Source organism: Falco biarmicus, chromosome 11, assembly GCF_023638135.1.
Source record: "Falco biarmicus isolate bFalBia1 chromosome 11, bFalBia1.pri, whole genome shotgun sequence".
Classification (NCBI taxonomy): Eukaryota; Metazoa; Chordata; class Aves; order Falconiformes; family Falconidae; genus Falco; species Falco biarmicus.
In genome coordinates, this window is record NC_079298.1 from 20,332,295 (window position 1) to 20,395,819 (window position 63,525).

A 63,525-nucleotide genomic window follows, 5' to 3' on the forward strand; every position below is an offset into this window, starting at 1 on the left:
GCTGGTTTCATAAGATAAAAACACAAAGAGATTACATTTTATGCTGAGATCATTTTGTACTGCTTTGTTGCAGGGTTTGCTCTTGACATATATGCTTCCTGTTAGCCTGGCAAAGGTCTTCTAACATGTCTGGTTTCTTCATTCTCCTTTTCACAAATGGCCTAGTGATGCAGAGACTGTCAGCGTTACCTTTGTTCTCTCTTTATACTTGTATTTTACACAATAATCTCTGGGAGACAGTCCTATTCCTGGAAATTCATCGCATTCCACACAGCTGGAGTGTGGCCTCATGGATGGTGTTCTTCAGTTGATTCAAGTGATTCATTGGAACTTCCATTTGTGCTTGGGATTCCTGAAAGGTTTGTCATATACAGTCCTCTAAAAATGCAAAACAGCAGATGAAGCCAGGCAAAAATGCAGAGTTCAGTCTCTTAGCAGCCAGCGTAAAGGGAAAGTTATCTACTGCATAGGCTGAGTCTTAAAGGTCTCAGCTGTAAGTATATAATCTTTAGCCTGTTGCTGAACAAAGTGTCATTGTACCATATACAGTCCAACCAACAGCTAGACCAAAACAGCTTGCGTGGATGTTTCATCCCCTTACGTTTGTGCTATAATAAACAATTTTGCCTCTCAGCTGTGTGCAGGCTTGGTTTAGTATGTAAGCATATGTGTATGTATATGCAAATACCTACACCCTTAACTCTAAATACTTCAGTGTGATAGTTGTTCATATAGATAGAAACTTCTGGCCATGCAGCCTGGACTGCTCGGACAACTCTGCAAATCACATCCACCAGAAACATCTAGAAGAACAAAGCCCTCGGACCATGACCTTGCAACTGTGTCAATGGCTCACAGCTAGAGCTTGGAGGATACAAAAGCACTTCCAGAAGAAACGACAGGCTTTTAAATGTGAAGTCACACCTGGCTGAATCGGGTGTAGTGCCAATGGAAAGCCAACCACTGACAACCCAGGAAAGCGGTGAGTAAAAATGCAAGTGTCAGGTGCATGCTGTCTGTATGATAGCATGGTTTATGTATGTAAAACGGCTGGGCTGACACTGTAGGCCACAGATTGCTGTTGTGCCCTCTCACCACAAAAGACTGTTCCAAACAGTTTTCCCGAACACTGCTCGCTCTCCATTGAGGTTACCTGTTTCAGGGGCCGTGCCCACCATGGGGTTTGTACCGCAGGACTCCTGGAGCAGTGAAGCGCATTGTCTTTTGGGTTGTTCCTGTACTGAAGTAGTGTGAAGTAGCCAGAGTTGAAATTGTAAACTATCCTTAATTTTTTTGGTGGCTTTTTTTTTTTTCTCCAATAGTTGGATTCAAATTGATTCCTAGTGAAGCGCAAGGCTCTGATATATAGTTGAAAGGCAACAGAGGGGAAAAAAAACACCTCTTTAACTGTGTGCGCTGAAATGGGGGCAAGTCTGAACACGGCAGGCATAATTGCAGCGGGGTCAGATGCCTTCCACGTAAGCGACTGTCGGTTGATGAATAAGCACAGAGCACGGTGCGGGGTGTATGCCGCCTTCCGCTGTCAGAGGGGGTGTTGGCCTGGACCTGTGTCGTGTATAAGCAGCAAAGCATGTACCTATGCATCCTCTGCGTGGGCCTGGTCCAATGAGGCAGGAAAATGTTGGGAGCTATCTTCTGCCATTACACTAGCAATGTAAAGAATCACACCAGTACTGAACTAGAACGATGATGTGATTTTCATACTCATTGCAGCTCTGCTGATGGCAGCAGTAAGGCCTATGAACTGTGCTATCATACTGGGCGTGAAAATTTACATCAGAACATACTTTTACTGCCTAATAGCTCGGTGATGCTTAGCACTATAAATCCAAAGATACGCTTACTTTTATATGACTTGACTCCTCTGTGTTATGAATCCCACAACTCTTAAAGCTATTGAGCTCATACGGAAGCCACCAAACAAAACATTTTGCTTATCAGTTATGTCTGTATTGGATAATCCCTTTTGCAGGTAAATTATTGACTAGCTCGTCCCCAGTCCCCTGAGACTTCCTCTCTCCTGCCAGGCACCGTATTTCAGAGTATCATTCAGATGTGTGTGTGTGTGTGGGGGGGGGGGGGGTTGGTGTTGCTGTTCCAGCAATTAACACAAAACTTTGTTTATATTAAGTTTGGGCAGCCAGGATTGCTGCTATATTTTAGGGCTTTCTAAATTTGAGAATCTATTCTAATCCTGACCCTTTCCCAGTTAACAAGCATACCATATGTCTGATTACTCAGGTTCCCATGCAAAATAGGAAATTAAAAATTCCAGATGATTAACAAACATTTTTTTTGTTTATTTTGAGATTATTGTTTTAAAATACCATAACAAAATCTAGGGACATGGTTTTTAAACATTTATTTTATCATTTAGATGTGTCAACGGATATTTTCATTAAGAATGTGCCATTTGTATTTTTAAATTATGATTTATTGACACAGGTTTGCGAGCAGTAAAAGATCTGTAAATAACTGCTTAAAGACAGTGGATAAAAAAAGTGGGCATGGGAGAGGAACCAGGCAAAAACATTCCAAGCTGAGGTCTAATGACAGTGAAATACTTGAATTCTCCTTGAAAACATGCAAGCCCAACGCATGATGCGAAGTGGACCACCACCGACAGTCTGTTATCTCTCAGCAGTATGTCAGCCAGGGGGAGCACGCCATGTAACCAGTGACTCAGTCCAGTACAGCATCGGAGCCAGGATACTGGTCAGGATAGGTCACTGCTCTGGCAAGTAGAGCCTTCCCTAAAAGTAGAGCTGCTTTGTATTAATTTATAGATTCTGTACATAAACTTGGTTATGAGCAGACTGGCTCTGCAAGTATCACCATCTGGCTTGTGCAAGGGGCAGAAGACTGTTGAGAAAACCAAGTGTGAGAGAAAAGCAAACACTTGAATTAAGCCACCTCTCTGTGAGTGCTTGAATGAGGGTAAGAGATGGTGCCCATGTAGGAAAAAAAAAGCTTATATGCATGTCAGACCAGCTACAGCATTTCAGTAGAGAACATCAGAAGGGGCAGAGAGTGGGGGGAAGGCTGGGAGGCAGGACTTGGGGCAGCCTCAGCTACCACCTAAGGACAGCAAGCCTGGCGACTGGCTCTCGTCCTAATATCCTCCCTCAAAAGTGTTTGTCCTTGCCTGTTTGTTCAATCACACCCGTAAAGGTGCATTGGTAGCAATAAAAGTCTCCAATATTTTGAAAGTACCATTTAGTAATCCTAATCTGCTTGTTCTGAGCTCTGGCTGCTGAGCTGCATCCCTCCTGCTTCATGTGAGCTACCCCCACTCGTTCCATCACATCTAAAATTAGGTAAGATGCTGTATCCCGTGAGGCACATGGCCCAGTGGCTCAGAGCTGCAATAGCCATGCCAAGCACAGCTGTGTAGCTCCCTAGTCAGGAAGGTGTTTTCAGATGGATCACTGAAGAAAACCTTACTGATGATCAGAAGTGTAACAGAGGTAAAGCATCATTCAAATCCAAAACCCAGGAGCCCTGGTTCAGCCAAAGGTCAGAAAATGGGAGTTAGTCCTATTTCTTTTGGCATGTCTTTAGCTCTCTGTTTTCTCAACAATACAAGGTACAAGGGGACAGCCATCAATAGCTTCTCTAGAGAGAACTAGTTGGGCCAAATTCTTCCCTGATGTAATTGCACTGCTTTCATTGTAACATACCAGGCATTAATGTGGCTCCTCTTTACTTAGGAACAACAAAGGGCTCATGAAATTAAACATCCCTTCACTGTTTTCCTTCTGATTGAAACAGGTTTTAGTACATAGAAAATGCTGCAGGCTTAAGAAATAATAGCATATTCTTTATGTTGCTCTGAAGCTTTGATTCTGCCCAGACTCAGCCTGTAGCATCCATGCAATTTACTTTAAAAGTCTGTATTTCCAGTGTGCTGCTGTTATTTCAACATCTGGTGCACTTAAAAATACATATTTCAAAAACACTAATCTAGGGGGAGAGGGGTTAAAATGTAAAAATTAGAGAAAAGCAAACTAGGGGAAACGAGAACTTCGACAGCAACTTGAAGCAGCTAAGAAGCACTAGAGCTGTCAAATCATGCATTTTGGGTTTGAGCTGAATCAAATCACAGAAGCAGTTTTTTAGTACTTTGTCTGAAAGCAATTTAGCTTTTCTGTGTTAGCAGATTAAGCTGTTTTCAACAGTTGCTGGAGAGATGGCTGATGAAAAGCATTGTCATTGTGCGTGTTTCCAAGTATAGACAAAGCTCTTGCACTCAAACCCGTTTTCTTGCCCTAGTCTCTCCTGAAGCTGAGAGGGGTCAAGCCCGGCACAGCACCATCCCCTCAGCCCTAGTTTCAGGGCTGCTCTTGGGACCCCAGACTTTCGGGTATGGGATGGCTTTGAGTTTTTTCAGGGTGTAACCTCAAATTACCAAAAGATCGGGCAGAAAAAAAAAAAAAAAACAAACCAAAAAAACCAAAAAACGAACACCCTGACACACACACAAAAACCCCTGAGCAGGAATCGGTAGAAGGTGGGGACTGTATCCTGCCTGGCAGATGCTATGTTGATGCTGAGCAAGGTCTTCCGGATTGGGCATCCTGAACCCGGATCACACTTGGGAATTGGTCCATGGGCACACAAACGGCGGATAACAGTCACATAAGCACTGATAGTGCAATCTGTGTCTGTGTCCAGCTGGGTTTGGAGGCTCATCTGTGATAGTTTAAAATCAGGTGCAGACCAGCACTGCTCTCTGTTCTGTTGTAGTGCAAGTACTGCGAGTTAGCACTCGGTAGCAGCAGTAACACTCCTGGAGTTTGTAAACTATGGATAACAGAATAGGACAATCGACAGTAAAGGCAAATGCACTAAGCTTGCAGTAATGGCATTTCTTATGTCACCTGTCCCATATTCCTCCGGAGTCCATGAAAAACAAAGAGGCAACCTGATACCGAAGGATATCAAAACCTTGCAGTCTTACAGGTGGTTGAATCCTGTTTTTGTTGCCTATCATTCTGGTAGCAACGCTTTCAGTAAAATAAGTACCCCAAAATTGCTTCAGACTTCACCTGCCTAGATGGTCTTAGAAAAAATAATGCAGGAATTCACAAATAAATTTCAGTTTCCTGCAGGCAGCAAAATTTTTCCAGTGGAGCAAAAGTATCTAGAGCTTGATATCAAACATGTGTGTTTAATACCAAGCATGAGTTTTTGGGCCTTCTTCCACCAGAAGCTCACATACCAGAACTGCACCAAGCCTCCGTCCCCAAACACATCAGCTATAATTATCCATGGACCATGTTTTCTACTACAGCATCAGTAACTTTGTCTGTAATTATTCTTCAAGGGGAAGCTTAGCTCAGTCCTCTAAGTACTGCAGCAACTCTGAACAAAAATAACCCAAAAGTCCACAACAGGAAACGTTAACAATGGCAGGATTACTGGCCACCATGTCACCATAAAATAAACGAGCGGCTGAGAGGGAGTTCGGGGAAAAGCAGCACCATGATTAGGTAACGGGAGGGACTGACTTATGAGAAAAGATTAAATGAGCTAAGCGATGACGAAAGGGTGAACAGAACTACTGCCTGCAAATGTCTGAAAGAAGAAACCATCCAGGACAGGGAGGGATTCTCTAAGCTGCTGCCAGGAGTTAAGAGTAATGGAAAGAAACCAATAAAAAGAAAATGAATGCAGCAGTCACCATAACCGTTTCTTTAGCTCAAAAAAAGCAAGGCAGTGCTTTTGCCCATATGGAAACCTTGCTCATTTGTCCCGTTTTACTCCTCAGCTGTATTCCCCCAAAGCACCAGGCTGACACTTAAAATTATGTAATGGTGCGATACTGCTGAAATCTTTCAGGCCGGCAGCTCTCAATGACCGTGAGGAAGCAATGCCAACAACCTCCAACAGCTCCTGCCAGATTCAGACCCTCATTTCTGGCGGTGCCTTGGAAAGCCTCAAGGCTTCAGCTGAGGAAAGCAGCTCCGCACGCGAAGCACTTCAGCAAACACTTCAGTCAAATGATGAGCCGAACTCCCACAGCTATAAATCACATCAGTGATTCCCAAATGAGGAGCCTGAGCCTGCCCTCAGCAGTCCCTGAAGCAGACGGGTCAGAACGTACACAAAGTCAGAATTACCCACAGCTATCCCTGGCAGCCCTTCGGCCTGCATCCCGATCCAATTAGTATTTTGTGGCAAAACAGCTGTGATGCCTCATGCTGTATTTGTTTCCATTAACTCCCCCCCAGTGGGCTTATGTATTTGTACTTCTCTGTTTACATATTTGTACTGTCCCTAAGGGGATACACACGCTATCCCTAAAGTTAGGGGCGAGCCATCAGAGGGCAAGTACCTCCCTCTGATCCAGAATCTGTCCCATCTCTTCGTTCCACCAGAGATGTCAATCTTTCTTGGAAACGCTGGACAGAAGACCTTTCCAGTATGTGGTGGCTTTCAGCAGCAGTTTTCAGCCTGCGCTGTTTGAACTGCCGGGCCAGAAGTTTGTGTTTCCAATTGTCACTCTGAGACGCTTTTCTATTGTCAGTGCAACCCCGGGCGCTCCGCAGCCTCGTCCCGTTACAGCCCCCCGCGGCCCCGCGCGCCGGGGTCGCGGTCCCCCCGTGCCCGCGCCTGCCGCCGCCTCCAGCCGCGGGCCGAGGCCGCCGCTCCCGCTGCCCGCTGCGGAGGGCGAACAGCCCCCGGCCCCGGCGGACCGCGCCGCGCTTGTGCGGCCAGACCCCGCCTCGCAGCTCCGGCCGGGGGCGCCGCGGCCCCCCCGGAGGCCTCGGCTCTCGGTTACCGTTAGCGGCCCCCTCCCGCCCGGCCTGCGGGGGCGGGCGGAGCGCGGCTGTCCCGCCCGCCGCGGCCGGGCCTGCGGGGCGGCACGCCCGGAGCGCCGCCGTCAGGGGGGGCTGCCCGGCCCGGCCCGGCCCGGCCCGGCCCGGCCCGACCGACGCCCCCGGGCCGCCGCCGCGTGCGTCAGACCGGAGACGTGGCCCCGCGGCGGCGGGGGCGGAGCGGCGGCGGGCGGAGCGCGGCTGCGGGCGGCCTCGCCTCCCCGCCCCGCCCGGCCCGGCCCGGCCCGGCCCTGCCCGCCGCGCTCAGCCCCGCGCCGCCGCGGCATGATCGCGCTGCCGCCCGGCCGCCGCCGCCCGTGACCCCGCGCCCCCCGCCCGGCCGCGCACCAGGTAGGCGCTGCCGCGCCCGGCCTGCCTCTGCCCGGGCCGCCGCCCGCACCGGGGGCCGGGGCATCGGGGCATCGCCGCGGGGAGGGGGCTGGGGGGCCGCGCGGGGACGGAGCCGCCGCAGCCCAGCGCTGCGCCCCTCTGGGGGGAAGAGGCCCGGCCCGGGCAGCGGCGGCGCCGCTCTGCCCGCCGGCACCATCGGCGGTGCCGCCCCCTCCCTGGGCAGCGCCGCGGGAGCCAAACTTTAACCGCGGTCGCCGGCGCCTGCCCCCCCCCCCCGCCGAGGGGCGCCGGGAAGAGGCCGCGGCAGCCCCCCTGCCCGCCCCCCCATCCCCTGCCGGGCGGGCTCCCCCCGCTGCCGGGCCGCGGCGCTCGGGCGGGCGCGGGGTGCCCCGCGGGGCGGCGGCCTGGATCCAAGCGGGGCTTCCCGGGAGCGGGGTTGGCGCGGGGGGGGGGGGGGGGGGCGCGAACGGCCGCCGTGGAGACGGGCGGCTCCAGGGAAGCCTTTGGTGGTGTTTTCCCCGCAAATTTCCGTGGCGAAGCAGCGCGTGGCCGGGGAGGCTGCGGGCGCGTCGGGCAGCGGGTGCGGGAGCGCGGCCGGTCCCGCCGCGGGGGCTGCGCCGCCTCCCCCTGCCCCGGAGGGTCCCCGCCGCGCTGCCAGCCGCCGCCGTTCGGGGCCCCGTTTTGGAAGAGATTTAAACCCTCCCCGCCAGTCCTGATTTTAAATCGGTTTAAAACCAGCCCTGCCTTGTCGCAGTGTGATGGGCGGTTTTGTTCATTATTCACGAAATGCAGTTTGTCCAGTTCACTGGAAAGAGTTGACCAAGCAAAACGAGAGGCTTATGAAGGCTGCCGAATGTGTCCTGCTAGCATTTCGTTAGGATGGAAACATTTGGAAGTGAGGAATTTTATTGCACAGATAAGGACATGCGTTATGGCTTGCCTTTTTGAATTTTTGTATATATTTTTTTTTACTTTTGGAGTAAGGACTTTCTGTGAGGAAAGGCTCAGTATTAGGAGCAGTGCTGTCTGAAGGCACTGCTGTCTGAAGTCTGAAAGCGTGTGTGATTTTGCTCCCACAGAGCACTGTAGGCTCCAATGATGCTGTAAAAAACTGGACAGGCAGAAAGGTGCTTCGCAAGGTAGTGCAGAAAGAGATGGCAACGTTGGAAATAAATCTCTCCAGTTTAACCAGATATGCACATTCCCCCTCCCCCCTGGTGCATTAGATGTCCTGTAACTTTTCTTTTGGGCATGATGAAAGCAGTGGGGACTCCCCTGGGCTCACTCTTCTCCTGGAAATACCTGTTTGCCACCATGGTGCAGTTCAGTATCGAGAGCCGGGCTGAGCGCGGTTCCGAGCTGATTCCTAATTTTAACCTGGCCTTGGATTCCTGCAGTCTCGCAAGTGCCGGTGCCCAGGGGCTGCCAGCGAGGCACAGCAGCCTGGTGCTGAGCACCTGTGGTTTCTGAATCATTTCCTTTTAGAGTTGCATTCTGAGTTTGCTAAATGTGTGGCAGCCGTGATGCCGTTTTCCTCCAGTCTGAGTACTAACAGGCCCCGCTGGAGGTTTTACCGTAATAAAATTCTGTGGGTTTTTTGTTATTAGTTACTCTTGTAAGCAGTTTTGGAAAGAAACTTTCTGATGGGAAGCCTAAAAGTCTAGCTACTTTGTGTGCCTGGTGTTGGAAAAGGCCAGCGCTGGCTGTCTGTGAAGAGTGAAATCAGACTGCTGAATTCTTCGCACAAGTTCCTTGCCTCGGCGCTTGGTGCTATCTTGCAGTTTAGTTCCTGTACCAGTTCGAGTTGATTTCCTGAGGCAGCCGCATCCCACCTCACCTCGGTATCTGGTTTTTGAGGCTCACAATAAGGGGCTCTAACTGGGAGGGGGGAGGCATCCGGGCTGGGAAATGGAGAGGGTTAAACAATGTTCAGGTGGCCTCAGCGCCAGGGTGACCACACAGTAAGACCCAAAATAAGGAATTGGGTCAGAGAGTGCTGGGAGGAGCAGTTCCCCCGATTGTCCATTGACCTCAGTAGCGACTGGTTGAAGTGGCCTCTATTCATCACCAGAAAGGCACTTCCCAGCCCAAGCCTCTTTCAATGCTGTGGGAAGTAAAAAAAAAAAAAAAAAAAAATTCGATTACTGCCCAAACAATTCACAGTAACAGAAGCTGGAGTTTAATTTTACAGGTTTTTTCCCTTTTTGAGAAAATTTAGTGCGAAGATACTGTCCTCATTGTCACAGAGTTGTGAAGGGAAGGGGAGGGACTAAATGTTAAAGAAAACCCTGAAAATGAAACAATTTACTTCGGGGTGGGGGTAAGAGAGCCCCAAAATACTTCTCTTAAAACCTTACTTAGTAAAGCAAAGAAGCCATTCTCCTTCCAAAATGATTTGTCAGAAGAATGTTAACAAGTGTTGGATTTCACATGCTCAACATAACTTTACTCTCTCCTTCATCCTTCAGCTGTTTGCCCAGGGATTTTGTGCGACAAAACTCTGATGCGGATTCAAGCTATAGTGCAATGACTTGGGGGTTTTGTTTCTAAGATCGCTTTCCCACTAGGAAGGTGCTAGGTTTGATGCACCTTCTCGGGCATGTGCCAGTGTGCCATTTGCTCCATTGCTTTCATTCATCATACAGGGCAGGCACCTCTGTCTTCCCATCCCCAGGCAGGCAAAGCGTCGTAGAGCTGTCTTTAAACCTGACAGAGCCTGGGTCATCTTTCCTGCACTGTATTAATTTTACATTTTAGTGCCTGACACAAGCAGCTAATCAGACACACCATAAACTTTACAACTATATTATCCAGAGAGCTGTAGGCTTGGACCAGGATGGGTTTTTTCGGCATTTTTTTCCAGTATGGAGGTTGTGTGCCCTCTGTTTCCATCGCCAGTGAAGGACTCATTTACAATAGTGTTTGATCAGGTCAGATTTGTAAAACATAGCATGGTACCATGCATGTGCTTTGCACATTTTCCATTTGTTTGGGAGACTCCTGCATTAAGATACAGTGCATGTTTTTGCTTGGGTTTAAAGTAAACCGAAGGGCTCTGCTGAAGTGCAGAATGGCACTGTTCTCCATGGAAAGCTGCTAACGCTGCTGTCACAGCAAGCATACAAAGTTCCACTAATTTGAACTAGCATATGTGAAAGCATTTGGTCCTGTAGAGCAGCATTGAAAATCCATTCCTCTCTTTGTCGAAATAAACTTTAACTTTTCCATTGACTTTCAGGTGAGCAACATCCAGCCTTTTATATCAACTTCAGATCCTGGCCTAAACAACGATCTGCTGAAAATGGAGACGCTAGCTCATGTCTCCCTTCAGTGGCAAGAGCACATAGTGATTTGGTATTGATGGGAACCCAGAATTAAACAAACCAGCAATAAGACTGCTGAAGTGCTGAGAACATTTCCAATTTTATTTACTCATCACTGAAAGCAATGTGGGAGCTTGGATTAATCGATTGCTCTGGAGCGTACAGTGAAGCAGAGCACAGATCAAGCCCTGCCCTCAGCATGCAGTGGTGTAAGATCCTGATGCACGTGTGGTTTACAGCAGAATGCTACAGCTCAGAAGCGCAGGTTGCTGTCAGAAAGCAGGTTTGGTGTTCTAAGCGAGCACCGTTAGAGATCCCATTTTCCAGTCCATGTGAATGCTTGATGAGCTGTCTCAGGGGTGAGATAGTTTTCGTGGGTGTTCACAGACAATATTGTCAGATAAGCCCTTTCTGAAGTGTAGTGTGATTAAAACCAGTATTTGCTCTTTGCCATCATTTACTCATGACAACATAATTTGAAAGACCTGCACACCTGCTATAGTGTGGTTGGAAACCCCCCCCCAGCAACTGCTTTGATATCACAAAGTTTAGGCTTGGTGGAAACAGCCTTTATTTCTGTTTTATGATGCAGCAACAGACTTCTTGGTGGGACAAGTTTAGAGCTAATCCCTGTGTGGTGAGCATTGGCTGGACACTGCACTGAGAAAGTTCAATAGAGAATTTAGGCAGATAGCTCTGGTTTTCCACATCTCTGAAGTTACGATCTTTAAAAGTCATCTTACTGTATGAGGATTCTGATTCTGTGCCTGTCCGTGTTTATCTTCAAGCATGTGTAGATCACATCCATTCTGTGTGCTTCCATTTATCTCTGTTAGTCTTTCTTATTCTTTCAGGAGTATGGATGAAACTGTGAGCTTTATTTTTACTGTTGGGGATGTCACAAAAGATGGTTTGAGGGAAGAAAATTCATCAGCTGTGGTTCAGGCTGAGAATACCTGTATGCTTACCCAGGTATTTTGGGATCCGTGTTTTAGGAGACTATCACAAAGTTTAGAAGGCTCTCTTGTGTAGTATGCAAGCAGCAACAGAAAAGATCCTTTATGTGAAAAAGTCTCACAAATTGTGGAAACAGGCATTTCTTTAATGTTTCTGGCTCAATCACTGCATAAAAAGTTTTTCACTAACTTTTCAGATGGTTGAGCTGCTTAAGACTCAGAATGGACCCTTTGTGCTTCCTGTCCCAATTAGGAATTAATTTTTAATTATATCAGCTGAACATTTTTTTTTTTTTATTATGAGCACTTGACTTAGCCTGAGGCCCCTGACTATTCCTTTGACAATGAATGGCACTGGTTTGTGTAATATTGTCTGTCCTATGACATTCTACAGCATTGTTTCTGTCTTCATTACCTGAATACGTTAAATAAGCATTTGTGGAAAATGTGGTGTAACTTTGATTAAAACTTAATGCAAGTTTACTTTTCTCAATCATCTAGACATGTTTTCAGGAGTACTAATATACATACCACTTATTGGATAGTTTCTTGCTCAGTGCTTTGGTTTGCTGTTAAAGGTTTTCGCTCACATTAAGAACATTTTGCAGCTCTGGAAAGAGGGTCGGCAGCTTGAGTGATAGCCCTGATAAAGTAAGAATGTTACTCCCAGAGCTAAAAAATGGTAAGTATTGCCTTTGAAGTAGTCTTTGACATGGAAATGTGTAGAGTGTACTTTTCTTTAGGTTTGGACAAATAGTTCAGCAAAGCCAAATCTCCACACAGGCCCACGTGCTTGGCACAGAAAGAACTCCTGTTGATTTCACTGAGACTTTATCTGCCAGAATCTGGCCCTCAACATTTTTTTTTTAATTCAGTCCAACCAAGTTGAAGTCAAAGCACTGCTGTCAATAGGAAGTCTTCTTGGTGTGTAATACATGAAAAAGTACTATGACTCAATTGAAACAAACAACAAAGTTATTGTCTGGGATCTGTCACCAAGGCAGCACTTACTGTATGTGTAGGTGGAAATTGCAGCACATTTTGAAATGCAGTTCATTAAAGTTACTTCCTCTTTATGTCCTTTTTATCTCCTCTTTCCATCCCTTACATCTCCTCCAAGTTCTGGAATCGGGCCTTTGAGCTTCCACTGTCACAGCAGACGGTACCACCAGCAGAGTGGGGGATTCACTGCCACCTCCGAATCCACCACACTCCCTCCTGGGTGTTGGCAGAGGGGCAGCCGGAACCTAAATGTATGCTGGATGCTTGCAGTGTGGGCCTCAGTAACTGGAGGCGGGGGAGAGAATGGAAAAGGTCTGGGTGTTCAGCAAGTTTCTGGACCTTACACCCTTTTCAGTTTTCTCAAGCAACTGAATCCCCAGTGATTCATTAGAGTCTTGCCCACGGTTGCAGACCTGCACAGCCAGGGCATTGGGGAAGCTCAGTTGTGGCAGTTAGCATGACGGAGGGCATTTTTCCAGTAGCTGGGTTGTGACTCTGCTGGAGTTCAGGTGGCACAGCCTAGCCTTCTCCAGTCAGTGCACCTGGAAATGGCACCCCATTTCTATGCCAAACAGCTGTCAGCAGGGGACAGCCCGGTCGTGGCCAGCCTGCTTTCATCTGCATTGGCAAACCTGTGCAAACTGCATGGGTTGCACATGTTTTATAGAACAATCAAACTGTTGGTGCTGGAATAATGTCTTCTGTGGGCTGATTGTATTTTGTCTTGCTCCCCAGACTCATTAGTACAAACTAATACCAACTGTGGCACGTAATTTTGGTAATGTGTAGTATAAAATAAAACTGACTCCCGTGGCTTCTCAGGGAAGTTTTGACATGCTATTGGTTTAGACTCAACCGTTGCAGAGAACTGGAAAAAGCAGCGTGTTACGATTTTGTAGTGCTGTTCATTCATATTTCCCACCAAAGGTGGTAAAGAAAGTAGATGCCTTTCTGTTTTGCATCTGGAGAAGTGGTGGCATGGTGGGTCAGTGTAGTGTGCCCAAAGCAGGAGCACAGTAAGCCCACGGCCGGGTCCCAGTGGGGACTCCTGACTCACGCTGTTGTTCCTTAAGGCCACGTTTCCTTGCCAGCCTCAGCCCCAAGAAGATGAATTTGTTTGAAAATACAGTAAACACGCGGACTTTTAAAAATAACTGTTTGGATGCAAATGGTTTGTTTTTAATGGCTTTCCTGTTCCTTAACGTGGGATTTATGTTTAAGCGGCAACATCATTTGTTTGTATTTCTTACTTCAGAATGATGGTATTTCTTCCTGTGAAAATCTCCTTTATAGTCAGTGGAACAAAAAGTAACCCATCATGTTTGAAAAAGCAGCAATGTGATGGTTTTTCGGTATACTCCCAAATAGCCAGCATTCAAAGGAGTTTTTCTACTGAATTTAAAATTTATGTTTGTTTGTTTGTTTAATTAAATTTTATATTACATGAAATGCTAATGTATGTAAGGCCTAGCAGGGAAATGTCTCCTGAAATGCCTCAAATACAGGGAGAAATTGGTAGCAGAGGTATTATTGTATGTTACATGGGAGCTGACCAAGCACCTACACTTACCAAAACACTGTACATTTTGGTCAGTGCAAACATATAGCAAGATAATTACCAAACTGCATGTCAGAGTAGTTCAGATGTTATTTCACTGTGTGTATAATGTGTGTGAGAATACACAGATAAGGATGGAACATTAACATCTTGGGAATTAGGAGTTGCTAATTCCAGCCCTTATCATCTTATTTCCCCTAAATCTAATCTCAGTTTTCCAGACTTGGTGCGTTGTCCCTGGGTCCACTTTTAGTCCTCTCTTGTTTATGTGATGAAGTGAAGCAGGTTTGTTATCTGTGATCTGTGGTGCCAGCATGGGCAGTGCCAGGAGCTGAAGATGAAGTGTTCAGCTGCTGAGAGCAAGGGACGTATGCAAAACCACAGTTTGCAAAGATTTATGAATTAGCCAGCTGTGGGCAGCTGTTCACGCTGCAGTAAAAACCGTGTCCTCAATACACAGGGAACATTTTGGGGCATGGGAGGGTCTGGAAGCTTTAAAATAAAAAGACTGCAGGTTTGTTGTTTCCCTGAGCTTGTTTGTGGAAATTATTTGAACAATTGCTGGCTAGATCTTAATTTAAATTTTGCTTTAGATTAGGCAGGGTTTCCCGTACTGTCATTTTGGGAACTCAATCCCACACAAAAATACAAATTTAGCGAAGTTATAATCACCAGAAAATATGACTGATGATGGTAGTACCAAGCCATTTTTGTGCCAGGCTGAGCCTGTCAGCCCCGGCTAGAGGAAGGAGACTGTGGCCCTAAGCTCTGGGGCTCTGCATAGACCAGTGATTTTGCTTAAATTGGGTACTTAAGAATACGTCATGATGAACCTAGCCGCAAAACTCCCTTGTCCCTGCTTATTTTACTGTCTCAGTGTGCAGTTCCCAGTCAGGTAAAATAAGAATGCCAAATTCTGCTTTTTGGTGCAACCTCGGGCACTGTGCTGAGAAGCGCTTTAGCTTAACATCAGCTCCTGGCCCAAGGTGGCTGAGGCCAGACAGCACAGAACCACCTGAAAAGCAACTTCATGGTATTTATGCAGAGGTACAAATGTTTATGACCAAGGACAGTGGGCTGTGGTGTTCAGGGCATGCAGTGCCATGTCCTGTGTAAAGCAGAAGCCCCTGGAGCACAGCCCCTGCTCAGGCAGCCTGCAGCACTCAGGCTCTGCTGAGTCCCTGCTACCCGATCATAGGCTTGTTGTGTGTTAAATGTGTGTTGTGCCTTGTTCCTTTAATGAAGATTAATATGCAATAAATTATGCATGGGAACCAACCCAGAGACCTACTTGCAGCACTATTCCCAAAAGGCATTTCATAATTTATCCTAGCACATGCAGTATGTTTAAAACGGCCAGGAGGGCGGGTTTTGCCTAGCCCAGCACTTTCTCCTTTCGGTACATCTCTGATGTGAAAGACCAAGCAGTCCCAGCCTGAGTTGTCTCTTGAGGACATCTCAGCCTTGACCCTTCCTGGTGTACTCAAGCTGGGCTGTGGTGGTGGCCCTGCGGCCACCAGCCCAAGGCCCCTCGTGCCAATGGGGAAGCTCCTTCCCTGCGGGGCGGGTCAGGGCCATGTCCATAGCATCTGGGACTTGCTTGGACTCTGCGCCGCTCTCAGGAAGTTGTGGTGGCCCTACATCCAGGGAGAGTTGGTGCAATGTCAAGGAAATGTGGTTAAATGTCAGCTGGCTAATCACGTATACATCTCTTCTGATCAGCTTAAGAAATCTCACCAGCTTTTTATGCTTCCCGGTTGTAAACATCACTATTTCTGCAGTGTTGTCTCTCGCATCCTGCTGTGTGCCTCCTCCTTTTTCCCTCTGGTGGGTTATTCATACCCTGTCCCTACTGAACCAATAAATCCTGGATGTTAATTGCCTGCCCGGAACCCAGGGCCCCCGCTTCTGCTGTGCAGCTGTGGTTATTCCCCTAAAACAGGCAAGTGATTGCTTCAGCGCATGGCAACATTATTGAGTAACCACTGCTGGAAGGGTAAAGTAACAGAGGGCTTGACTTCTGGTGCATAACACCTGTAGCTTGGCAAAGGCAGCTCTGGCAAGTCCTGGCCTCCCGCTTACAGCCCACGCAGCAGCGCCGCCGCTGTCTTTCTGTTGCATGAGGGCTGGCAAAGCGTGGGGACAGGCCTTTGGGCTTTGCCTGGCCAGAGGCTGTAGCTGGGGCATGGGCTGGCCGCTGGCGGCAGGCGATGCCGAGCGTTGCCTGTGTAAGGCACAGGCCGGCGGCGGCATTCCCAACCACGCGGCACAGGCGGCCTGGCGGCCATCTTGCCTGGGCGGTGGGAGCTGCGGGGGGCCTGCCTCGCTGGGCTGTGCGTGCTAGCGGGCCTGCCGCCGGTGAGGTAAAGGGAGGGCCTCCCAGTTATCCCTTCCTGTGTCACTCAGCGTGCTGCTTTTTAAGGACTGTGTCTCTACGAGCAGTGCCTTGACAGCCGAGGTGGGGCAGAGCGGGAGCGGCGCAGCAGTTCTCACCCGTGGCAGAGCGCTCCCCGGCAGTGAGCCCTCCGGCTCTGCTGAGGGCTCGTGTCCACCTGCGCCGTTATGCTCCATAAAATGAAGTTACTCCGTGAGAATCTGCTTAAAAATAGCAGCCATCACCTAGCAATAGCTGGAGCGTGGGACCTGGAAGCTGCTAGAAGCCAAAAGCAGTTTTGTTCAGGGTTGTACCAGGGCGGCACTTCTCTGAGTATTAATATGTTTTTTCTTCGTAAAGCCTCTCTCAAGATGCAAGATGAATGCAGCTTGATGAGGGGGTGTATCACGCACACCTCAGACAGGTTGAGTATATAAACTTGAGTGTCCCCATGTGTTTGCCCGTCTGGCACGGTGGGCCCTGCCTCTGACGGGGGTCCCTCACGCTGCTCGCGAGGCTGTCACAGAGGTTCGGTGGGCACGAAGCCGCAGGGAGCAGCGCGCAGTGCCCGCCTGCGGTGCATCGGGCTGAGGCTTTGCTGGCGCTGTCTGACAGCTGGCACCGTGGCAGTGCTGTGCCGTGGCTGGGGAGGCCCAGTCCGTTGGGTTGCTGTCACTGGTGGAGGTAGGGTAGCTACAGCTATGGCTGGAAACTGCTCATCAGCGTCTCTGCGCCCGTTTGCACAGACAGACGCCCTGCTGGCACCTGGCCCCGAGGGCACCAGTGCCCCAAAGGTGGTCCCACAGCACAGAAACCCCCCGGGTTGCCTGCCCCAGCATCCTCTGAGTCACCAGTGGGCAGAAGTTAATTAATTTTCTTTATATCCTGCAGTGCATATCACACGGATTGCCCAATTTGTAAAATGTACTCATTTTTCTCTTTAGCCACACTGGCAAGAGCCATCATTACTTCCGAACTATCCCCACCACTTTCCTTTGTTTCCTCTGCTGAAGGCCGATTGCAGAGAAGCTGGCTTGCTCCATGGTGTGGCCATTTCACAGTCATCCTTTGGTTAGATCTCTTCATTTATTAAGTCTAATTTGTTTCCAATACTTTTTTCTCTGACTTGGATCTGTTTATTCTCCTTAGCTCTTTTAGGTCACATTAAGTTGTCATGTCTTGCGCCTAATCACCTGTGCATTAGCCGATTCCTGTAGTTAGTTTTTCTGCTGGAGGAAATATCATACCTTCGTTGTACCTGGATTCCAGTGTTTAATCTTACTATCACGTATTCATTTTAACTCATCAAGATTTCTGCATTTCCTAGAAATTTTGAAATAATAATAAAAATCCCCACTAATTTCTCTCCTTTCACTTTTGGGGGGGGTTGTTTGTGCGTTTGCTTTTTATTTAATTTGGCAAATCCTCAGCTCTTTTCTGCAGCACTGCTTAACAGCCTGTACAACTTTTTTTTAATCCAAGTTCCTTTTTTATTTCCTTCTGGTAGCTGAATACCAGATGATTTATCTCATGTACGGTTTTCATTTCTCTAGAGACTGAGGTTTATTAGAAATGCAAGAGAGAAAAACAAGAGCAAGTTCTGATTTTAATTGAAAAAATTATCCAGTGTTTAGAATTCAGTGTTTCCTAAAGTAGGTTAGAATAGCATTTAACGTAAGTCAGACCCCACATTTCAGCTACGATGTATTGTGCCATTAAATAGTATTTTGCATGTGAGTGAACTGAAATTAGTAATACTGTCTTAGTTTTCACCAGCTCAAATGTTCAACTCCTTTTCTTCTATCTCTTTGTTATAAGAAGAGATAAAAATCTGCAGTAGATGTTGTGCTGTCCCAGAGATTGCTGTGATTTGGGCTGCAGTGTGACTTTTTAGCATCCCTGTTAGGATTTGTTTAAATTCCTGATTGACTGAATCACTTTATTTTGTACAGATCTGGTTTGTGCATGGCTATGGGTCTAGCAGTGGTTCGGCTTTAGATTAACAGTGGGGAAGAGCCGGACTCTGGCCACAGCCAGGAGAGGGGTTTCAGGATTGCTCTGAGCCACATGGACCTGCTCTATCTTTTCGGAGGCATCAGAGCCACTGCTGATAGATGTCCTTTCAGTCACTGGACAGGCCAGGATGGGAAAGAAGCTAGAGGGAAGAGGGAGACAAATAAAAAGTGATTTTGTGTCATTCTGTTCTGTGTGCACATACCAGAAGCACTGGTAAGCCTAGGCTTCTCTGCGCTGCTTTCCAGCATTTTTTCTTTATTGCTAGTGCAGCAAGGGGAGAAGCTATAGGGTTTCTCCAGAGGATGCTGGAAAACGGTTATCCCACTTCTTCACGTCCAATCTCTATTTAAAGCTTCTTGTGAATGTCTTTTTTCCTGAAGTTAAAAAATACTGTCTGTTGTTAGACGTTGTTGGTTTATTTACCATTATTATGTACGGTACTATTGCCATCATTCAGTAATGTTTGTCTTCTTTTTTTGACAATGAAGAAAACCATAAAGGGCAGACGGATTTTTATGTCTGGCATTGGGCTGCAGATCTTGTGCGCTCAGAGATGGGTTCCCTAGCATGGCTCACAGAGGCTCTCTGTATGCAGAAGCAGGTCTCCCTCTGCTTGGCCCATTAACCAGGGTAACAGTATGTGCACTCTGCTAATGAGGAGTCTCACTAGGCAAACAGCAGCCTCTAAAGGGAACAAGGGATCAGAGCAGCGTGTATTTGTGGTGCCAGAAACTGTCTGCCTTCATCTAAATTCCCCACACATCACTTAGAAGAAATAAAGCAAGTATATAATACAACAAAGACCCCCTAAAAATACAGAGTGAAACCTATCAAATGCAACAGCCAAATTAATTTTTGGTCTTGAAAGCTGTCCCTGCACAGTAATTTGGAAGATAGTTTCCAGTTCCATCTGCTGTCAGACACTGCCCCTGTTTCAGTACTGCTGACTTGCAACGCCATGGCTCAGATCCACAGAGTTGCTTCAGCATCTATCTGGCAAGGGTTGGGTCTCCGCATGTTTTGGTGCGTGTGAACATTAATGTTTTCTCAAGAGTCTGCACTGTAGGAAACATGATTCTGTCTTGCCTAACACTCAAATTGTCTATGCTTTTGGAAAGACCTTACAAACAGCACCTCCAGAGGCTGTGGCATCACAATATGGAAAAGCACTCATAAGCCATTATTAAGGGAGGGTGAGGTGGGTGGATGGGATAAAATGTTGTGATTCTAAAGCAATCTGTTGATGCGTGTCCTCCGGTGTACCGATGGCAGTCGAGTCAGCTAACTGGCCTCAAAACCTGAGCTGACAGTGGCATATGTGTTACAGAGCTTTGAGCAGGAGTGTTGCGTGGCATCTGAGTAGCTAACAATTGTATTAGTGTATCCTTTAAGAATTTTCTGTGTTTTTCAATGCTTGATAGAAAAATTATTTTTTAAAGCTTACCACCAGCTATTGCCAGTCGCCTGCGTTTGATGTGGAAATAAAAAAGAGAAGGGTAATTCCTTACCAATGGATGTGAAATGCATGCAGATATGGAAGAGGCATCAGCGCGAGGTGTTCTTCAGCTCAGGCTCTGCTGGGAGCTGCCATTGCAGGGTTTTCTCTCCCCGGCTTCAGCTGGGCATGTACTTAAAGCTGCATGGGGCACCTCTAATTTATGAGGTCTGTTTTTTCCATCAGTATTTCCAAAATAAAAGTGAAAGGCAACAAAGGTTTGTCCCAGCGCTGTCCCAGCTGTTCTCTGCTGTAGAAGTATGTCTTCCCTGGTAGGTCTGCTGAGCATTTGCAAGACAGGAACACAAAAATCAGAACTGCCGCTCCTGGCTGCCTGCAGTGTGATAACGAATGCTGCATTCCCTTGCCACCACTCTAGCAAGTCAGGCCTGGTGGCATGGATGCTGCCGAGCTTCCGACCTGGTTGGATGGAGTCAGGCATGCATTGCCATCGTTTTCACTGTTGGCCTATTAATTTGCAAGTGCTGTAGAGGACAACGTGCCTTTCTCTTGGGGATTGCCAGCCGTGTGAGAGGTATGTGTGATTTCATCTGGCATCGTAGCATGCACCCAGGGAACAGCTTTTGGAAGGACAAGAGGCTGAGAGAGAGATTCCTCTGCCTGGCCAAGTAGTGCTTAAAGCAACAGAGAAGGGTTGCGAGAGGGGAGCAGGGAACAAGGGGTAAGACGTTTTTACGCTGCTCACTCAGAAAGCTGCAAAGTCCCAGCCTAGCTACTAACCCAAGTTCATTTACAGATGTCACCTTGTGCCTTTGGAGACTGCAGTACCTCCCGAGGGTCAGTTGGGCAAGCAGACACACGGCAGTCCCTGAGAAGGTGCCAAAGTGAGCGTCTTTCCACACGGGTATGCCCAGTGTAGTGGGAGTCAGTTATAAATTCTTGGGATGGCTGTATGCTTGTGATGAATTGCAGCCATTAGGGCCTGAATCCTTCCCTGCTGGATCCCCGGCTCTGAATGAGCTGAATCCCTTAAGTCCCTGGGCAGCGTATCAGCAAGTGTGTGCTCATTGCTAAGCCTGCGCACGGTTGGATGGCACCAAACCCACACTGATGGGTCCCAGCATATAGATTATTAGATTATGGATTTCCAGTACTACTGTGATATGAAGTGATTGTGGTGAGCATTTTGGATGTTAGTTAAAGGACAAAGTTTGTGAATGCCCTTGGGAGTATTTTTATTACATTCCCATGCAAATTTATCTTTCCATCATAACTTACTGGGAAGTTTCAGTGCTGGTTTGATCTCAGGGATTCAGTTACACAATGTGCCGTAGGCTTTAAAATCAGTTTCTTTGCCTGTACATGCTCATGTATTAGCTGATTTTTCAGAGGAGGTAGTGATGTAAGCCTAGACATCTGAGGTGAAGATAAAGCCCTTGATCTGCCTGTAGTTTGGGTTAGCTAAAGCACTTTAGCAACTTGCACTCAAAACATGGTGGATTTAAAACTGGGTGAGTATGCACACAAATATTTCAAAGCATCCCTGAAACCACTATGAATAAAACGGAAAGATATGAAATGATAGCTGAAAGGGCCTGTGAAATCTGAGCACAGGGTAAGTGTTTTAGCCAGACCTTTGAGATCAAGGCTAAGGTGTGTAAAGCTGAATGTATCTACAGAACGGTCTGGTTTTTCAAGGATTCAGAAGGCCTCGTTGACCCATCAGATACAGGTGGAGTCAATGCAGAGAGGGATTTACCTGCCTGAATGGATGGCACCCCAGTCCTGCCCTCCCTTCCTCACCGGAGCTGCAGGAGGGCAGCACCAGCATCCGTGTTCTGAGGTGGCGTGTCAGAGGGACCACCTGGGTGATAGCTGGGAACTTTTATGCCACATCCTGGGAGTTTCATTTCCAGAGCAGTTTTTTTTCAAACCTCACGGAAGTACTTGCTCACACAGACTGAGAGGTGTGGGCTGCAGGAAACTGAGCACTGGCCTTGCTCTTTTGTAGGACGATGATTCCCGTGACCGAATTTCGCCAGTTCTCGGAGCAGCAGCCGGCGTTCAGAGTGCTGAAGCCCTGGTGGGATGTGTTCACGGACTATCTCTCTGTTGCCATGCTGATGATCGGTGTGTTTGGGTGCACATTACAGGTAAATCAAACGGGATGGAAGCGAGGCGGGTGCTCTCGGGGTTGCTGAAAGAGGACCACAATCCGGAAGGTCCTTAGAAGGATGATGTCACATCTTGTTTTATCTCTTGGGTTCACCATGAACAAAGCAAAAATTCACTGGTCCCAGGATTAAAGCTGTTTAGGTAGCAACATCAAATAACACAGACCAGACTTAGCAGCTGTAAATCAGCAGAGTTGCGCTAGAGTCGATGGAGCCGTGCCAGCTAAGATAAGAGCTGTTGGTTTGGCTTGTGCCTGGATGCCTGTTTTCACCACAGTTTGGCATAACAAAGCAGACAATCAACTTCAGTTCTTATTTATTACCATTCTTCTGTTGAAAAGATTGAAAAATGTAGTTTTGTAATTTCTGTTTTTCTTTATTTGGCAGATGTTAATATTATTTCTCTTGTTATGCTTCAAAGAGATTTGAAATGAATGCGCTTATTTTAATAACACCACCCACAACTAATATTATGCCTCTTCCATTCCAAAGCATCTCTGAGGATGCTGACACATAAACAATTGACGTTACTATCAATTGCTGTTAGTTAGATTTTGCTAAAGAGGCAAAAGCTGAAAAGAAGTGGAAAGTACTGTTTGGGACAGACTCCACAAAACCAAAAAGTTATAGTACTAGTTCAAACGTGGATCTCACGTTTCTTGGCATGACTTGGAAATGGAGCTAAAGGGACATACTGATAGAGCTCTTATTTCAGGGGAATTTGCTCACTTACATGGTCCAAGATTTTTACATAATATATCCCAAATTTCATGTGAAATCAACGGTAGTTTTGCCTGTATTCTCTGTTCTCAAGTATTTTCAGTTGAAAGGGTACAATGTCTATGTTGAAAAATCTCTTTAATAGGGCTGAATTTTGCATTAGTAGCTAAGTGTTTGCTTAGGCATGCAAAGTAGAACATCTGTTATTTTTCAGTTTACCTGCTTGATTGGGTGAAGCACACTGGAAAATAATGTGTGGAAACACTGCAAAGAATAGGCGATTTTATTTCTTTTATTTCTTTTTTATTCCAACTTACTACCAAAGGTATGAATTCAGGGTGTAAGTAAGGATGTGTATCTGAATAGCGTTTACAGACAAAGACAAAAACTGCAGGAGTTTTTGATGTGTCAACAGTTGTGGCACTGATATTGTTCAAAACACACGTGGTCTTATCTCAGCATCTCCCTGCACCAGGGTGGATCATCAAGGAGGATCTGATTTTGGTAGCTCTTGTTGCGTACCCTGTATTCAGTGCTTTCAACAACCATGACGTCAAAGAGTACATCTACACTACACACACATTCTTGGTTAGGGATAATCGCAGTTAGTCATTCAGGGCAAATAACAGAGCTCCTTGGTTTATCACATAGATTAGAATTTAAAATTCAGACTTACGGGGACCCTTGCAGTGAACTCGAACTATTATTTCAAGTTAAACCAAAGGTGATTGGTCCCTAAAGGCACTCTGACCTCAGTTTTTCAACATGGATGGCCACCCCAAATTAAGAAAGTTGGGGTTTTTTGCATTGTAGAGAGACTCAAGGACAGAAGGGCAGAGCTACTTTTCCCCGAGGTATGTGGTATGAGGACTTTTGTGTGTATGTATGAGAAACTGAATAAAAATTACATTGATGCGCACACACAGAGAGATGCTGGCAATTCTCTATTATCTCTATCTGTCTTTATTATTACTGAAGATTAATAATGTCCCAGCATAGATATGCCCACGTTAGCTCTTTGTCAGCCATTTTTGGTGTGATAAGATAGCACCGTGTGAGCATACAGCCACATGAATGCAGTTATGCTGCTTTCAAGCCTAAGCTATCTCTGAATATTGTGTGGCCAGGGTGGATACCCCTGGCAAGAACAGTCTGTTTCTGGGGAGAGCAGTGCAGGAGATCCCTGATCTTTTCTGGAAGCATTACCCACACTTTTCCTTTTTCTGGATTATCTCAATGCCCTCTTACTCAAAGTATGGAAAACTAACCACAGATGAAAAGGGGTGACCTAGTTCTTGGCATATAGAACAAGTGTCTTGTCAGGAATAATAATAATAAAAATAATAATAACAATAGCGCAGGCTATGGGGAGGAACGCCTGGCAGCTGGAGGAGCTCCAAGGACAGCTACCCATTGGTACTGCCACCTTTGTTTGTACATCAGTTTGAGAGGTATCTTTTTGTGTGTTTCAGGTCATGCAAGACAAGATAATATGCCTTCCAAAGCGCATACAGCCTTGCCAGAACCAATCTAATAGTTCAAATGTGTTTAACACAATCCCAGATACAACCCCCCTTCCTCCACCTAAGCCATCCACCCCTCCAGCTACAGTTGAAATGAAAGGACTGAAGACTGATTTGGACCTTCAGCAATACAGCTTTATAAATCAGGTGTGCTACGAACGTGCTCTGCACTGGTATGCCAAGTACTTCCCTTACCTTGTCCTTATACACACACTGGTCTTCATGCTGTGTAGTAACTTTTGGTTCAAATTCCCTGGATCGAGCTCCAAAATCGAACACTTCATTTCAATACTCGGGAAATGCTTTGATTCTCCCTGGACAACAAGAGCCTTATCTGAAGTGTCAGGGGAAGACTCTGAAGAGAAGGATAACAGGAAGAACAACATAAACAAGTCTAATACTATCCAGCCAAGCACTGAGGGCACTTTGGTCAAGTCACAGTCTTTAAAATCAATTCCTGAGAAGTTGGTTGTGGATAAGGGAACACCTGGGGCATTAGATAAGAAAGAAGGTGAACAGGCCAAAGCACTCTTTGAAAAGGTGAAGAAATTCAGACTGCATGTTGAGGAGGGTGATATTCTTTATGTCATGTATGTTCGCCAGACTGTACTTAAGGTAATTAAATTCCTGATTATTATTGCTTACAACACAGCACTTGTCTCAGAAGTCAATTTTACAGTAGTCTGTAATGTTGATATTGAAGATATGACAGGATATAAGAATTTCTGCTGTAATCACACAATGGCACATCTGTTCTCTAAACTTTCTTACTGCTACCTGTGCTTTGTAAGCATCTACGGCCTCACATGCCTTTATACACTATACTGGTTGTTCTACCGTTCGCTGAAAGAATATTCTTTTGAATATGTTCGGCAAGAGACGGGAATTGACGATATCCCGGATGTCAAGAATGACTTTGCTTTTATGCTTCATATGATTGATCAGTATGATCCTCTCTATTCCAAGCGGTTTGCTGTCTTCCTATCTGAAGTCAGTGAAAATAAGCTGAAACAGCTGAACCTGAACAACGAGTGGACTGCCGATAAACTGCGACAGAGGCTGCAGACGAACTCCCATAGCCATTTGGAGCTACAGCTCTTCATGCTTTCTGGACTACCAGACACAGTTTTTGAAATTACTGAGCTGCAGTCATTAAAGCTTGAAATAATTAATAATGTAATGATACCAGCAACCATTGCACAGTTGGACAATCTCCAGGAACTCTCATTGCACCAGTGTTCTGTGAAGATCCACAGCGCTGCCTTGGCATTTCTGAAAGAGAATCTCAAGATCTTGAGCGTTAAGTTTGATGACATCAGAGAACTTCCACACTGGATGTATGGCCTCAGAAATTTGGAAGAGCTCTATTTAATTGGCTCCCTAAGTCACGATATTTCCAAAAACATTACACTGGAGTCTTTTCGGGAACTTAAAAGCCTTAAAGTTCTTTACATAAAAAGTAATTTGTCCAAAATCCCACAATCTGCTGTCGATGTTTCAAGTCACCTGCAAAAATTGTGCGTCCATAACGATGGCACTAAGTTAGTGATGCTCAACAATCTGAAGAAGATGGTCAACCTGACACAGCTGGAATTAGTTCATTGTGATTTAGAGCGCATACCTCATGCAGTTTTCAGCCTTCTCAGTCTTCAGGAATTGGATCTAAAGGAAAACAACCTCAAATCCATCGAAGAAATAGTAAGTTTTCAACATCTGCGAAAACTGACAATCCTAAAGCTCTGGTACAACAGTATAACATACATCCCAGAGCATATAAAGAAACTCACGAGTCTCGAGCGGCTTTCCTTCAGCCATAACAAAATAGAGGTTCTTCCGTCCCACCTATTCCTATGCAACAAAATCAGATATTTGGATTTGTCTTACAATGACATTCGCTTTATCCCACCTGAAATAGGAGTTCTGCAGAGTTTACAGTACTTTTCCATTACTTGCAACAAAGTGGAGAGTGTGCCAGATGAACTATACTTTTGCAAAAAACTTAAAACTCTGAAAATTGGGAAAAATAACTTGTCAGTCCTTTCACCTAAAATTGGTAATTTGGTATTCCTCTCCTATTTGGATATTAAAGGCAATCACTTTGAAATCCTCCCACCTGAGCTCGGAGAATGCAGAGCTCTGAAGCGGACTGGTTTCACTGTAGAGGACACCTTGTTTGAAACGTTGCCTTCTGATGTCAGGGAGCAAATGAAAGCTGAATAACTAACTTCCTCTTGCTCAGTTTTACAGAAATAACGCTTCTACCAAATACGCTGTAGAAAGTGCATACTCCAAATATGCGTTTAGTTTGTCATGATTTTTTTCATTTTCAAACAAATCCTTTCTGTACAAACACATTTGGAGTAAGGAGTACATATATTTTTAAATAAAATTGCCTCGTATTTTTTCACTGTTTTAAGATATTTTTTAAGTTTGTTTTGCCCTGGAACAAGGGTGTCTGTAACTTAATTTTTACTGGTAAAAGTAAATGGGTTTATCTGCTGATTTTTTTTTTTCCCTTTGCCTAATTCCGACAGGGGAACTGGGTTTAAGCTGTATGCTTTGGGTTGTATAATTTTTAATAGAGGATTATATTGTCTTCCTTGTTATTGTTGATCCCTTAGGACATGGTCTTCAACGGGTGGTGCTGCAGGTGTTGAATGCCTTGTTTCGTCTTTTCTTCACTGGCAGTAGAAGGTGTTCAGCATCTAACAAGATGAAATCTGGGTTGACCATCCTTTTTTATTTATGACGTGGTTTCCTTAGATGGTCAAAGCAAGTAGAAGGGTCTTTTATGTATTTATACTGGTCTGAGGGAGCATGCAGAACTCCTTCACCGCCTTTTGGCAAGTTCAGTCTAGCTGTCCGTTCGCACACCGCGCCGAGCAGGAGGCACTGACTGAGATTTCCTCTCTGGTGCAGGAAGGGTAAGGTCACAGTTCACAGACAAGTCCGGACCAAAGTGACTCATTTTGAAGATTTTCCAAACAGTGCAAAGGGATGCGGCTGCCTGTTTCCTGCTAACTTGAATGGAAGGGGTGCAATGAACTCACTGTGTTGGAAACATCAACCCAGCGAGATGAAACACTATCTTGAAAATTCCCCATCCTCTGCTAAACACCCCATCTTGCAAGGGAGAAAGTGCCCTCTGCCCTCCTCAGTTCACTTCCCCGTGGGGATGCCTGGCACCCTGCAGGAATGGGATCCAGAAAAAGTGCAATCGTGTTTAGTTTGTAAAGCTCCTGACAAGGAAATAGCATCTAATACACTCCTTAATTGAGCTTGAGTATCTTATAACCGAGCTCAGCACAGGAACATTGGCAGATTTACAAAACTGAGATTAAAAATGAATACATTAACTTCTCAAAAGTCTCAACTTATCAGGAGACAGTGATGAAGACTATTTTTTCATCTCCCTGCTAGTTATTAAATTGTGACTCATACAATTGGAAGTTTGCTTTTTAAAATAACGTAGTAATCTGTAACAATGGTGCATCAGGTTGGGAACTTTATCCTCTGAAGCCATGTTCAGTTGTTTATTTAATCCAGCCATTTGCTTTCTTTCAGGCAAGTTTGGCAGGTATATGGTAACTCACGTGCTGCTCACAAGCTTATTTAAGCTAATCAAAAGTAACCCTATGATAGTAAAATATTTTGCTAGGAGGAGGTCTCTTCATCCTATCCAACAACACGTATGTGAGTCAGATGCAGGCACTGGATAAACGCTTTGCAAGAATATCTAGGAATAAGTACTTCTTTCTCTAGGAGGCGATGCTGTTCATAAATTGCAGAGGTTGAGTTGCTGATTGTTTAAAGTTATGTAAAATAATTGATGATTGTCAGGTTGGTTGCTCTTAAATGTTTTCTAACTGCCATTGTGTGTCTTGAGCTACAGTTAATCTGAGTTCTCGAGCTTGGTACAAAAGCATATTGTTGTTTTAAGAGTCTGACTTATAGAGGTGGGGAGACGAACGAAAATGAGCATTTCCTCATTAATCCAGGGTGTGCTATTCAATCTGGTATGCAGGCTTGCCACAGTGCAAAGTCAGACTTATTTTTTGCGCTTGACTATGTTCTGGAGAAGATCCATGTGATTAATCAAAAATGGGTCAGGCATGAAAGAATCAAAGCAAGCTTTTTTAAAGGGGTTTGATTTAGTTCTATTAAAGACTTGTGACTGATGTAGCTATTGCGAGGGCTACGCTTACTCATGTACAGAATGCACTTATTGGAAGAGCTTGGCAGTATATATCTTCTAAATGTATTTCACTTTGATGTAACGTGAGGGAGAGAAAAGTTTCATTGCTCATATTAGCCTAATTATGTAAACCAAAGTGCTGTTGTCCCTGATGAATGTAAACTGTTTAAAATGTCCAAGTAATCGGTGGAGCTGTATAGTTCTCTTATTTAGATTTGAAATATGGGATTACATTTAAAGTTTTTTAAAAAGATCTTTATATTCCTAGATGTAGCATTTTAAATCCCTAATTTATTTTGTGTCTGATGTTGTTAAATGTATAGTATGTCGTCTATTTTCTGAATGGAAGTTATGCACACCTCATAACTGAAGGTTGGAGACTTGTTCTACACCATTTTTGTAAATACGTCACTTAGGGGATGTGGGGGGATTGTTTGTTACCAATTATACTTACACCAGTGCAACCCCTCATGTGGACACAGTTACATGAGTATAAAGTGCCTTGTGCTGGCATATCTTTATTCACTTTGATAGGAATAAACTATACCGGTCTAAGCACTTTCACACTAACAACTGTATCTTTTCCAAGGATTTGATCTGCTGAGACAGCTTCCTCAATCTGACAGCTCACTGCCACCAGAAAGGGACAGTTCCCTCCTCCTCCCGTGCTCCCTATCCCTGCCAACACGTGCCAGCTGCTTCTCTTGTACCTTTACTGGTCTGATCCCTCCACAGGACAAATCAACTTTTTAAGCCAGCAGAAAACTAAGCCAGTTTAAAAAAAGGACAAATTTTCTGCTGGATCAGTTCTCCAAAGGATCGGATGCACAGTAGGGTGGAAGTAGCGAGGGGACAGGACTCTGCAGCCCGATCCCCGCAAGGAAAAGGAGGGACAAGTCACTCTGGAGGTGCTGAGCTGCTAGGTCAGTTCAGCATCTTGCCGAGCCACGTGCTTGGAGAGCTGTGCTGTTTTATCTGTAGCGGGGTTGGGTGGCATGGATTTTGTGGGTACACAACCCTCAGGCTCGCAGTGAATGGTAAATTATCACATTACTGTTAATTGCTTAAATTTAATGAAACAAACTCAGGTAGCTGCACTGTTGACTTTTGTAAACTTCTTACTGTCTAGTCTGTGGGATGTATTTTCCAAAACCATATTACAGTATTTTAGAAATGCGTCAGCTCAAAGAAGATTGTTTCCTAATTCTGTATGACATCCAGGAAAAAATGTAAAAGTGCCATATTTACTCAGTGATTCATGTACTGCTCATATGTATATTCACATGCAATGTGTACTAGACTTTTCTGTGACCTATAGTATTTGACTTAGAATGGATGGACATTTTGTGGATAATACTTCAGGCATGGTTTATATATATACACACACACACACACACAAAGAGTTTATATAACTACTTACATTAATCAGGTGCCTAACAAGTATGACAATTCCAGAACATAAGCAAGGCATTTTACATTATTGCTCAAAAATAATACAAATCTTCCTTGGTAACAGAAGCAGAGATGACAAGGAGTGCACCAAAAATAAGATGACAACCTTAGTAGTACATTAAACCTGACAAGCAAATCTACTTTGTGATCAAAATCTGGAGATGTGCATCTCCCTCTTTGTCAAGATGAGGATGGATATATGTGCTGACCTCTTGCATTTAGCCAGCCCAACAACTTTTGTAAATTCTGATTGCAAAGCGCCTGCCTAAAGTCTCCTATCATGTTTCTGGCACTTCTAATAATACATGTGCTTAAGTGGTGACAAGTCCTGTAAGAATGCCAAGGAAAAACTCTGAAATTTGACCAAATGGACAAACTTCTTAATTCTGTAGCAAGAATCTTAATATGGTAATAGACCTGTGTAGTGTTACATTGCAATATAGTACACCCAGAAAAAATGGAAATAAAATGCTCTTTTGTAATAATGAACATTGTCAGACTGGAATGTGATTTTTTGTTTGGGAAATATTTTGTTTCTGGGTTACCTAAAGATCAAACATAACCATCTTTTGGGTTTGATCCCTTGGGAGGGAAGTCAGGAAAATATGCTTGAAAAAACATCGTTAGGCTTGACGGGATTTATAGCCGCATGGTCTCGCTTCCTGTGCACCTCCTTCCATCTCCTCCTTCTGGCAGCCTGCTCAGTGGCCAGCAAAGAAGCCATCCCTGCGGGAGCAGCTCCCCCGCTCCGGTCCCTGTGCTCTGCCAGGGCCGGGGGGATGCCAGGGCCCTGCCAGCCTGGGCTACCACACGGCCCCGTGCAGCCGGTGGCCAGGGGCACGGAGGCTCCTGCCTCCCCCATCATGTGCCTGTGCCACTAAGGGAAACGATGCTCTTGGTGCTTGCATCTGACGTAACCCCCTATAAATCTGACCAAAGGCGATGGGTTTGTGCTGCCTGCATTTGGCGTGGGATGTTTTCTTCGTTTCTCCATACCTTTTAAGTTGGAAGCAATAATGTGTTTCAGTTTTGGTTTTTGATACTGAGGCAACGCTGTCCTGCTGAGATGGAGCAAGAAATGCTCCTCTCTGGTTCTCATGGTCCCAGGGAGAGGAGGGGAGCGGTAAGCACGGGCAGTCAGCCTGAGTCGGCTTTGCCCCTGGATAAACCCTGGCAGGGAGCTGGCAGCAGGGACATGCTGCCCCTGGGGCACGGCGAGCCTCGCGGAGGAGTAGAGGATGGAGATGCCTTGCTGACAGCACCTGCTCCTAACCTCCGGGCTGTTCCCTGCGAAGATGTGGAGGGCTGGTGGAGGGCTGGAAAAGCTGGTATGCTCCTTGCAGCCCTGCTCCTTCCCACCGGCCCCGCCGCAGATAGCATCTCTGGGCCGCACCCGGCGGGATGGGAACGCTCAGGCGAAACCACGGCGGGGATCCCTGGGGCGATGAGATCGCGCTGCTGGAGCAGATGTCGCCCCGTTTGTTGAGTGTGCTGGTGGCAGGAGGCGTTCACGGCCCAAGTTAGCTGAGCCCCAACAAACCTCTTCTTTTGGTTTCCTGGATATGCATGCTGGGGAGCAGGAGTTAACCGGGGCAGATACCATGCCATGAGAAACCCCCAAGCCGCAGCCCGGGGGGCTCCCAGGGCACAGCCCCCCTGCAGCTATGTCATCTGCTTGCCAGCAAGCAGCAGCGCTCGGGCCAGTTTGTCCTTCACCTCACACCAAATAGGTACTGGGAATTCCCAACGGTTGTGAGAGTTTGCTTGTATGTCCTCATTTTGCATTTGATAGTGTGGGCAATGGTAAGAAAATTGCATGTCTGCCGTCTTTTCTCTGTAGGAGCGTTCATGAAGCCCTGAAGACTGAGGTGAAGAAGCCGTTTCTGTTTCTGCTTTTTTTTATCCGTGATTGCCTCAGAAATACCCCTCGTGCCAAGGGTGCAGGTCTTCCCCGCTGCCGCCTCTGTCCCCACGTGCAGCGAGCACACAGGAGCGATGGCCCACGGGGGCCGGGGCCAGGAGGCAGGAGCGGGTCTGCCAGGAGGGCGAGGACGAGCCCCTCAGCCTCCCCCCGCTGGGGGGGCACCCGGGCAGGGCCGGGCAGGCGGTGCACCGCCGGTGGGGCGGCTCAGTGAGGCAGGTCTCTGCAGGTCCACCTCCACCCATGGGTGCTCGTGCCACCCAGGCTCAGCTCCCAGTTTCCCATCACGCATCCTGCCCTTCATCATGCTCTTGTCTGTATTGCTGGGTGCAGAAGACCCGACAGACAAAACCAGGCTGGACCTGCCCCATCCCCACGGGGATCAGAGATGGCTGGCGTGCCACGGGGCAATGTGAGGTTTGGCAGATGCGCAGTGGATGGCAATGGCCCCAGAGCTTCCATGCAGGGAAGCCCAGACCAGCATGAGGATCTTGCTTCAGTCCTCTGGCTCCAGACACACATTTGAAGCAGCTTGTGCTGGCAGAGGAGTGTTTTGATTGCTGTCTCGATATGGAATAGGCTGTGTTGCGACTGGGCTGCAGCTGACAGCTTTGGCTCAGGCAAGTAAACCATGAGGTTGCTCATGGTCCTGGCTTCCAGAGCAGGGCCCAAGCCAGGGAGGGACTGGATGTGCCTAGAGGTGTGCTTCCAATGAGAAAGCAAATACAATAACCTCAAGGAGTGCAACCACCATGGCCAGTGGGGTTTGGTGGCTTTTGACCCGGGCCAGATTCCCAGGAACTACCATGGGCAGCACTGGCAAGGTGTGCAATCCCAGGGCGTGGAGTAAAACACCTACATTGCAGGCAAGCTTGAACCGTTCTGCTATCAAACATGATTTTATCAGCCCATACTCTCCTCTGCTGCCAAGGCTTATGATGTTACACCTAAACTGGGTAGCACATCCAGCAGCGTCCTTGATGTGGCAAGGTGGCAGTGGCATGGTCATTGGGAACAGTAATGACAAGATGGTGCTTCCTTCAAAACCAGCATCAACGGGCCAAATGGGACATAGGTGCCTATGTCCCTTTACAGTGCTGCTATGTATAGATTATACTAAAGGTGGACCCTTAGCTACTTCAGACAACTGGAAGGTCCCTTGGGAACAAGACAGAGGTGGCAAGGGATTTTAGGACTGCCAGATGCACTGAGCCCCGAAGACCACGCAGAGATTTCAGCAAGGAGTCACTTGCTAGGGCATGAGTTGCTGCCAGCCTGATGTGATGCTGCAGTACGCGGGCTGACTTCATTTGCTGTGCTTTTACATTGCTGGAGTAAGAGGGCTACTAAGCTGGTTGTTGGAGGTATTTTAACACATGAATTTTATGGACTGTGGTAAATAAGTGTTGATATTTTGCTGAATATGATTTAAATGTAACCCTTGTTTCTTGCCAGTTGGGGTCATGTGACACTGTTAGCCTGGCTTGTGGAGACTGCCTGCAGTTCTATTTATTCAGTAAAATATTTTGGCAAAGCTGTGGCATCCTGTTTCCTTGCTGTGAGCAGAGAGAAGAAAGTAGTTAAAGAAGCACAGAACTTCAGTAAAGCCACAAGGTTACCCTCAGGAGCAAGTTGCCGGCTACAGCTAGAAGCTAAATGAGATTTTTACAAGTCTAGAACAAGCTGCAGACAAAACCACAGAGCAAAGTAATCCCCTCTGCAAAGAGTAACTTTAGGAAGCTGAAGTGCCAGGAGTGAATGCAAGCAGGATCAGTGCTGGTGAGACCCGCAGCCTGAGGCACACAATGCTCTGCAGTGCAGGGGTGGAGGGTGGGGGGGACAGGCTCGTCGTGGTGGGGTGCAAGATGGCTGGAAGGAGCAGAGCTGCACCTCCCTCCTGTGTTTTGAAGGTGATGCTACCCATGAGGCAGTTTCTTTGCCCACGTGACTGCAGCATCTCCGAGTGTGGGTGTGCTGAGTAGCAGACTGCCTGGCTCAAAGGGACAGAATTTAGTATTTTCTTTAAATTTAAGAAATCTATTGCTACATCTCACTGCAAGGTCTCAGGGTGCAATCTGTGGCATTTTAGGAACACTGTCCCTTATCGCTGTCACCACCAGTGTGTCAGAACCCCTATGTGGCCTCTTGAGCAGGGTGAGACATAGTAAATAAATACCATTACAGCTGTGCTCCCAGCTGGTGGCTACAATGCTCCTTGAAGACACAGCCTAACCTTTGGGGGATTTTACCGGCCTCGCTTCAATGAGCAGAAAAGCTTCTACAAAGCCAAGGACCCAGGCACTTGTTTCAAACCTGACAGCTTATCAGGGGCACAAATTGGTTGAATAGAAGGGAAAAGTAACTTTCTGAGCTGGTGGAAATGGCTTTGCAAAGCCTAGCGCTTGCCCAGTGGAAGGGCAATCAAGTGGTCCTGCTGGTTCAGGGCAGGATCAGCCGAGCAGGTGGTACCGGCTCCTCCTGCCCCAGAAGCCCTTCCTGGGAGCTCAGCATGGACAACCCGATAAGGTGCCGGAGGAACTGCCGCACACGCTTTGCCTTCACCAGCAATTATTTCTGCAGAAGCTGTGAAAGCGGAGAGGAACCGCCTCCAAACTTCTGACTGAGCCCAGTGTCAGAAGCCAGTTGCACCAGGGGCTCGCCCCAGGCCATGCTGGCATCCAGGCACCTCAGGCATCAGTGGTCCAGCTCTGCTGCAGGAACCATGCAGTTCACCACGCCGCCAGAGCTGTGGGACCCCTTTCTTAACACCATAACCCACGCTGTCCTGTGAGTGCCCAAGTAGGTGTTTTCTTCAAGGAGGTGAGGCTGGGACTTCAAGGAGGTGAGTGAGCAACTGTGCTTCACCAGGAGCTTGAGCTTGCTCCTACTCATCAGTGGAGGTTTGCCTTGAATCTCCCAGAGCAGAAGATCTTTAACAGGAAGCCTGTGAAAAGGACCTGAAAGGAAAACTCTGCACTCATCAGGCCTCTGAGGGAAGCAAATGCAAGTCTGCAAGCCTGGAAAAAAGTGAGGTGATGAGGCAGGGGGCTGCTGCATCCCGTGGGCTGTGGCAATACCCACGGCAGGAAGGGTGCTGCTGGCCCCAAGGCTGCAAGGGCAGCTGAGTGCTCAGGGCTCGTGTGGCTTTTTCATGAACAGGGCAGCAGCAGCAAGGCAAACTCTTTACAAGAGAGTAAAGGTTTTTGCAGTCGTTCAAGAGAGAGCTGTGGCCTGGGGAGTGAGGGACCAGTGAAAAGGTGTTTTGTTGGGACTTCTCCTGGGCTTGTGTTGACGCCGGCAGGGCTGGAGCTCTCCCTTGGCAGGGAGAGGGGAAATGGAGGAAGCAGATGTGTTTCCATGGCAATGCAGGGAGCAGCCCTCATCGGCACAAGTCTCCTTTTTCAACCCATGTTAGGAGCCAGCGTCAGCCATGGTCTGCCTCAGCTGCCCTGAAGGGCCTACAGCCACCCACGGCCAGGTGGGCACCACTCACCCTGGGTGAAGTAGTGGGACACATACCAACGCCAGCACCCATACCAATGGCCAGACTGTGGCATGGGGCTCCCACTGCCACTCTCCAGCATCAGGTTTGCCACTAGGACACTTGAGGCTTTCAATTAAAAAAAGAAAACCGACCAAAAACTAAAAAGCCTGTGTTTACTTAAGCTTCATTTTTTCCCAGCTTTGCAGCTCTGATTCCCATTAGATAGGTTTCAAGAGTCCTCATTCATTAGGGCGCAGAAAGCTAAGTCACACTCTCTGAGGGAAGTTACACGTAAATATGAAAAATGTGGCTGCCTAAAACTTGCAGATTTCAGACCTGATTGTTTCTGTGTCCCAGTTCTTGTGAAATATTTATTGATAATTTTTTGGTTTCGCCCAGAAAAAAATCAGTTTCCTGTAGTGGGCCAGCGGACAAAGTATTGAGCTTCCCAAAGCTGGTCTCCCCTTTGTGCTCCCAGCACCCCAAGGCCAGAGCACAGGGCACCAAGGGTTCCCATGCATCATCTCACCAAAGAGGGCAGCAAGCCTTGGGGTGCCGGGAATGAGGGCTGTGTGGCAAGGGGCAGGTGAGGGCAGCCTGAGATGTTCCCAGTGTCACTGATAGCTCTCCTCTCCACTGCTTCAGGTGTGCTCAGTCCTGCCAGGAACCAGTCCTGTCTTAGTCTTTGGCCCTGGATATTTTAAACAGGGGTTAGAGGATGAGGAATAATTGCTGGCTGAACTAATCATGTAGGCTCCAGGGGTAGGATGTTCAGTAGCAGCCTCTGCCTCAGACCCCTTGCGTGGCGCAGGATGCTTCCTCCTCCTTTGGCTCCTTCCTGTGTCCTTTGGCTGGAGGTGGAAGGTGAACAGTAACAATGATGTGATGCTCAACCCCAAGCAGCCAAAAGGAGGTGAGAAGATCCCTACCCAAATGACGTACAGTCGGATAGTGCCGTGCCCGGGTGTTCAAGGGTGCTTGATCCCAGCGTTTGGGTGTAACCCTCTATGCAGCACAGGCCAGCTGAAAGATTGTAGCCAGGATTTTGGTATGGGCTGAGACACTATCCAAACAAAAGTGAGCAATGTCCCCCCCAGGTCAATCATTAATAATGTGTGTGTGGATGTTCTCCCTTGACAACAGCACAGTTGAGCCTTAGCCTTATTTAAATCTCACTTAACCAGCTTTCCAAGAAAGTTTTTAAAAGTGACTGGGAACTACACTGAAATCCTTCCATTTGAGCTGTAATTTCATCCAGTACTTGTTTAGAAGTTACGCCCGAGAGATCTGCCTAATGTATGAGTGTGTTTTCCTTACACATTGCCTGCCTTGATATTTTTCCATGGGAGATCACTCAGCTGTTGGGGATCTGTGATAATGATGATTTAGAAACAGGGCCAGCAAAGAATTCAGACAGAGTACAAACAAATGGCCCAAAGCTGCCTCCACCCCAAGCATATTTCCATTTTTCACACCCTTTTTCTCTACAGTGTAGAAAGCTCCTAACACTCCGTGAAGTACATGTGTGTAGTTGCTGCAGACCTCTGAGGGCATCCCGCATTAAACTGTCTCTCATTATGTAAGAAATGTTTCCAGTTCTAGGAGCCTTTAAAGTGAATTCCATTAATGTCACACTTCTACTAGTCCTGCAGCTCTCTCACTGGATTTTGATCCCATCTTTACATATGCCTTGGATGCTTTGGTTGCCTTCCAGGACAGCAAGACCGATTCCCTGGTTTTTAATAATGTGGTATCCCCGAGCACTTTATTTTCAGGTCTTTAATGTATTATTTGCCATGGATGCACAGATAATACACAAGATGCCACATTTATTACGCCTCATGGAGGTTCTGTGAATTTTTTCCCTATTGCAGTCCACACGAAGAAGTTTGTTTATTCTGCAAAACTTCAAAGCAGTCAAATTTAAACATTTTGCTTTCCCTTTTATGGCTGTGGAAAAGAGAGGTGAGACCTCAGGGTGTAGACCTCTTCCATAGTGTCACTGACAGGCAGCAGATATTACAGAGGCTGGGGGAAACCAGGGACACACCAAGTGACATCTTATGAGGGTAAAGTGCAGGGGCTGCGGTGAGAAGCAGCTAAGCAGTGCTTCTGTTGTAGCAGGAGCCAAGGGGCCTCAGTCCTCACACGGCGCTGCCATGTGTGGCTGGGGAGGGGTGATGGTCCCTCTCCAGATTATGACCCTTTCTGGGGTGAAAACAGCAGAATTCACCAAAGGTGCTGCCAGGGGAAGTGTTGGAGAAGCCTCCCTCCTTCCCTTGCTAATTAACTCACCAGGCACACGTTGAGCGTGATGCTGGCCATTGCCCCAGGAGGGGGTTGTGTCTGGGCCCATGTGTGGGACACCCATGCCAGCAGGGCTCCCCAGGACAGCCCCTGCCATGGCTCCAGCTGCACGTGGGAGTCAGAGCCCGGTACCAGCAGCTCACTCGCTGCCCTGAGAACAGCCACCCTGTGACTCTCTGCCACGTCCATCCCTGCCTTTGGCGTGGGGGAACATTTAAAGGAGTTTGTCAAGCTGACAAGAGGTGATATAAAGTACTCCGAGGCCCTCAGGTGAAATCCACTGATAAAATAGCCCGTTATAGCTCTGCGCCTCAGCAGACTTCCCTGAAAATCTCTCTCACAACTCCATGCGCAGTAGCGCAGGACGCTCGCAGCCAGCGGTGGTGGTAAGGGGGCCTTGCCGCTCTCGGCGTGTAACAGACCCGCATCGGATCCAGGTGACAGCTGCATATACACCAGATGGTAATGAATCAGACGTGCCACGGTAGGAAATGTAGTTCCATCCCTGGTGTAAAGATAATCTCTGCTCTTTCCCTACTGCTTTGTCCATGAGCACCAGCACACATCCCCAGGTGTGCCCACACTGCGGTGGCCCATCTCAGTGATGTGAGACAGGCTCCCCCCGGCTGGAAGGCTGGGCTGGGGCTGGGTTCACCTGCCAAGTCCCCCCAGGGGGTCTGCAGCTGAGCGAAGCTCCTGGGCAGCCGGGCTGCAGAAGGGGCTGGCAGAGGCCGAGCGAAGCCACGAGGTGACACAGCACCGCAGCATGTAGATGCACGCTCTGTCTGCAACACCGGTTCGGTTTGCTCGCTTTTGGGATTGCCTCCTCTTCCCTCGGCTTCTGCTGCTGAAATCCCAGCTGTGCCCGTGTCCCCGAGTCGCTGTGCCTGGCTTTGGCAGCGCCCCACGGGGCTGGGGGGCCGTGGCCAGGTCCCGCGAGGTGGGAGGGCAGCAGCCAGCGGGGTCGTGGAAAGCAGAGCAGGGCACTGAACGGGTTCCAAGGCAGCAGAGCTGTGTGGTGTTCCAGGGACAGGGAGCCTGGGCTCCCAACCCTTAGGGTGTCCCTGGCTGGCTGCAGGGAGCCCAGCACCCCCAGCCCCAGGGTGGGCGCCGGGGAGGGCTGCAGGGGGCCAGCTGCAAATGGCACTGCTGAAAGCCTCGGGAAGGGGAAGGAGGGTTTCCTGCTGTTCTTGGTTTCTGTTCTTGATAATTAAAATCCGATGGGTATATCTAGGGGAAGCTCTTATCCTCAGTATCATTCCTCTTAAATCCTTCTCTTTTTCCCTTCTGTTTGCTTTGAAAGGTTTTTTTTTTAATTTCCTTGCCTGTTTCCCAAAGCTTCTCCCTTTCCTTGTTCCCCTGTCATTGAGGAGAAAAAAAAAGGTCCCTAAAGCAAAAACAACAACAGCAAATTAAATAAATAACACAGGCTTACAGGAAAAGCTCTGCTATTTTTGAACTTCCTCTCCCTAACTTTATTTCTGGCTCCTTCTTTGCCCAGTGTCTTCTGCCACCCACCTCCGCGCTCAGAGGCGAGGCCAGAGGGGTGGGGGACGGGGGTGGCCGGGACCCTCCTGGGGCACGCTAACCTCGCTGCCTCCTCGAGGGGTCACAGTACTTCCTCCAGGGAGGGGGGAAAGGGAGATTTTTGCTGCTGTTAAAAAGCAAAGGAAGCACCTTAGCTAGCCAGGAAATTCTCACACAAGCAGGGTACGGCAGCAGCAGCTCAAATGCTCACCAGATCAGAGCACCCCAAAAACTATGCCATAAAAACAGCCCTATAGCACATCACCTCATGGGCATGCTGAATGCACAGGCTGATAGCATAAAAATGAGCAACTATTGGGTCAGATGAGGAAATACTGTACTTCTCTGAGCGCTTCTCGGTACTTGCCTACATGGTTCTTTTTCCGGCTTTTGGCTTCTTTTTCCTGCAAAACCAGTTTTTTAGGCAGGATTATCATGGCTTATTCAGTGAATGCCTCACTCTGATTTGCTTTCTGCAGCTCTTATGCATTTAGATCCTCTGTTAATAAACAGTCGCTTCCTTTTACCTCCCTGTGGGACTATGAGAGAGCCTGCGGGCAAAGGGGATTGAAAGCATCATCTTTCCAGCCTCATCTTTCCTCTACAGCTGAACTGGAAAGAAAAGCCTCCTGCAAAGCCTGTGGGACACAATGCTTGTTGGAAACTTGGCTCAGATGAGGCTGGGGATAGCACAGGGATTAAATGATGCACAGAGGGACCAGGGACACAGGTGGCTGCCAGAAGAGATGGGTTGGGCGGGGGGGGGACACCTTCTCCTCCAAAAGATGCTGGAGACTTCTCATGCAACTCTCCCCCTTTGTGCACAAAGAGGAAAAAATCTTGTTATCAGCTGCCAGAAGTGACCTGTGTAGAAGGAAAAAGGTGGATCTAAAAAGCAAACTACAACTCAGGACTAAAGGGTTGTCCCTTCCTCCCCCTTTACTGTGTAGGAAGAACATCAGAGTTTAAAGGCAGCTTATTTTTCATGAAACAAATTGCAAATAACTGGAGGGCCTCAAGTGCCTGATCTATTTATAATAAAACCAGTAGGAGGTTTAATTTGCTTATTTTCCTAGCACTTAATAAAATATCTGGCAAACAGAACTGATAAAACCACTTACGTTAAAAAAACTTGTATTTTCGCTTCTTCAACAAGCCTTTAACTGTAGGCTCTGCTCACCCCGGGAGACCATCAAGGGAAACTGGAAATTTGGAGAGTTGAAAAATAAGCACACAAACAAAACCTCTGTGAACAAATCTTTCATGCCTTATTTCTTGTCATTAAAAGGCCATACCCCCAGTTCTTCCAAGATAATTTCACATCACTTTAACAAAAATTCAACGAACTGATGAAAGGAAGAGGTCTTTAAAAAGTGCCAATCTGCTTCCACTTCAGTCAGCTGAGCTGCTGCCAGCAGAGCCATTCATGGGGGAGTTTCTGTGAGGAAGCCCTGAAATAAGCTGGAACTCTGCTTGGGGAAGGAGACATTTTTGATGAACATCCACGTTCACAGAAGCCTGCGAACCCTTTCACAGGGTCTTTGAACAAGGCTGGGAAGAGGAGGATGCAGAGAACGGGTTGGTGGTATGTTCCTCCTGACATTTTTTCTCTGAGGGCTTCTGTAATAATTTCAAATGGCAGTTTGGACTATCTGAGAGGTTCAGCCAGGCTGGTGGCCTGGCAGTGCCAGACCCAAAGGGCAGGGGCTTGGTTCGCAGGCAGCAGGCGGGCAGCGGGACGGCTGCCACCACTTGGCTGTCCTTCAGCAGCGCCAGGTCCCCCTCTGGGCAGCATAAGGGCAACACTAAGGGAGCTGTGCCCACCTGAGCACTTGCTGCAGCACACGGCTCAGGGAAAGCAGCACCTGGGAGAAAAAGACATGCATTTATTTATTTGCTTATTGACATACATTTCAAAAGTATGCAGGACGTTGAGCTTTAGAAGCAAGAAAGAGGATGAGAAGGGTTTGAATAGCCGTGTTTCTACCACACACATGAGTTGTGCGCACATTTTCCTTCCCAGATACTCTACGATACAGCTTATAAAGAACAAGTAACTTCACACCAAGGGTGCTGAGGGCCATAGCGTTGCTTTACTCTGCATGGGAGGGAGCTGTAGGACCAGCTGGCGCAGGTTAAATCAGAAAGCCAAAGTGGCAGGTGTAGGGCATTGGCCTAGGATCGGTGCTGTGCTCAAATGGCTTCACTGCAGCTGGGTACCAAGTTTTCTGTCCTGCTCTGCCCAGCGTGGTGTAGTCCGTGCAAATGGAACTCTCTGTGCCCGGTAAGTGTTTTTGTGGAGGAGGTAGCTGAGCCCTGGGTCTCCATCCTGCTCTGGAGTAGGGTGTCCTGTGTTCCTGTTGCTGGACATTCTCTTCCCCTCTCTGTGGATTCCCATCTCCCACTCTCACGTTCCTTCCCACAGCCTTGCATTGCTCCCTGCAGGTCTCGAGTCTCTGCCACTGGTTGCCTTGAATTTAAGGGCTTTGTCCTTAGTTTGATTTCCTATAGGAAGCTAGAGCAGAACGTGGAGGATACAGTTATAAGCTTGTGGTAATGTTGGTAGGGAAAGTTAACATCTCCTGAGTAGCGAATGCTTTGTGTGTGTATGTGTGGCAGTGCTGACAGGCATTAATTAATGAAGGTGCATATCACTGAAAATGAGCAGTCTCAAGGATGGGCAGAGTATCCTACTGAGGAGGTGAAGGGAGACTTTTTGTGGGGGTTATTTGGCTGGTTTTGTTGTTGTTGTTCATATACTGTGCTCCCCTAGGATGGTCTTTTTTGCTGGTCTTCTTTCAACCGTTGGTTCTCACACTGTTCAACGTCTTTCTAATGCAAATGAGCTCCTTTTCAATGTCTTCCTTCAACTGCACAATACTTGGGAAGCTCAGAGAAATGTTGATGCCCTGAGGGCAGGAAATTTTCAAAGCCCCTATGTAAGCAGCTGATGATCAAATCCTGGCAAGTTGTTTGTCTATGTCCTGGTTTTTCTTGCTCACCTGACGTTTACCCGCGCTCTCTGTTGGTGTTGCAGTAGCTGAAAGAGGCATCTGGTCTGTGTCAGCTTTTATCTGCCTCTTTTTCTTTCTACTATGCTTTCTTATGTATGCTTGCTAATTCAATTCAGATTTGGAGGAAATATATGATAAATTAACTGGCAAGGCATCGGCAGCTGCAGGAACTCCATGGTAGAAGAAATCCGTGAACTAATGCAGTTAGTGGCAATGCAAAACCTAGACATGACTGCAAATTACTTCAGCACATATGAGTCTGAAAGCAGAGAGAGAATCCAAGAAACTGGAAAGGAGTCAGGAGAAAAAGATCTTGACCATCAAGTGGCATTTTCCTTGCTCTTCTCAAGTTTGTAGGTGGACTCTGAGCAGAAGAGGGCATCTTGCAGAGCAGACGCCAGCAGGAAGACACGGTGGTTGCAATACTCGGTAATGCAATGGCAAAGCATGTCAGACTCATTCATGGTAACACTGAAGCTGCTACCAGGACCCAGGGCATGGTGCCACCAGTGTCCCTGATCCCTGGGAGTGCCAGGAGCTGTGTCCCAGGTGCCTGCATTCCCCCGGACCATCTGCCTGTGCCAAGGAGTCGGGATATAGTTATGAGGCATTTGCTATGGCCATCTTGTGCTTGGCTCCTGCAGGATTGTCGTGTCTGAGTAATTACACACTTTGAGCAGCCTTACTACAGATATAGAGACAGCTCCCAAAGAGCGCTCTGCCTAATTGCACATTTGCGTTGTTGATGTCAGAATTAAAACCATAGCTGCTTCCCCTGGAAGATCTGTGATGTGGCTGTGATGCCTCCCACAGTTTGTAAGACCCCGGCACAGGGCTGCTGGGGGCACTGCACACACTGTGTTGTAGCTGAGGGTTCCCACTGCCTTTCTTCTTCTGTTCTGGTTTTGTTTGGGTTTTTGTTTGTTTGTTTTTTGGTTTTGAGACAAGTGACATAAATATTCCCTAGCACTGGGGAGCTACATTTATTTTATTTTATTTTTTAATGACTAAACATCTCTTACCTAAATGTTTAGGACAGTTTCCTAAGAGACCTATGCTTACACAGAGCTCTTGCTGGTAGCCAGTGCCACCAGGTGGGACTCCCAGGCTGCTCTCAAGCCAGGGAACAGGCTGGGGACATCCCACAAAGGGGTGCCAGGGAGGGGGATGCCAGGCACAGCCCAGGTGACAACAGCCAGCACACAGAAAGCCTGTGCCTTTATTCAGCTGCTCGAGGTTACAGCTCCTGTGCAGCACCTCCGCACAAAACGGGGAGAGTGCTTCAGCTGCTCTCTTCAGCTGAGGCTTGTGTTTGGCCAGAATGGAGAAACCTGGTACCTGCAGGCTACTGGGATATGGTTATGCCACGCAGAAACAGCGTAAGAAATGCTGGTAAAGAAATGAGGTAAAGAGACTTTTTAAATAATTTGGCTGAAAATTAGCTGTAGATTCTTGGTGTGTTGTGTTAGTATTTTTCTTAGAAATAAAAAAGACCGGTGCTCTGCAGGCACTGTGGAGATAAATGGATGTCCTTGACCATAAAATGAAAATTTCTTCTGTTTCCTTTCTGGTCCCTTTTCCCAGGGCGCTTGCCCAGCTCAGCCAGTAACGTTTAGTGCGATAAGCTCTGGTGCTACATGTCAGACTTGCTGGGAGGCAAGGCGGTGAGGGCTGAGCATAGGGAAACCTCTTTCATCCTGACTGATGGACTGAAACAGGGGTGCTGACGTGGAAGCTATCGTGGTGTGAGGATTACAGTTCCTGGAAACCCCCTGGCCTCCACAGCTGGGGTGTAAAGCCACCAGCTCTACAGCCCACAGGGCATACTCCGGTGTAAGTGTGGTCACTGACGGCCCTGCAGATTTGTGGTGAAGCCAGGAGACAGCCAGGGCTCAGGCAGGGGCTGTTCTGTTGACCCAAGTGTCCTGGGCAATCCCAGATGGTACTAGCTGCTGTCTCACACTGGGAAGTTACAGAGTTGGGGGTTTTTAGACCCACATTGCCATCCTCACCCTTCCCTTCATCCCATGCACTGGATTTGCTCATGGCACAGCGAAGGGTGCCCAGGAACCCCCTCACCAGAGCCCTGCAGTGGCTGGGTGCTGTAGCATCAGGGTTGGCTTGGGGACGTGCAACTCCCAGAGCCAGGGGCCAGCCTGTTGCTCTGAAAGGAACCTTTGGAATGAGAAAGTCATGGGACATCATGGGCTTTGGGCAACCATTGGGGAAGCAAAGGTTATCAGGAATGACCTGGCTCAAGGGGCTGGACTCCTGCAGGAGCAAAATAGGTTTGGTGACAGGAGCCAGATCAAGTTATTTCAGTCAGTTGCCCCATTTACAGGATCATTTAGCTTTATGAATGTCAGTTGTGGGTTTGGGTTTTTTCCTTTGCCCTGTTGCTGTTGGATATTGCCTCTGGGAATTACTTTGTTCAGACTTGTTGAGATACCCAGCTGTAAGAAGAGCAAGCACAGAAAAGTTTTCCAGGATACTGAAAGATTAAATTATTTTTGCTTGCATAAAATGACCAAGCAGAAGCATGCTCTCACATAAGAGGAAAAAAGAGGCTAATAGGAATTGTCCATAAATGCCAGGGAACAAGGCCTAGTGGAGAGTGTTCTTTTTCAGGTGCACTGCTGCAAATCTTTAGTAGACAAAGCAAAGGAAAAAGGGGTTACTATGATTGTCAGCACTGTGCAGTTATCTACATCTATATAAAAAGGTCAAATACCTTCAATGTGATTGAAGAACAGAGGTCAGACCTGTTTTGTAGTGACTTTGGACTACCCAGAGAGAGAGAGAGATGGACTCCAGGCAACAATAAGGCGATACAGATAACACAGAAGGAGCAAAAGAGAGATGTCCAAGAGTCTTTTAAAAAATAAAAAAATAAATTTAAAATAGACTCCTTGGAATGTAACTTGAAAAACAGGCAAGTAGGAAAAGAAGGAAACAGAAATGCAAATACTTCCATATTTCCAGGTCTTCAAAAGTGATGGTTTAGGTATGTAATAAGTAGCTACTTTCTCTGAAAAGCAGGCAAAATATTAAATCAAAGAAAAAAGAAAATGTATGTACATATGTATGCACTTTGAAAGCCTCCTGCTGAATTATAAATACCTTTGAATCATAAAATATAAAGCCTGACGGTGATTTCTATCAAAGTTTGAACATGCAGTTTCACTTGTTCACAGCACAGCCTGTGTGCGCTATCATGTTAAAACCAGAGAGAAGACAGACACAGAAACATCCTGTAGGTAAAAAAATAAAAAACAACAAACAACCACCAAACACAAACCTGACTGACAGATTGAGCAATTATTAATGGAAATCTCAACATGGATAGGCACACAGAGCAGACTCCTCTAGGAACTGGCTTTTTTCACACCAGTCAATAAATGAATCATAAGAGGTGAGGTTCTTCCTTCCCCTGGAGATGGGGGGAGGTTAAAAATGCGAAGGCACCTCTGTAACAGCCAGCAGCTGTGCTGGTGCAGTACAGATGCTGCGATGGGACACTGCTGCTGCGCTGGCAGAAGCGGTGGCTTGCAAGACTCCCGTGGGCACCACCCAAAAAACTACTAGAAAAATACTTGAAGTTGTTGTGGAGTGGAGGGCACGTAACCCTGAGGAACAGCATGTTGGGGACTGGCAAAGCACCCGAAAGCTGCAGTTCTGGAAGCAGGCAGCCTCTCTAGTGCTCCCTCCATGCCACGCACCCAGGTTATTGCCTGTAGCTGGACAAAGGATGCGCCAGGATGGGCTGTCACAGCTGTGGAGTCAGGGAGGTCTATGGGGCTGAAAGACGTGAGCCTTGTGAGAAGCGGGGGAGCCACAGCAGGAGCGGGAGTGGGGCTGTGAGTGTCATGACGCTGGCAAGGTAGGGCCAGGCTGGCTTGTGGCAGCGGCAAGCTCTGCCCACCCTGGGCAGTCAGTCCTTGCTCCAAGCCAGCAACTGGTCTACAAAGCCTCCGCTTATGGTCACAGTGATATTTCACCCCTGGGTTGATGTCCTGGCCCAGCCCCCGCCCCAGGAAGGAGCCTGATGCCCAGGGGCTGCCCCTTGTGCCTCCTGGCCTGCCCTGCTCCCTGGCTGGGGTGGTAGGATGGGTCCTGCTGGCTGCGTCCTGCCCTGCTGAACCTCCCAGGCAGCCCCTGGCCACAGTGACCTGGAGGGCTGGGTAACCATGGGCAAGGCAGTCCCATGAACTGCAAGCAGCAAAGAAAAATTTCTGGCGGGAATTGTACGACTGAACCTCAGGTCATCATTGTTATCTGTAATTCAGGGAGGAAAACTGTGACGGGAGCTGGAGACAGAGCGTACAGAGCAGGAGGGAGGTACCGCATCTGCAGGCGCAGTCCAAGGAGCGTGGAGGTCTGCCCAGGAAGGAAGAGCTGCGAGCAGCTCAGCAGAGATGGAGGAGGAAGCAGCTCTGACGGAAACGATGACCTGGATTCTCAGATCACTGAATTGCAGGAAGACTTAGTGTCTAATTGAGCAGCCAGCAAAAAAAACAGTAGAAAAGCAAATTAGAGCCTGATGAGAAACTGTAAGTCCTTCACCCAGCAGCAAAGCTTTCTGGAAGGAGAAAAAGGATGGCACTGTCTGAGAAAACAGTTTTGAGGTCAAGCTGGACAACAGCAGAGTCTTTCCAAAGCACTGGGAAAGGAATCTAGTTGAGCCAGCAGAAAGTTCCTCAGCTGAACAATGTATAGGAGCAGGTCCAGGAGGCAAATCTCAACATGTGGTGAAGGCAGTCACATTGCCCTGGAAATGCAAAGGACAAAGCAATTGTCCCCTAACTCTGTGGACATTCCTCCTACGTTACCAAGGCTACGCAGCTTCAGTAAGTAGGAATTGGGTCATTCAGTAATTGTATATCATTATGACAGGTAATCATATCATATGGGCATCTTTTATTGATTTTCATTGCAGCTAAAAAGGATTTAGTGTGACATGAAGCCATTAATACAGGGAGATGCATGGATTTCCAGCAGCAACATGCAGAAATCTGAATAGAGCTCTACAAAGGAAAAAAACCCTTCCTGCTCTGGAGGGTGTGTATGTTTGTGATGCCCAGAAAGGCCTTGCAACAGGGTGTCCAAATGACTGCAAGGTCCACAGGAGAGGCTCACGTGGCAGCACACCTTCGGATCACTACAGTTTACTGGTGCAAGCCCTCACATGGATGCACTTGCATTGACTAGAGATACTTCCAACAGTTTAGCTTGTCTTCGTGGGTGTCAAGAGCAAGTTAAACCCAGTTAATATTATCTGGAATTTGATACACATCAGGTACAGGGTCAGCTGCTTTAAAGCTGTAACTTGAGGCCAGATCTCTTGCCTCTCCTGCTAGCAGGATGTGCTGCTCAGAGCACAGGCCTTCGACATAGCTGTGCTGCCACCGGCCCCTTGGTGGGTTAACCTGCAAGCTGCCACCTTTGTACACCCACATTTCTCACAGGGGGGTAATTCCTGGTGCCCCATCCTGTGCCCAGGGCAGGCTGCGCTTTCAAACCACTGCAGCCTGCCTGGCACTCGCTGTGTGTGGTGGGCACCTTCTGCCCCATCCCTGATCAGCATGGTACCTTCTGCACCTGCCTGTGCGCAGGTGACAGGAATTTAGGGAGATCTGGGGTTGGTTTTCCCAGGCTGGGCACCAGAGCAGCAGGCGGCAGTGCTGGGGGAAGGTGAAGGGGCTCCTGGTTATGCATGTCCAGTGAAGGCTGTTTATGTTGTTCCCTTTACAGAAAGCATCTGGAGATACTAAAGCTGGAGCCCTGTGCAACCCCAAGGAAGATGTCCAGAAGTACTGAGTGATCCACTAGCTGTCATCAAGAGACAGACAGACATAGCGAGGTGGGTAACCAGCACAGGCAGAGTAATGTGCCTGGGGACACCTGGCCAGCAGCAGAGCGTGCTATCAATAAAAAAACAGGTAGGTAGCACTTCATCATGGAGTGCTCTTGCTAAGCATGTGAACGCTGCCTCTCAGATCCCTCACGCAGCACCAGAGGGGGTAATGCTGCTCTGTTCACTCACAGCAAACCTGCCTTTGATAGCATGAAGTAACACCCAGTTTTCACCTGCCACTTTTAAAGACAGAAAACAAGATCTAGGAGCTGTAGCTCACTAGGAGAGCATCACAGCACTTGGTCATGCTTTTTCATTCTCCTCCCTGGTGGCTCTCCAAATTAACCATGTCTTTTTCTCCACTCCCATCTCCATGACTGCAGGTCTCCAGTGCATCCTTGGGTACCCTCTCTGCTCTTCAGCTGCTGCTCCTGCATGGCCCAGTCTCCTGAGGTCCTACACTGTGTCTGGCAGCTCTGTGCAGTTTCAGAAACCTTGGGGTGTCTAAAGTGGAGGGTAGGCAAACTGTGCCCTGCTTACCTGCAGCCATACTGCCAGCCTGTCCTCCACTTTCTATGAGCCCTTCCTTGTCTTCTTCTTTGGCTTCCATCCGGGCCTTGGTAGCATACCAAGAAGTTGCAAATGATCTCCAAAACCTCAAGCATTTCAGTAGAGTTGTAGCTGTCGGCAAGAGTCCATGCTAAAGCTGCAGCTACCGCAGCAGTGAAGCAAGTGGAGAGGGCTGATGGTGCTGGGTCTGAGTGCTGCACAGCTTGCTGTGACACTGGGAGAGCATCTCCTCCCTCTGCTCCAGAGGAAAGAGCTGGAAGGAAAATGATCATGTGTGATCATTGTGTTCATCTGAGAGAGAATTTAATTTGTTTGTGGATTCAGCTGCCCAGTGCAAGCAATATTTGTAAGCACTGGCAGGTAAGGGCAGGACACGGTGTCTCTTTGCTTCTACTGGTTATCCAGCGTCCCCAGGTGAGTGAGGGCAGGGGTCTAAATGGGATAGTCCAGTGGAGCGTGGCCCATGAGGGAAGGCCTTTCATGAGCCGAGAAGTCCTTGTAACTTCCTTCATCCCTAATTTTAGGATAAATCCATTAGCAGGTTTGGCTTTTTCCCTGTGCCTTTCCTTCTCCCCTCTCTCCCTGCTGGTCTCTTTACACAGTCAGGTGGGTAACGCTTTCCTGACTACAGAAGTCAACCAGAAAGAAAACAGACATTGGAAACCCACTGTCACTTGGAAGGTTGTTCATGGTGCGGGTATAAACCAGACGCAGCTTTAACAACAAAGCACATTTTTTTTTCTCCTGTGGCTGCTTCTCCTATCAGTAATGGAAACGAGAAAGTGGTGCCCTCTCCGAGCACGTTATCCTGACTCCCCGGAGTGGCAGCGACGGTCCTGGAGCGCAGCGCGTGGGTGACCCTTAGCGGGTCTAACGCCTTGCCTGCCGGCCATGGAACCGGCACGCAGCTGTGACCGGTGCCTGTGGCAGCAGCCGGGGCTGACCCCAGGTAGCCCCTGCGATGGGGCGGGGGGCGGAGGGGCACGGGAGGGGTCCGCGGGGGCCGGGCCGTGAGCAGGGCACGCTGCGCAAATACCGCGGCGGCGGGATCGTGCCGAGCGCCAGCCCCTTCCCCCGGGCTGCTCGCCTCGCTCACCGCCCGGCTGCTGCCCACCGCCGCACCGCTCCGGCCCCCTTCACCGAACGCTTCCGCGGGTCCCTCCCCACGCGTGAGCCGGCGGCCCCCGGCTGCCCGCCCCTCCCCAGGCCGCGCTCGGCTCCGCGGGCCGGCAACGACCGGCGCTGTGCCCCCGGGGGTGCGCAGGCGGGGAGCGCGCCGCCAGGGGGCGCCGGGGAGCGGCCGGGACGCGGCCCGCAGTGGCACCTGCTGTCGGGGCCGGGCAGCGCCGCAGCCCCGGCGCTTCAGGAGCGGCCGCGGGTTTTTAACTCCGTTTGCCAGCCACCAGTTTATTTCACTCGACCCAGGAAACGCTGGTAGGATTTAGGCGGGATTGCGAACCAGACCCCTTCGTTCCAGCGGGAGTCGTGCCCGGTAAGGATCTGCCCGTTAACTGAAGGGACAGATCACCGCAGGGATCCCTTCCCACACCGGCCGTGCAAGGGCTCATCGGGATGGCTTGCGTGGAGCCCTCGCCCAGATCAGAGATCAGCTGTAGCTTGAGAAGAGTTTGCTTCCAAAGCCTGATCGTCTTTGAAGCGTCTTCACAGTAACAGATCAATGTTTCTCCTTTGCAACTTTTCCTTATTCCAATTGTGCTGCAGAACTGGGCTCGTGAACAAAGAACCCTTTCTTAGGGCTGAGATAAACTCCTTTTATAACAATTATTGGAATATCCCAGTCAAAGGCTGCAGCCATCTCTGATCCATTTCAGAGCCCAACAGCAAGGCTGTTACTGGTTCCCTTTATTTGTCCACATACGTTTTTTTTTAACCAGGGTGCCCACTGTGGCCACGCTGCTCCCTGTGACAGTGGCCAGCCCTAGCTGTCGTGTTACCATGTGGCCGTGACTGGGTGGTGTAATAATTTTTGCTTTTGTCTTCTTTTGCAGGGCTGTTAAAACCAGCAGCCGGCATCAGGTGAGCAGAACGAGGCTGGGAACGCTAGGCGTGGAGCACGCGAAACCAAATGAGCAAAGCCCTGCCCCTGGGAGCAGCCTGCTGACAGGGGTGGCGGGTGGAGAGGAGGGGGTGCCGGGCCTGGAGCTCGGTAGGGGGGAGCCTGGGAAGGGCTGAGGGTCCCTGGCTAGATGAGCTTGCTGCATCTGAAGTGCCGCAGGGGGTGGCCTGCGTGGGAAGGTGGGATGCTGGTTAGGGATGTAAGAGGGAGGAAAGAACATGTTAGTGGGCGTCATCCAAAGACAGATTTCATTTGCTTTGAAGATCTGTTCTGTCTTTTCTGTTAGGGCATATGGAGTTGGCTGCATTGTGTCCTGAAGCCATGTGGATGTTGGTTTGCCTGATGTAACGAAGGATTCAATGGTGCATAGCTTCCTGTAATGTGGTCTGATAGGACATCTTCAATTTGCCACTGTAGACAAGTTTCTTTGATTGCTTTGTGACTAGTGCAATTGGAAACATATTCCAAACACAATGATGGGAAGAAAGGGAGGCCTACATTTCCCTTCAGTGCTCCCCATGTGATCTATCTGGATCGTGTGCCCATGCAGTTTTCTGTGGTTCTTGTGCATACAGCTACCCACTGAGTGAAGTAGGAGTCTCCCTGCTTTCTTGACATTAAAGGAGCTATTCTTTCAAAGCATGGGGTTTTCCAGGTTAGTAATAAAAGTATCATTGTGCTTCTTAAAGGTAGAGTTCTGCAAGTGCAGTTCATAAACAAGTGTCATGGGATGTCTTCAGAGCAACTCGGGGTCTGCTCCACTTCCACAGAGATCATGAAAGTCTTGCTGTTGACTTAGATCTTGCTATTGACAATATCGTGCTTCACCTCCAGTTGTTATTCCAGCAGAAGAGAGGTCTCGCAAGGACCTACATCACATCTGCAGGCCCTTCTGGCTGTCAGCCCATGTCCCTTGTGAAGCTGTGCCAGGCACTGATTTACCAGAGGCACAGTAAAATGCTGCATCTTACCTTAGAATTCCTGAAGACAGAAACAAATTCACAAGCTTTGGTCTGCAGGTGTCAACACACAAACCTGCCTGTCCAGGTGGGAGAGCTCAGTCCTCTCCATCAGCTACATTCAGGGTTTTCAAAGTCCTGCATCAGCATTTTTCAAGCCTGTACACGTTTGAACAGGAAAAAAACATCTGTAAAACTCAAGTGAATGGACTGGAGGGAAAATCTCGAAAAAGCAAAGTGGAGATCCAGCAAATGTGTGAGTCTGATCCATTCTGGCTTTTTCTGCCATCTTGGAGGAGTTCTAGAAATGCTTGCACCACATCAAGCAAGGACACAGCTGTAGTGTCCAAAGCAGGTGAGATCTTGCAGGTTGGCATCCCAGAGGTCCATGTACCACTCCACTGTGACACACGCTGCACTTCATTTGCAAGTTTTGGATTAGCTTTGAGACAAACTACAAACTATCATCCAGCCACAGATTTACTCCTAAGAGCAAAACGAGCTTGTCCATGGGTATGGTGACTTGCAGCTCTTATCCAAACGATCCAGCTCTGGGAAAGGAAAACGTAAGGGTCTCACACTGATGTGAGCTCAGTGATTTGAGGATTTTGCTGTACTTAATGGCTCTGATAACTGAGTTGGGTGGAAAGACCATCTCCTCTCTGTTTCTGCTCCTCCTGTTCTCTGCAGGCCCAAAAGGAGGACGTGAGGGCACAGCCCACCTCCTATGTGAAGGCAAGTGAAAAGGGGAGGAAAGCACTCTCTCTTGCTTGTCTCCTACAGCCCTGGCACCAGCAGTGTGGAGCTCACCTTGTCCTTCTCCCTCCCCAAACTTAGCAAGCCAGGCAATATTTTTAGGACAGATTCTGCTCACCTAGATTTTAGAACTTCACACAAGAATAGATAACTCATAGTGCAACAGGGCTGAACTTCAGGGATCTTCACCTTCCCCCACCCTCAGTTTCTCTGGTTGGGACTTCATCCCAGACCATTATATGCTTAGCCAGGCACAGCAGAGATCAGCTCTTCCTTCCTGTTCATGCAGTCCTGAGCAAACTGGTTGTACTTTGTTAGAAGAGTAAACGGCAACCAGCATCGCAGTCAGCTCTACCATCATCACTGATCTTGAGCTGTCAACTGCTTTTGCTGTTTCTTATTTGCTGGCAAAGACACTCAAGCCAAAGGTCCTTTGGGAGATGCAAAGACAATAGAAGGAAACATTTGCCTGATGTCTGATGTTACCGCAAAAGGCTGGCCAATGCACATAAAAATATTGGACTTATGGAAAACTCCATGGGAAAATTACGGGATTAAGACCTCTGCTTCTAAGGACCTACCTGCTCCCTGACGCATGCTCCAGTTCTGGCTGGAATATCAGGCTTTCTCAGCAGACTCCCACCCCTAAAGCTGAAGGGCTTTTGGGCTTAGGTAGGGCATGGTACGCAGCAGTCACAGCAGCTCCCTAAGTCATTCCCTGTTTTCTATTCCAAATCCCATCATGTTATCCACATTTTCTAAAAGGGACAGCTGCTCCCGTCTGACTAGTCCTGATGTAGAGCACAATTTAAACTCAAGACACTGACTGCCCAATCCTTCCTGGAGTTCTTCCTTTGGTGCATTTTGACTCTTCCCTTTTGCACCAGAAACACCCTAGTTCAGACACAAGTTGTGACTGTTCTGTGCAGCTGCTGCTTGTTATCATGTCAGATTCTTTTGTATCAAAAGAGATCCTGTCTGTGTATGAAGTGAATCCAAGTTATAAAAGAAGAGAAAAATGTGGATGCCCTGGGGTTAGGGATGAGCTGTGGGACTGTCTTAAACCCGGGGAGATTAATTTCTGATTCTGCGAACAAGCTCTGAGTGGGAAATGTTGCCTGCTACAACTAATGTGTTGAGACCAAGTGTATGTGAGGGTTGCATCTCTGGAAAGTGTTGTGAAGGACCACTGTCAGCGCAGGAAACCTAGAACATGTTGCATGGTCAGCAGGCATAAATTGGACAAGGTAGACGCTTTTCAGTGGATTTACTGTAGATTTAGTAACATTTCATTATTATTTCGTGTATATTCAGATTTACATCCAAGCAAAGTGGTTTGCAATGGAAGCAGCTGCAGATCAGGAGGACAATGTATGTGAGTACCAGCAGAACTCGCATCACAGCAGCACCAAGTATAGGGTTATGTAATTTGGAAGCGTGGGTACCTGTCTCTTACCTTTTGTTGCACTAACTTGAATTTGTTTTGCAGAGGAACACATACAGGAAAGGTCTGTGTGGCTATTTTTGAAGAGGAAAGACAGAAGAACTTGTTGATAGCAAGGAGAGTTTGAAGATGAGTTCAACAACAGATATTCAGATGTGAAGAAGAAATTCTGTAGTAGGCACCAGTAAGACAAGCTGTTCTATATAGGAAACATCTAAATAAAAATGGGAGTTGATAGTAACAGCAAAGAGAGAGACAGTTGTGTTTTGTTTTTTTTTTTTCCAGAGGTTTGGAACGAAAGCAGAGAAAATTGATATAGAGAAAACCAGGAATATAGACCTGCCAGTATCCTCCAGGCCAGCAACGCCACAAAATGGCATTTGGAAACTAGACATGTACCAGAAGCTTTCTCAAACACTGGGAATCAAGAAAGAGGTGGTCACAAATCTAACTTCAAAATGTATTCAGGATACTGTTTCAGTGGACAGTGAGGATAAAGAGCTGGAAATCTGGAGTCCAAATACATGGATAACAGGACAATACCACGTGCAAAAAGCTCCTAAAAAACCCACTGCAAACAGGCTTAAAAAATACTTGGTAATGTACTGATCTCGGGGTCCAGAGGTGTCACTTGAAAATAATGAAGTGCTGTCTCACTTTTGCTGACTCGAGAACACACTTGCAAATTATTCCAGGCTGTATTAACAAGCATGTGTGGACCTGAGATTACAGCAATGCCAATTACAACGCATGCCAAACTAGCAGCCAAACGTGGGCTCAGGAGTCACAGGGGGTAGGGGAAGAGTATAGGGCACGTTAAGCTATGAGACCGCTTTGTTGTAAAAATATGAGCAAAATTTGGAAGCACATGAGAACTGCTAGCATTTTGCTGAGTCCTCAGATCTGAGCCTGCTAAATTAATGTTTAAAGTAAAATAACAAGATTTTATAATATGTTTCTAGCTAGTCATTTGACAGCTTTCCACAGATGGTCTGAAGTATGTATGAAAATATAATACAAGTAGAAAATTTCTTGTCTAACTTTACAGAATTCTTATGTGCTCTCTCTCGTGCACACCTTCTACATGTCCTGCAGCAACAGTCTAAATGTAATGATTTCATGACCACTGGTGGTTTTGGGGTGGTGATACAAGGCTGGAAAAGTGGAAGCAGAAGAAACCTAGCAAGAAAGAGTGATGTTCCTGGTAAGAAAAAAAGGAGTGTGGAAATGCAAGGGACTTGCGAAGCAAAGCAAGAGAATCAGTGAAGGTGGCGTTAGCAGCACTCAGTTAATCTAGGAAAGTGTAGAGGTTGGCTGAGGTGCAAGATGGAGAGACGCTCATCAGAAGCAGGGACCAGCACAGGTGTAGATGCTAGCTGAAGCCCTCTAAGCAGATGAGGTGATCTCCAGAAGGTGCCCCAGGAGGCATCTGTGTCCTTCACATGGGAGAAAGGAGAGGGCATGTGTGCTGGAGACTCCCAGGGGGAGGGCAGGGCACAGATGGTAGCAAGGAAGAATGGCTAGTGTGCTGGGGTGGGGATGGAGAGAAGACACTGGGGTTCTGGTCCAAGGGGCTGTGTGGAAATGGAGAAGGTGGCAGAGAAGAAAAGCAATTCCAAGAAACAGGAGGGAATATGGCTTCAAAAGGAATTTGCATTCAATGGCATCAAAAGCAACAGTACAGCCAGCGGAATGGGAATGGAGGAGTGAGAGGCTGTGAAACATGGTGGTGCAACCACTGGAATAAAGGTTTAGACCAGGGTTGTTAGGCTGGAGTTGGCTGTGGTGCTGGCTGGAATCTCCCATTCAAAGGACAAGGAAGAAGAAAGGTGGGTCAGGATGGGATCTGGGGACAGTGAGAGATTAGAACATGATTACATTGGAGGGCTTGATGAAGGAGCCTGGAGGAAAATGAATTCAGAGAGGTGAAGAATGGAGTAAGGGTCCATTGGTACAGGCTATTGGGAGGTGGGAGGAGATGCAGTTTCTGGGGTATTTGGATAGACAAGAGCAGAGAATGAGAAATGCTGTTGACTGTGTAAGAGCCATGGAGAGTGCAGGAGAGGACCAAGCCTGGCTCAGACCCAGGAGAAGCTGGCAGTGCCCTGCACAGGGATATAAGAAAGAGAAGGACTGTGTGAAGGAGTAGCCTGAGGTGGTGGGCAGGTGGGCTAAGGGGAAGGAAACTAGAGGAGAAAGACTGGGAGAGAGGGTGGAACAAGAGGCGCTAGGGAAGAGCACGGATGTGAGTAATGGGGAAGTAAAGAGGAAGGAAAGCGTACAGCAATGCAGCCAGGCTTTGTGTGGCTGAGGAGTGCAAGAGAAAAGGCGATGGGAGTCAGAGAGCAGAGCTAGCGTGAAGGTGGAAAGGATGGAGAGATGAAAGTGTTCTGGGGTGGGAGGGAGGGGGAGAGACAAATGAATAGGCAAATTATAACTAATGCAATAATTAGGTGCTACAGGAGTAATCTGATTGTCACCCAAAAAAAGAGGGTGTTTGTGAGTGAGGGGGAGGCATGATCAGGCTGGCAGAGCAGGCAGGCAGAGGAACAGAGGTGGGCTGAGCCCTCCTGGGCACAGAGGCAGCGCAGCGGGAGCAGCAGGCAGCAGATGCTGGGGCTGCAGTTCCTATGGCAACATATGCAGGCGAATGCAACAAGTGTGCAAACGTGGCAGCATTAGCAGGGGACAGCTTGGCACGTTTCCATGTCACGCTGCTCGGGGTGGTAGCAGAGCCATGTACTGTCCCTGGGTACCAGGGCTGCAGGGTGCTGCCCCTGTGGAAACCGGCACAAGCTACTGTCACGTTTTGAGGCCAGGCCCCCTCACTGCTGGGAGATGCATTTCTTGTGCTTTTGCTCTTCCATCCTGGGCATCCCAAAGCCCAGCAGAACGAGGACCTGCTGAGCATCTTGTCAGCAGTGAGCTGTGTGTTGTGTGCCACATGGCAAGGAGGTAGCTCTACAGCACAGACCTCTGGAGCAGGCAATGGGAGAGCGAGCATCCCTCCCTCTGGTCCCTCACACCCATGTACCATAAGGCTGGGGTCTTAAATCTCCGGTGCCCTGCCTCGGAGTGGCCTGCTGCAGCTGGCACATGCCTCCAGGCACCTACAGCGTGCAGCTGCCTTCCAACCAGGCTATCACAGCCCAGGGCCAGCCTGCTTAGGGCAGGCAGAAATAGCACACGCTTTTCACAGGCTGGGCCCTTATTCTCCATTCCTCAGTAATTTTTGGCAGAATTTTCCCTTCCTCTCCTATTTTGTCTCCTGTAATTAACCAGCACTTTGAGCATGCAGCTATTCCACAGCATTATGCTAATGTCCTATGCTAGACAGCTGGAGACAGAGCACAAAGGCCGATTTTTCTGCCCAAAGAAGCAGCGTTCCCTAAAGCACTGCCATCAGACAGACAGACCCCATCCCTGCGGGGTGCTGAGCAAGGGTACTGCTCCTTTCGCCTTCAGGAGGCGCCCTGGCAGAGGAGGCAGCCGGCAGGGGGCCCATGGGGGCCAGGCTGCCCCCCCCAGCGCAGCCTTGCTCCCGGTGAGGTGCATCAGCCCCCCAGAGCAGCGCGGGGGGTGCCGGCGGCCTGCAGCCGCGGCTGGGCGTGCAGCTGCGCCGAACGGCAGGGGGAGCTCTGGGCGAGGAAGAGCAGCAGGACGGCGGCAGCAGCCCTGGGCAGGGGGCAGGCGGGTGCGCGGGCGGCGGCTGCCGGCACGCTGCGCCGGGTGCGGGGCTCAAACTGCAGAAAGGGGATGAGGAAGAAAGGGGCCTGAGAGAGGGAGAAGTGGTTGAAAAGCAGCCACCATGGAAACGCAACGCCGGGAGAACTTTAGGTATGAAAAGACATGAAAGAGGCGAGCAGGAGAAGTGTCTGGGTGCTCTTTCCCTTGTAAGATTTAAGGCTTGGGCTAACCAGGGTGCCTGGTGCTAAACGGCTCTGAGGGGGAGGCGGGTATCTTAGCTACTCGGGAGTCTCTTCTGTGTATTTAAACGTTTAAAAGGGCTGGCTACATTATTTTTTTTTTCTCCTGTGGAGAATGCTCTGTGTTGAGAACTATTCTCAAGTCAAATTCATTTCACAAAGTTTCAGTGACATTTTGAGAGATTCTAGTGGCATGAATTCTCACCAGGATCAAAGCGAAGCGGTGAATATGCTTTTGTGGCTGTGTAAACGCATCCACTGGAAGATGATGGCCATTTCTGCCACACGTGGGATGACAGCAGTAACAACAGCCACATCACAGCACCTACAAAGCCAAAGCATGGATGTGACTCTCCAGCCACAGACATCTGAGCAGGAAAATAAATATCCTGGTCTTTTCACCCCTCATTCCCGTGGTGCCCGGTGCAGCGCAAGAGTGGGCATGATTCATTCTACAGTCTCTGGGCAACCCAAGGGAAAACCATCTGCTAATTTCAGTTCCTGATGTCAGAATGTATAATTACCCTGACAGAGCAAAACGTTATTTTGGGTTAAGGCATGATCAGACCTTCCTTCTCCCACTACCTGTTTCCGTATGGTGATAACCTAAGTTGAAGGGCTGGGGGAAGGTATATGTTTAGTTGTTTTGTGGTGGCTATACAGTGTAGGCAGGGAATTAATTGCTGCGTAATACATAAAATATTGCCAGTGCTTTCTCCAATTAATTTACATTCAAGATAAACACAGAGAAGATAATGATTTGGAGATTACAGTAACCTGCTTCCCTGCCGCTGCACACATGTGCAATACTCCTCCGCAGAAGATGAAGCATGTTTCAAATGAGCGTGCTGATGGCCACCATGGATGGCTGTGGCTAGGAATCGCAGGAATACCTGGGATCTTTAAGGTGTGTTGCGTTAGAGTGGATAGCCTGCTGCTAAACTGACAGTGGATATCTAATTATAGAAGCTCTAGGAACTGGAATACTTTGGTTTATTGTCATTGCATTTGAAAAAGTATTGGTAAGAAGACCTCAGAGGTGGAGTTATATCATGTTGTTGCTATGTTTTCCCTTGGGTAGAGTGTCTAGAATGGAATGACTAATTTTGTTTCATCTAGTATATGTACATGTTAAGTAGCAGAAGGTGCTGCAGTTAAAGTGAAAAGATTAATCTAGCCTTTTCAAGCAAAATCAACTTCTCTTAGTGCTGTGTTGGCAAGCCTGGGTTCTGTAGGCTCCCAGGCACAAACATAGCAGCCCTGCTGCAGTTGTAGAGGTGGGAAAAGATCTCCAAGTGCCTCTAGGTCCCTGATTAAGAATCACCATTGTTAAATAATCTTTCTCTGTTCTCCTTCTACAGAATGACTGGTGGTTTCTTTGCTCCATGGGAAAATAGGAAGACAGAGAGAAGATTCAGCATGTAAGAAATAAATGATATATTATTCTCTTACCCCTTTTTTCTGCTGTTTTTGCCTGGTCTTCCCCAACTTTATTTTTTTAATGGTCCAGCTGGCAAAGTCCTTAATCTTCAGCCATGTGAATGACTGGCGAGCAGTCATTTGCAGGCTCTGAGCATTTTGGTCCTGCATATGTTCTTTCTTTTTCCTCCTGCTGCTCAGAAAGCTTTGCCCAGCTGTGCACCTCATTATGCCCTTGTGGCTAGGCTATTTTAAGAAAACTTCTTCTAAAGGAATAACAAAATCAGCAAGCTTTAACTGTTGTAACTGTGGTATTGGGGAAGTAAAGGTTAAGTGCTAGCACAGGTATAGCTAAGCACTCCGCAGATAACTGGCTTGTGATTTCTTTAAAGACCACCATTTTCCTAGATCCAGGTGGGGCACTTAGGTTTTGTGTCAGCCATTTGCACACAGAGCTACAGCCATTTCACTGAGAAAGCCAATCAAGATCTGAAGAGGGAAGAGGGTTTTTAGGCATGATTTGAAGAAAGAAGTCTAAAATGTCCCAGGAGGAGGTAGGGAAATCATTCCAGCAAGCTGGGCTGGACAAGCTGTGACAGCTGAAAGTTTCTTTTGGTCTTACCTTGCTAATTCTGGTTATGACAGGGCTTTAATTTTTATTTCCTATTCAGCTTCCATGTTTAGCGTTTAGTATTTGTGGAAACCAGGGTGAGCAGAAAAGCTAGCAATCACACAAGTAATAAAGCGCAAAATCAAGAAAATAGGAAGAGCTAAGTAGATGAAACGGACTACTTCAGTCACAGACTAAGCCCCCCACCCCAGCCCTCTGGCTCTGAAGATCTGAAGGTACCCGATACCTCCATGGTGGCACCTGGCATGCTGCTGAGCTGGGATCTGAGTATGAAGCTGCCCTGTTACCAGGCATTACATGTGACTGGCACAGGCTCTACCTTGGGCTGACCAAGCAATGCACAACCTTCTTCCTGCTTCTGCCAAAAGCAAGCCCTGGTCGGGTGAACAGTCAGGGTGAGGGGTGGGTGATGATGGTGTTTGCCCACAGCACAGCTTACTGCCTTCCTGCCGCGCCTCCCTTCCGTCTTAGATGATGCTGTGTGTTTCGTGAATACGTAGTCCTTTATTGATAAGTACAGAATGCAGCAGATGGGCCATTAGTTCATATAACCACCGGATGAAAAGTGAAAACTAGATCTGCTATGTTAATCAAGTGCTGCTTAACATGCGCACCGACACGGCTGCTCGTCTTGTTTCAAAATACAAAGGTACTTGCTGAGAATGAGGCCTCGTCCCCCAAATCTCTATTCCATTTTTAGATGGCCACATTGCACATTGAGTGAGTGGCTTTTTACTGTCACAAATGAAACAGAGACAGTAGAGCACGTTGTGGGGTTCTGGATGCAATTACAAGGGGGAAGAAACTGCTTTTAATCTAAACAGTCGTTCTCATGTTGTAAGATAGAGGGAGTCCTCCTTTTTTCAGCACAAAGCAAAGGTAAGGAGAGAGTGACTTTTTTCAACCAGGAAGGGAAAGAGATGCAGCTCAGTGTCAGACTAGGCTGGCTTGCAAGGCCTCCAAAGGTCACCATGCTTTTAACATGGAGACCGCTGTTGGTGGCATTTGAAGACAAGCATAATAAAGTGTCTTCAGAAAAAGTGGTAACATGGGTCTGGATAATTATTTAAGATGGTCTTATAAAGTAGCAAAGAAAGTTGGTTGGCAGGTTAAAAAAACAATTACAAATTCATGGAATTATAAATGAACCTAGCATGGTAGGGACAAAGTTTTGCGATGCTTTTTATAGTGGAAAAACATGCTGCTCTGGTTTTCTTACATATCTTTGGGATTGTCAATAAAACTGTAGTAAAGATTTTCTGACTTAATTTAGTTAAGACTTTCTGAAAGCTTTGACATTGTGTCCTGGTCACGGTGTACCATGAGCTGCAGCAGCCTTGCAGTGCAGAAGCACAGCCCTGGGGTGACAGGTTTCTCTCTCTTCTCTGGAGGAGTGGAGCCCGCCCCACCCCCTGGGCTGGCTCTCCATGCAAGAGCCTCTCCGCAGCCAGCTGCAGGCACAAGGAAAGCAGGCCCTTGCCAACATCATCTGACTGCAGGGCAACAAACCAGCTGCCAACACATTGCCTAATTTTGCCTGGAAAGTCAGCCTGCCACTGCGGGAGGCTGTGAGGCACAGAGATGGCACTAAGGGGTGAGTGGGTTGCAAGTGGCAGGATTGGGACTGGTAAGCGTGAGTGCATCCCCAACCCCATCTTCCTGCCCATGTGTCCTGGATGAGGACCATGGGATGAACTGTTCAGCACTTAGAAACACTTTTTCTTGGGACAAGGTGGCCAGTATCCAAGTGACTCATGCATCCTCCTCCTTATTTAAACTGGAGTCTTCTCCTTCAAGCTTTGCCCATTCCATGAAGCCTAACCACCGTGTTTCTGGAGAGGGGAAAGCCATTTCCCTGCCCATATCTCTCTTCTATGTTGCCATCTGCACTCCTTCCCAAGTAACTACCTCATCTACCTTGGAATATTCCCCCTCATCTTAAATTTGCTTGGGAGAAAAATTTGTCAGACCACTCAAAGCCAGGACTGAAGCATTTTGCAGTATGGATTTTCCTTGCAGTTTCTGAGGAACCGCTGGCACTCGCTATTTTTGGCACCATCTCTTCCTTATGTTCACCTTCTGCTGCTGTCCCTCCTGCACCTGGCTCCCTTGGACTGAGCTTGGACACCTGCTGGACAATGTCAAGCAGGCATATCTGAGATGCACAGGATGGTTCGTTGAGAGCAAGAAAGAACTGGAAACTATCTCAGAGTAAATTGTCAGCTTTTCAACCTGGGCAAAACCATAACTCTATTGAAACTGATATTTTCTGAAGTGTTTTAATGATACGAGAATGGGAATAATGCTAAGGTGGAAAAATCTGACACCTTTTGGCTAGTCAGGGTTAGGGAATTTGAAAAATTTAAACTAAAGCACAGCTGTAAAAACAAACAGCACCAATTTATCCTGTGAGGCATATGGCTGCATTGCAATTGCTTGTTAATGTAATCACTAATTCAGTCCTCTGAGCCATAGATCAAAATAACAATATTAGTTTTTTTAATTGTAAAGGGCCAACGTCAAAACTGTGCAAGTGGAAAGAAGCCATTTTTCCTCTGTTGACTCTGTTTTTCTGGCATCTCTTTTATCACATGGAGCTGGCTGACTTGTACTTCTGCTAAAATAACCCTATAGACTATAGGAGGATAGCAGAACATCTGGGACATATGTTTGCCTGAAACTGAGCTCTTTCAGGTTTTTAACCCTCCTCCTCTCTCTTCTATCCCACCTCAGCATGTCCTAGGCAGCCAGAGCCAGAAACAGCAATCTAGAAAGAGCTGCCCAAAAGCACTTAGGCTTGAGCCCAGAGAAGACCAAACCTGAGACAGTGGGAGAGGTCTCTGCTAGGGAAGCTTGAAAGAAAGGAATGTAAAGAGTTTAAAATAAATAAATAAAGAGTTACGTTTAAATACATATCACGACAAGGGGAAACAAAAACAACAAAGCAAGCAGCCCAGCATAGGTTCTGTAGGAGGTAAGTCCTTCACACTTGTGTTTGCCCTGTCAGAAAGCGACTCTAATTGGATCTGGATCTACCCAGTTCCAGGTGTCTTCTGCCTCGGGTCCCCTGAACTATTCATTTGTTTTGCTGGTGTGCCTCGGCTTGGCAAGGTGTCTTGATTGCCAAGTGAATGTGGATTCAGCTAGCTCTGACCAGCTCTGGCATTTGAAAAAATCCTTTTTCTTCCGCTTGAATTTCTCTGCCAGCTGCCTGCGAGTCAGGGTTTCCCAGCCAGCAGCTCTTGTTATTATCTGTTTTCACTCGCCTTGATGTTAACCAGATTGGACTGCTTTTATCTCTATTAACCCTACATCACTGTGGAGCCCCAGTGTTATACACCCTGCGTGACTTGGCCACCGGGTCAGAGCAGAAATACATAAATAGAGAATAAATTCACCTTATTGAGGAAACAGTGAGGTCTAAAAAGCTGGCCAAAAATAACACGAGTGCTGATGATCTCAGGGAAGAAAATAGCTAAAAGGCCAGATGAAGGTACTAAAAATCAAAGCTTAAAATAATTGACAGCTCATCAGACTAAATCTGAACTCTGCTAAAATTCTCCACCAGATGAAAACTCTTGTTATGAAAATAGTGCTGAACAGCTGAGAGCAGGACAAGCTGGCCTGATTTTCTCTGGTCTCAGAAGCTAAATTGCTGCTAAGAAGTGCTTTTGTTTGTAACCTTAGACACATC

The 63,525-nt window shown here is 47.7% G+C and overlaps 1 protein-coding gene and 1 long non-coding RNA gene across 3 annotated transcripts; both read left to right on the top strand.

Moving 5' to 3' along the window:
• Nucleotides 1-7,033: 7,033 nt before the first annotated feature.
• LRRC8C (leucine rich repeat containing 8 VRAC subunit C) lies at nt 7,034-26,699 on the top strand. Its single transcript, XM_056356085.1, has 3 exons — nt 7,034-7,193; nt 21,890-22,031; nt 24,245-26,699. Exons 2-3 carry the CDS (start codon nt 21,894-21,896, stop codon nt 26,513-26,515), a joined length of 2,409 nt encoding a protein of 802 aa, XP_056212060.1. The 5' UTR covers nt 7,034-7,193; nt 21,890-21,893; the 3' UTR covers nt 26,516-26,699.
• Nucleotides 26,700-40,502: 13,803 nt separating this feature from the next.
• On the top strand, nt 40,503-54,995 carry LOC130157199 (uncharacterized). Of its 2 annotated transcripts, none has more exons than XR_008824729.1 (6): nt 40,503-40,766; nt 46,482-47,042; nt 47,947-48,055; nt 48,433-49,568; nt 50,629-50,656; nt 50,983-54,995. It is a non-coding gene; the product is annotated as an uncharacterized LOC130157199 (long non-coding RNA). The 2 variants fall into 2 exon arrangements; XR_008824728.1 differs by having other exon boundaries at nt 40,506-40,766; nt 53,901-54,995.
• The last annotated feature ends 8,530 nt before the right edge of the window (nt 54,996-63,525 follow it).

Bases quoted from the DNA above. Each gene is read 5' to 3' on its own strand.
- LRRC8C (XM_056356085.1), top strand. From the start codon at position 21,894: ATGATTCCCGTGACCGAATTTCGCCAGTTCTCGGAGCAGCAGCCGGCG. The intron at 22,032-24,244 runs GTAAATCAAACG...TGTGTGTTTCAG, and splicing joins TGTTTGGGTGCACATTACAG to GTCATGCAAGACAAGATAAT.